This window comes from Carcharodon carcharias, chromosome 3 (assembly GCF_017639515.1).
Source record: "Carcharodon carcharias isolate sCarCar2 chromosome 3, sCarCar2.pri, whole genome shotgun sequence".
NCBI lineage: Eukaryota > Metazoa > Chordata > Chondrichthyes > Lamniformes > Lamnidae > Carcharodon > Carcharodon carcharias.
Window position 1 is genome coordinate 27,728,998 of NC_054469.1, and position 72,089 is coordinate 27,801,086.

The window sequence follows — 72,089 nt, forward strand, 5'->3', positions numbered from 1 at the left end:
GTCTCCTGGTGGTAGAGACATGCTTGAATCATGATGTATAACACACCATGGCTGTATGTGACAGGCAAGTTTGATCAGCTGGCTTTTTCTCCTGTCCTACTTTTTCGTATGTTGACATGGATTCTCAGTTCTTCAGCAGATAGTTCGATAATGTGTTTGGTTATCCAGACAGGCATAAGTTGCAAGTGTTTTCACCGCCCAATTTGCTCATTTCGTGCCGTCAAATCAATAAATGAAAGCAACTGACAAGAAACAACTTGCATTCATAAAAGAATCTTCCACATAAAAAATTCTCCCAAGGTGTTTCACAAATAAACACAATAACAACAGAAATTTAGCCAGGAAAGAAGACATTAAGAACAGTAAATGAAATATAGTTGGAAGAGATGGAATTTGAGGAAGTTCTTAAAGGTTAAGACTTCCAGAGGTAAATTAGATACTTCAGCTGTATTTTTTCTGTTGATTTGGGACAAATTTGATATCTTAAAAATCTCTAAGAATAATTTACTACCTACAGGAATGAGACTCTACAGCTTAACTTCTTAAATTGTTGATTCAGAGCGGTTGATTGGCAATGCATTAGCAATTATTGCTATTAAAAAGTTATTAAAAAGGTACTTGTGCTGTTAACTTGCTGTGGCAATTTCTTAAAAATAATGGGAGGTCAAAGGTGAAATTCAATTTGTGCAAAACAAATGATGGAGTGCTGTAAATCAACCAACAGATCTGGAGATTCACAAATTTTGGTGTTTCTGTTAATCCACTGAATTTGTCGGCCGATTTGCACATTAATCATGACATATGTTGTTGACACAACATTATTTTTCCAGCAAGAACCAGCCTATGGAAGCAGTATTCTGTAGATGGTTAATGTTCAGCTTAATTTTATGCTGACAAGCACCTTACAAAAATAAGCATTTGGGGCAGAATATGAACCTATAGTGTCAAACTTAATAAACGCAATTCATGAAGTAATAATTTGAGCAGTGTAGGTTTATTTAAAAAATACTTGCATTTATATAAAACCTTTCACGATCACCTGGTACCCTGAAGCGCTTTACAACCAAATAACTACTTTTGAAGTGTAGTCACAGTTGCAATGTAGGAAACATGGCAGCCAATTTGTGCACAGAAAGCTCCCACAAACAGCAAAGTGATACTGACCATATAACCTGCTTTGGTCATGTTGAGGGATAAATTTTGGCCAGGCTACCAGGGATAACTCTCCTGCACCTCTTCAAAAAAGTGCTATGGGATTGTTTGCATCCATCTTAGACAGCAGAAGGGGTTTAATGTCTCATCCAAAAGACAGCACATCCTCGGTGCAGCACTGTCCTGTCAGCCTTGATGTTTATGCTCAAGCCCTGCAATGGAACTTGAGCTCACAACCTTTTGACCCAGAAATGAGAATGGTTGTTACTTGCACCTTAGCATCCGGCCCCAAAATCTATGCCTTTGCTGATGCGTCACGTTTATATATCGGCAAGTTGCATTTATTGTTTCACAAATGTCAAAGCTCATTTTGTTTTAGCTTTAAGAATCAACGCATTTTTCCTTCTAAATTCTGCGCACAAAAGTCTCATTTTACTTACTGCAATGACTTAACGTTCTATGTTTTTTTTTTAAATCTTAGGTTTTCTGTTGAAGATGAAGGACAGCATGCCAAATGCATGTTCTTGGTGATTGCCAGCTTAAAATAATTAATTTTTGCAGAAAAAAAACTTTCCTTCCTCTTTGTGTCATCCCTTCCTCTCCTGAAAAAGTACTTTAGGTTTCCTAGACAGCCTCTCTTTATGCGACGATGAAGCCGTTTGTGCAGCTGGATATCCTCATATATAAAGTGCTTTGTGATTCCAGTTTAAAGAGGTTCTTTCCAGATGGGACAAGGGTCTCCTCTGTCTGCTGGTGTAAGGATCCTACATGAAATGAGTTTGGGTAGCCTCAAGCCAGTTCTCATTGGGAATGGGCCCGCACCACAGAACAGTTCCTTATTTGGCATCAATTGGTGGGTGAGGTTTCCACTGTCAGCAGGTACTTGAAAAATTAATTCCTTTTATCTACTATATTAGAGATCACACAGTACAGTGTGTCAGCTGTAGCTCAGTTGGGAGCACACTTGTCTCCGAATTGTAAGGTTCAGGGATAAAATCCCACTTCAGGGCTTGAATATAAAAAAACTCAGAGCTACCACTCCAGTGCAGTAGTGAGGAAGTGCTGCAGTGTCAGAGATGATGACTTTCAGATGAGATGTTTCAACTGAGGCTGTTTACTTGGGTGGGTGGGCTCTACTTTATCGTATGAGCAGGAGAATTATTACTGGTGTGTTGGCTGTTTAATGTGTGATGTTTAATACTCAATCATCATCACAAAAAACAGATTACCTGGTCACTATCACATTGTTGTTTGTGGGAGCTTGCTGTGTGCATATTGACTACTGTGTTTCCTACATCACAACAGTGACTACACTTCAAAAAGTACTTAATTGGCTTTAAAATACTTTGAGATGTCTGGTGATTGCAAAATGTGCTATATAAATGTAAGTCCTTCTTCAGTAATTTAAATATATAAATAAAAGTAGCATGTGATGAAACATGTCAGCTCAGGCCAACTAAATAGTTTTATTAGAAAGAATACTTATTGGATTTGGTTCAAACATACACACACATACATGTCACTACCTATAATTTAGTCCTAACTTTTCTTTCCATCTCATGATCAAAATCAGGACTGCGTTCTTGATGATTTAGTGAATAGTCAAACAAGTTTTAATGTCATTGAGACTATGAACAGTGGTGTAGTATCCAATCTGACAAGATACTGCAGTCCAACTCCAACCCCAAGAACATAGACAATGCGGCAAAAGATGAAATGGAAATCTGCAATTCATTGGTACATGACATCAAAGCGCTCTCAGAACACTTGCCTGGGGGCTAAACAAACCTACGTGACCTGGTTCCAATGCAGACGTTGAAGAAGAGATGTGAGGAATCTTTTAGATATATATATATTTACGTACTGCAAAAGCAACTGATAGAAGACTACATTATGGTGGATTTGGCAGATGACAACTTCAATGAGATTACATTAAAGGGAGAACTAACATCTGAGTTTCTCTGGTATCCATTCCAATCCCCATGGGTTCAACTATTTCATTGTGCTCTGCACTCCTTGTGAACAATATATGAGCCTAAGTGATTCAGTTAATATTGCATCATCCAAACTTGATACAGATCTCGCCAACTATACAGAAATACAGAGGTTTAAAAATCTGACAGGCCATTAGGTCCAACCAGCTCTTGTCAGCCCATACTCTCTACACAAGCAAATAGTCTGAATTATATTTATCCGTCCTATTCCCATGTCACTTCAACCACTTTTTCTTCATCTACCTGTTCAATTCGACCTTGAATGACAACATAGTTTTTGCCTCAATCACTAACCCGGGAAATTAGTTCCACAACCTCATTAATGTGTCAATGAGTTTCTCCTGCCCTCTGCTCTAAAATCTCTTAAATTTAATCTTGTTTTGATGGACTCTCAACTACCTGCAACAGTCTATTTCAATTTACGCAATCCTTCATTAACTTTAAGAATTTCTTTCAAATTGCCCCATAATCTGTGTTACTCTCATGAAAAATGATTCAAGAATTGATCATAACTCTTGCCACTTGGTGGGATCATTCAAAATTGACCCCCAAAGGTTTCATGTCACCATTATCCAATAAAGAAATGTTGAGCTCAGAACTGAAAATTTCCAGCTATCCAATGCCCTTTATGTGAAAAACTGCTTCCTGAAGGCAGCTCATAAGAAAGATACTGCAACAATTGTGGGCAATTTTAACCTTCATATAGATTGGATGAATCAAATTGGCAAAGGTAGTTTGGAGGTTGAGTTCACAGAATGTTTTTGGAACAGTTTCTTAGAACAGTATGTCCTGGAACCAATCAGGGAGCAGGTTATTTTATACCTGGTAATATGTAACGGGACAGGACAAATTAATGGCCTCATTATAAAGATCTCCTAGGCCAGAGTGATCATAACATGATAGAATTTCAATTCAGTTTGAGAAATTTGGGTCTGAAACTAGTGTCCTAAACTTAAGAAAAGGCAATTACAAGGTTATGAAGACAGGGCTGGCTAAAGTGGACTGAGAATATAGGTTAAGAGGTAAGACGGTAGAGAAACAGAAGCCCACATTTAAGGAGATATTTCATAACTCTCAAAGCTATTTTGCACTGAGGAAAAATAGCTCTATGAGAAGGATGCAATATTCGCAACTAACTAAGGAAGTTAAGAATGGTATCAAATTGAAAGCAAAAGGCGTACAATGCTGCAAAGATTAGCAGTGGACACATAAAAGGTGACTGCACAAGATGGGGCTCATGGTATTGGTGATAGAGGATTGGCTAACTAACAGGAAACGGAGAGTTGGGATAAATGAATCATTTTCAGGTTGGAAACTGTAATGAGTGAAGTACCACAAGGTCCAGTGCAGGGACCTTAATTATTTACGTTTTATATTCATGATTTGGATGAAGGGACAGACTATGTTGTAGCCAAATTTGCTGATCATACAAAGATAGGTAAGGAAAGCAAAGTCTGCAAAGTGATATTGATAAGTTGAATGGGCAACAAGTTGGCAGATGGCAGATGGATAAATATATATAAATGACTTGGACATTGGAATACACGAAACTGTCAGAAAATGTGAGGTTGTCCATTTTGGCAAGAACAGAAAAGCAGGATATTATTTAAATGATGAGAAGCTGTAGAATGCTGCAGTACAGAGGGATTTAGGTGTCCTTGTACATGTATCACAAGAAGTTAGCATGCAAGATACAGCAAATAATTAGGAAGACAAATAGACTGTTGGCCTTTATTGCAAGGGGGATGGAGTATTAAAGTAGGGAAGTTTCACCACAGCTGTACAGGGCATTGATGAGCCTTCTGTAGTACTGTGCACAATTTTGGTCTCCTTACTTAAGGAGGGATATACTAGCATTGGAAGCAGTTCAGAGAACCTTCACTAGGCTGATCCCTAGGACGAAGAGGTTGTCTTATGAGGAAGGGTTGAACAGATTGGGCCTATTCCAATTGGAGTTTAGAAGAATGAGAGGTCATCTGATTGAAATATAAAAGGTTCTGAGGTGGGGGTGGTTGGTCGGGGGGGGTTGATCAGGTAAGCAACAGAACAAAAAAATGCTTGAAGTTAAAAAATATGTTGATAGGGAGTGGAGTAGATGGAAGGGGTTTCCATAATCATCCAATCATCCCTTGATATGAGGGAGGTGCCTTTGGATTGGAAAGTGGCAAGTGTGACATGCTTGTTCGGGAAAGGGGTGTAAGGACATTCCTGTGGTGGGTAAGTTTTTGGAAACAATCACCAAGGATAAAATTAATACGCATTTGGAGAGGTTTGAGTTAATTAAGGAGAGACAGCATGGATTTGAAAAAGGCAAATAGTATTCGACTAATCTAATTTAACCTCTTGATGAAGTCACAGTGAAGGCTGATGAAGGGAATGCCATGCATGTTGTCCATATGGATTTTAAGAAGGCGTTTGACAATTACCACAGAAAAGGCTGGTTAACTAAACTGAGTCTCATGGATTTGGAGGAACAGTGTCAGTTTGGTTAAAAAATTAACTTAAGGACAGAAACACCTTAACTCTTGCCACCAACTGCAAGTGGACTCAACTTACACTGCGGCCTCCAGCGCGTGCCCAGATTCTCCCACCAGGATGGTAGTTGCATGCCACTTTACTACCAGGCTAGTTTAACTCTGTAAAAAGGCCAGTTTAATGCTGCTGCCTTAAGCACTAAACAATATTTTTTATTTTGATTTATTGGAACAAGTTGAACAAGTGAATAAATTGCAAAGGCTTTGCGCAGGGAATCCTTACACAGCCCGGCTAGTTCAGTTGGTAGGTAATGGGATGCTTAATCCCAGGCTCGAGGTTTTGAGTTCCACATAGGGTGATGCTTTTTTTCTTAAATATTTTCATCAAAATATTAATTATTGGAATTCTCCCAATGCTGAATTTCCAGTTAAGAGAATATAGTTTTGGCTTCCACGGCTGGCTCTCACCCAAATTAATTGGTTTTTGGGGAAAAAAATATCTATTTTTGCTATTACAAGGGGAGGCAGTGGCGGAGTGGAATTGTTGCTGGACTAGGAATCCAGACACCCTGGGTAATGCTCTGGGGACCTGGGTTCAAATCCCACCATGGCAGATAGTGAAATTTGAATTCAATAAAAATCTGGAATTAAAATCTAATGATTACCGTGAAATCATTGCTGATTGATGTAAAAACCCATCTGGTTCACTAATCTGCTGTCCTTACCTGGCCTAGCTTAACTGCCCTCTGAAATGGCTAAGCAAGCCACTCAGTTGTGTCAGTTTGCTGAAAAAGAATGGAACTGAATGCACCACCTTGAAAAGTCCTCCTTACTAACTTCTGGGGGTTAGCCTGTCTCACAGACAAGTCAAGCAAAGCCTGACATACTCATGGAAACATACCTTACAGACAATGTCCCAGACCACCATCACTATCCCTGAGTATGTCCTGTCCCACCAGCAGGTCAGACCCTGCAGAGGTGGCGACACAGTGGTATATAGTGGGGAGGAAGTTGCCCTGGAAGTCCTCAACATTGACTGCAGACCCCATGAAGTCTCATGGCACCATGCCAAACATGGGCAAGCAAGCCTCCTGCTGATTACCACATACTGAGCCCCGCCATGCCCCTCAGCTGATGAATCACCACTTGGAGGAAGCACTGAGGGTGGCAAGGGCACAGAATGTACTCTGGGGGACACCCCCACTTAATGCCAGTCACCAAGAGTAGCTTGGTAGCACCACAACTGGCTGAGTCCTAAAGGAAATAGCTACTACACTAAGTCTCTGGCAGGTGGTGAGGTAGCCAACAAGAGGGAAAACAAAAACAAAAACAGAATTACCTGGAAAAACTCAGCAGGTCTGGCAGCATCGGTGGAGAAGAAAAGAGTTGACGTTTTGAGTCCTCATGACCCTTCGACACAGAGATAAAAACAAAAAAACTGCGGATGCTGGAAATCCAAAACAAAAACAAAAACAGAATTACCTGGAAAAACTCAGCAGGTCTAAAAACATACTTGAGGGAAAACATACTTGATGTCATCATCACCAACTTGTCTGCTGCAAATGCATCTGTCCATGACAGTATTGGTACAAGTGACCACCGCACAGTTGCTGTGGAGATGAAGTCTCATCTTCACATGGAGGATACCCTCAATGTTGTGTGGCACTGGGATAGATTTTGAACAGATGTAGCAACTCGAGACTGGGCATCCATGAGGCACAGTGGGCCATCAGCAGCAACACAATTGTACTCGGCCACAATCTGTAACCTCATGGCCTGGCATATTCCCCACTCTACTATTACCACCAAGCCAGGGGATTAGCCCTGGTTCAATGAAGAGTGCAGGAGGGCACACCAGAAGCAGCACCAGGCATACCTAAAAATGAAGTGTCAACATGGTGAAGCTATAACACAGGACTACTTGCATGCCAAACAGCATAAGCAGCAGGTGATAGACAGAAATAAGCGATTCCACAATCAATCTATCAGATCTAAGCTCTGCAGTCCTGCCACATCCATTCATGGATGGTGGTGGACAATTAAACAACTTACTGGAGGAGGAGGCTCCACAAATATCCCCAACCTCAATGATGGAGGAGTCCAGCACATCAGTGCAAAAGACAAGGCTGAAGCATTTGCAACAATCTTCAGCAAGAGGTGCCCAGTGGGTGATCCACCTCAGCCTCCTCCAGAGGTCCCCAGCATCACGGATGCCAGTATTCAACCAATTCCATTCATTCCACATGATATCAAAAAACAGCTGAAGGCACTGGGTAGTGCCAAGGTTATGGGCCCTGACAATATTACGGCAATAGTACATAGAACTTGTCCTCCAGAACTTGCAGCGCCCCTAGCCAAACTGTTCCAGTACAGCTACAACACTGGCATCTACCCGGCTATGTGGAAAATTGCTCAGGTATGTCCTGTACACAAAAAGCAGGACAAATGCAAATTACTGCCTCATTAGTCTACTCTCCATCATCAGCAAAGTGATGGAAGGTGTCATCAACAGAGCTATCAAGTGGCACTTGCTTAGCAATAACTTGCTCACTGACACTCTGTTTATCTTCCGCTAGGACCACTCAGCTCCTGACCTTACAGCCTTTGTTCAAACATGGACAAAAGAGCTGAACTCCAGAGGTGAGGTGAGAGTGACTGCCCTGACATCAAGGCAGCATTTGAACGAGTGTGGCATCAAGGAGCCCCCGCAAAACGAGTCAACGGGAACCGGGGGAAAACAAAGGAAGATGGTTGTGGTTGTTGGATGTCAATCATCTCCGTTCCATGACATCACTGCAGGAGTTCCTCAGGGTAGTGCCCTGGGCCCAACCGTCTTCAGCTGCTTCATCAATGACCTCCTTCCATCATGAGGTCAGAAGTGGGGATGTTCGCTGATGATTGCACAATGTTCAGAACCATTCGCAATTCCTCAGATACTGAAGCAGACCATGTACAAATGCAGCAAGACCTGAACAATATCAAGGCTTGGGCTGACAAGTGGCAAGTAACATTCGTGCCACACAAGTGTCAGGCAATGACCATCTCCAACAAGAGAGAATCTAATCATTGCCCTTTGACATTCAATGGCGTTACCAACACTGACTCCCCCACTCTCAACATCGTTGGGTTACCATTGACCAGAAGCTGAACTGGACTAGCCATGTAAATACTGTGGCTACAACAGCAGGTCAGAGGCTGGGAATCCTGTGACAAGGCACAAGTCAGGAGTGTGATGAAATACTCTCCACTTGCCTCGATGACTGCAGCTCCAACAACATTCAAGAAGCTTGACACCATCCAGGACAAAGCAGCCTGCTTGATTCGCACCCCATCCACAAACATTCACGCCCTCTGCCACCAATGCACAGTAGCAGCAGTGTGTACCATCTACAAGATGCACTGCAAGAACTCACCAAGCCTCCTCGGACAGCACCTTCCAAACCCACAACCACTACCATCTAGAAGGACAAGGGCAGCAGACACATGGGAACTCCACCACTTGGACGTTCCCCTCCAAATCACTCACCATCGTGACTTGGAAATATATATGTGTTCCTTCACTATTGCTGGGTAAAAATCCTGGAACCCGCTGTCTAATAGCACTGTGGGTGTACCTACATGACATGGACTGCAGTGGTTCAAGAAGGCAGCTCATCATCACCTTGTCAAGGGCAGTTAGGGATGGTCAACAAATGCTGGCCTAGCCAGTGATGACCACATCCCAGGAATGAATGAAAAAACAAGAACCTGATTGTTAAAATGATCCTTCCCTGAGTAATTCCAATTATTTTCCATTAAGTGATTTTAAAGGAGACAATTATAAGACACCAGCTTGCAAAAAAAAGACAATTCAGCAACGGGAAAGCAAGATCTGTGCTTGAAAGCATCTGTCACTTTAATCCTGACACCGACACTGCATCTGCACTTGTCCCTAATGTTAAGGCACAAATAATTGCAGCTGGATAGAATACAATAACAACATAAATGGTTTTTCGGACTGCAGGACAGTAGACAGTGGTGTTCCCCAAGAGTCAATGCTAGGACCATTTTTTTTTGATATATCTAAATGACTTGGGTATTGGAATACAGGATAAAATTTCAAAATTTGCCAATGATACTAAGCTTGGAGGTGTGGCAGACGGTGAGGATCATTCCAATCAATTGCAATGGGAGATAGATAGGCTAGCTGACTGGGCAGACGAGTGGCAGATAGAATTTAATTCATAGAATGTAAGGTGATGCATTTTGGCAGGAGAGATAGAGAGAAGCTTAATGGCACAGTTCTGAAGAGTATACAAGAACAGAGAGACTTGGGGATTCACATGCATGAATCTTTGAAGATGGCAGGACATATTGAGAGAGTGATTAGCGAAGCATAATGTATCTTGGATTTCATACATAGAGGCGTTGAGCACAAATGCAGGGACGTTATGCTGAGCTTTTATAAAGCCCTGGTTAATGATATGAGGGTCATTGAAAGGTTGAGAGAAGATTTACCAGAATGGTTCCAGGGATAAGGGATTTCAGCTCCAAGGTTAGGTTGGAGAAGCTGGAGTTGTTACTGGAGCAAAGGAAGTTGAGGGAAGATCTGATCGAGGTGTCAAGATTATGACAGGTCTTGATAAGGTGGACAAAGAAAAGCTGTTCCCATTTCTGGATGGTACAAGAACACAGATTTAAGGTTTTGGGCAAGAGGTACATGGGGCAGGTGAGGAAGAACATTTTTTCACAATGAGTAGTAATGACCTAGGCCCTGCTGCCTATGAGGTGGAAGTGGAGATGATCAATGATATCAAAAGGCACTTGAGGGAATAAACTTGCAGGGTTGACTAAGTAGATGGGGTAGGGAGACTGACTGGATTACTCGACAGAGAGCCAATATAGACTTGACGGGCTAAATGGCCTCCTCCTGTGCCATAATTAAGCGAGAGGCAGGATTTTACTGAGGGCTTGTGAACTATCAGGCTCAAATGTGGGTCAATAGCCCAAATTGTGTGGGAGACAGTCACTCCCTGGGGCAGTTAATTAGTAGCTAGAGGGCAGAATCAGCATCCAATTCAGGATGGCAGGAAGGCTCTCAAAACTGGTGGGCCAATCAGAAGCCTTCCACCTGGAATGCAGCAGTCGGATGTAATAGCAGATAAGCGGGGGACAGGATGACTCAAGATGGAAGCACCCTCTGTCCAACCTTTTAAATCTTTTTATATATGTTTTCATGGGGTGTGGGCTGGGCCAGCATTTATTACCTATCCCTAGTTGTCCTTGAGAAGCTGGTGGTGAGCTGCTTTCTTGAACCGCTGCAGTTCATGTGGTGTAGGTACACTCCACAGTGCTGTTAGGGAGGGAGTTCCAGGATTTTGACCCAGTGATAGTGAAGGGACGGTGATATATTTACAAGTTAGGATGATGTGTGGCTTGGAGGGGAACTTGCAGATATTCGTGTTCCTGTGCATCTGTTACCCTTGTCCTTCTAAGTGGAAGAAGTTGTGGGTTTGGAAGGTGCTGTTGAAGGAGCCTTGGTGTGTTGCCACAGTGCATCTTGTAGATAGCCCACAGTCCTGCCGCTGCTTCAATGGTTGGGGGGGGTGGGGGCGGGGGGTGGGGGGTTGTGGGGGTAGGCGGGTGGTGGGAGGAGGGGTGTTGCAGATCAAATAGGCTGCTTTGTTCTGGATGGTGTTAGGCTTTATGAGTATTGTAGGGGCTGCACTCTTCCAGGAACATGGAGACTATTCCATCACATTCCTGACTTGTGCCTTGTGTCAAGATAGATTTAAAAAAAATATTTTAGGAATTCTGTAAAGAAGGATGTGTCCGTGTGTGTGTGTGTGTCTCCATGATGAATTAAACTGGGGGGAAGGTTCAAAGGCAGCTTGTCTGTGAGAGTTGAGAGATAAAAGGTTAAACGGGCCAGATACATGCATTTGTAATGGGTGGCCATGGTGAAGTTGGATTTACAAGTAAATATGTTAGGTTTGAAATTTGCGTTATGAGATAAATAGGGACTTGGCTTTTCAGCTGTTAAATTTCAAAGGGGAGTTTAGAAGTGACAAGGGACTTTTCCAGCTTACCAAGGTTTCACAAGTAAACAAGGCAAGGCTTTTAAATTTTATTTGACCCTAATGTGGAGGCAATAGGAAAACATGAAAGATTTTATATTTGGAAAAGTTGAGTTCAAAGAAGTGCTGAGGAAAATGGAATCTAAGATGAAAGGGGAAAAGGATATTTAAGGAAAGATGTTAAACTGAGTTGTGGTGGCTGTGTGATGGGGAGGTATCCTGAGACCAGCTCTATGCTGACAGAAGGTGTGAAACTTGAACCAGCCATGCAGTGAGAGCAGAAAAGTTTTTGAGCGGAATCGTCCCAGATTTGCCGGTTCTGGGACGGTGAGCAGTTTCTGAATTGCCCACCATGCCGTTAACACATAGTTTCCTCATTCTGGGCGCCATATCTAAATTGCAGCTATGCACACAGTTCTCAATGCTTGCAGCCCAGGACTGCTCCAATGAAGACGTGGCCCTGAAAGCCAGGAAAAGTTCAGTGACCCATCACTGGAATGCCTTTCGGAGACCCACAGTGATGTCCTCCACTCCCGCTCTGGCCGTAGGAGGTCCAACAACCTCACCACTCTGGCTGCGGGAGGTGTGGCAATGGCGGTCAGTGCCAATGCTGCACACAAGAAGTTGGCCATCCAGTGCAGAAAGGGGTTGAATGATCTCATCCATGTTGTGAGGGTAAGGAAACCATCTCATCACTCTAAGCTCACACACTCACAAGGCCATCACAGATTTACTGGCATCTCACTCACTCCAGCTCAAGGGCCATCACCACTCACTCTTTCACACATACCCTCACATCTCCGTTTGGCCCCATCTCCTCTGGAGACTGCCTTCTCAGCCCGCACCATCGTGAGGTCACTTGCACAGATCAACATGTGCCCCCACACACACCTTGGGATACCCTCCTTTCCCAGTACAGCCCTGGCCCTGCAGCTTCTTCCCTTGCCTGAGGCCACTTCTCCCCCTTACGCAAGCAAATCCTAGCTCTGCAGCCATTGAAAAGCCACCCCACCTTACGGCTAGTCTGGTGATCAGAAACCTTCCCATGAGTCCCCGTAAAAGTGATGTGGTGCTGCCTGTAAAGCCTGGTGCTGATTACCTTGATTGCTACCTGAAGCAAGGTAGGCAAACAAGCTTCAAAGTCCTGAGTGATGTGCAGCTTGCCAGGTGCAGGTCGCTTATGTACAGTTGTGAAATTGTGTGTTGATGTGCCCAGATGATCCAGCGTGAGGGGATGATTCTGGTGGGCAGGGTTTATAATTATATGCAAATGGATTAAAATGACGTTCCTGACATATGGTGGCAGGAAATGCAGCCCTCCATTGATGGGTGGAATGGACAATCGCAAACATGTCGTGAAATTGGTTTTTGGCCTTCCTGCCAATTTGTCTGCTCATGCCCAATGCCAATGGGGTGGAAAATCCTGGCCCTTTTTTTGTAAAGCAGGGTGATTCTGAACTTTATTGGATTTCTACAGCAGAGAGGAAGAGAGTGAGAAGTCATGTGGTATTCCTTAATAAAGTGACAGGAGTTTTTGCCTTGGGTAATATTACTGGATTTTTATGACTAAAAATCTATAAGGGAGCTGTTGCCAAATAGTTTACTTGTGTGTTCTGACCAAGTGGGTGTTTTTCTGGGGGATGTTTTGTAAGACTGTTTTTACTGTGTAACTTTAATCTTGTGTTTTTTTCTTCTTGTTAATAAATCCTTTCATTTTAAAATTCTAAAAGCGTTATTGGGATTTTATGCTTCTGGGATCAGTAGTTTTCCCCCTCATTTTCAAAATACAAAAAAAAAGGTTATGATCAGTGAGACAAGTTTATCCTCTGGGATTTGGCTTGCTCAGCGAATAACATCAGCCGTGGTTGTAACACTTATAGATGATGGACAAGCTTTGGGAAGTCAGGAAGTGAGTTACTCACTACAGAATTCACAGCCTCTGTAGCCACAGTATTCATAAGGCTAGTCCAGTTCAATTTCCGGTTCATGGAACCCTCAGGAACTCGACAGAGGGAGGAATTCAGTGATAGTAATGCCATTGAATGTCAAGGGGCGATGGTTGGATTCTCTCTTGTTGGAGATGCCTGGCACTTGTGTGGCATGAATATTACTTGTCATTTATCAACCCACGCCTGGACATTGTCCAGGTCTTGCTGCATATGGATATGGACTGCTTCAGTATCTGAGGAGTCTTGAATGGTGCTGAACATTGTGCAATCATCAGCAATCATCCCCACTTCTGACCTTATGAAGAAAGGTCATTGATGAAGCAGCTGAAGATGGTTGCGCCTATCACACCACCCTGATGAAATCCTGCAGTGATGTTCCAGGACTGTGACCTCCAATCACAACCATCTTCCTTTGTACTAGGGTATGACTCTGTGAGTTTTCCCCCAATTCCCATTGACTCTAATTTCGCTAGGGCTCAGTCAAATGCTGCCTTGATGCCAAAGGCAGTCAATCTCACCTCACCTCGAGTTCCACTCTTTTTTTGATGTTTGGACCAAGGCTGTAATGAGAATTACAGCCATGAAAAATATAAATTTTGACTTTCTTTAGTTCAAACCTTTATTTTGGACACTTGAAAATTTAGCTAAAAATCTGCCAAAAAATATACTATAGTCCTAACTACTGGCCAGAAAATATAGTTACATATAAAAAGTAAATGTAGAGAAATTAAACTAAACCATGTGATGACCTTAAACACAAAGGACAGAATTTTGCCGTCGGCAAGCAAGGGGCAGGGCCCACTCGCCGAGGCGTATAATGATGTGGGATGATGTCAGGAGGAATCCCCGACATCATCTCGCTCCATTTAAATTTTCAGGAAGGCGGGGGCGCAGCAAAATCAGCTGCAGGCCCGCTGACCCGTCAATGGCCAATTGAGGCCATTGTCAGGATCATTTAAACAATTAAAGGACCTGCCCGTCCAACCTTAAGGTTGGCGGGCAGGCCGGGAGCCCCAGAGGCAAACAGAGAAAACATGAAGCCTCATCCACCGGTGGGATGAAGTATCATGCAGGGTTTTAAAACGTTTAATAAAGTTATTATGTTAATTATGAACATTGTCGCATGAGGGGGACATGTTAGGGAATTTTTTTTCTTCTATTTTTCACATTTTTTTTTAGAAGTGTCAGCGATCTCCCTGAGGCTGCACTTAGCCTCAGGGAGATGTGCACTCTTTCATGCTCATGCGCTTAACAGCACACTCTCGCTTTTGGGGAATCCCTCCCTGCCAGCACAGGGAGCGCATAGCGCTTCCCGGCAGACGTCACACTGGGTGGGCCTTAATTGGCCCACCCACATAAAATGGCGGCAGGGCCCACTTCTCTGGCGGGGATCAGCTCCCCGCCCACCAGAGATTGGGTAGGGCACGCCCGCCCGACAGGCAGAACATTCTGCCCATAATTGCCCTTTGAGATTGTATTTTCATGTTTTTAAGGGTTGGTGGGGTGATGGGTACAATTGTTTCCAGTTAGTAGAACACACTCCTGTTGGTAGGTGGCATAATCGAGTAAATATTGGATTGTTGGGTCCAGGCAAGAATTAATGAATAAGGGTAAGCCTGAGTGAAGGAGTACGCCTTTTCGTCTTATCTAAACGATTATTAATCATCAAAAATATTAAAAGCATTTTCCAAATAAAAGAGAAACACAATATATTGATTTTACCTGACAAATAGATTCTCCTGCATTGTCAGTAGGTTCATGGATTTATGGTAATCCTGTTGCTTTAGTACACTATTGTTCCAAAATGCTGCTGCTGTGCACCGTTAGGGCAGGAATACATGCCAACAAGTGAGTGTGACCTTCAGGGGGAAAAGTAAACCATTTCATATCTCCAAAGGCAAAACTCAGCTAGGTTGTTGCTCCCCGAGACCTGGTTACAAAGCAGCAATGCAGACATATAGCAGGGATTGGGCTATCCTTGTCTGCAGCTTCTGGCTTGGTTCAGCATGCTATCCCCCTCCAACACCTCTCCTCTGTTGTCCAGCTGAGTGGATATGATCTTGGTTCCACTGTTCACTTATTCAGCCATAGTCAGAGAATCTCCTGCAATGGCTTCCCTTGCCACTCCTGAACTGTTACCTGTGAGGTTCCTGAAGGATTTATCCTTGGCCCCCCCCCACTCCTATTTCTCACTTAACTCCTTTACCTCAGTGACTATCCAAAGACAGGATGCTGAGCTCCACATGTAGGCTAATGACATAAAGCTTTGCCTCAGCATCATGTCTCAGGACTCCTCCACTGTCAGGCTGTCTGACATCATGGGCAGAATTTTCCCCCCATCGGGTGGGGGGGGGGGGGCAAGAGTTCAGGAGTGGGCGCGTGCTGGCGCGTCTCTGATCAGCACCCCCGTTTGGGGGCACAATGCCATTTTACATGGGCGGGCTCGATTAAGGTGGGCACACAGCTGATTCGGCTGCGCCCCCACCGACCTGAAAATTGCAATGACGCGGGGGTGGGGGGGTGACATCGGGAGTTCCGCCCAATGTCATCCCGCGTCGGCGAGTGGGCCCCGCACCCCTGGACGCCGACCGGGAAATCCTGCCCCATGTCTTGGATGAGCTGAAATTTCAGAAATCCTTAACTCTTATTTAAAAGGTACCCGGATCTGCACCTGAAGTGCTGTAATCTGCAACACTTCGGACTGGGTGCTGGAAGGTGGGATCAGAATGGGCAGTCAGTTTTAAAAAAGGTTTTCTTTCTTGGTCGGTTGGGTTGAATGGCCTCTTCCTGTGCTGTAACTTTCCTATGGTTCCACGAGGACCAAAGCCTATGACTTTGAACTCCCTGAGTTTCCAATTCTATCCACCACCGCCCAACCCCCACTCCACTACCCCCCACCAACCCCCGGCCCCCTGTGTCAGGCTGAATCAGACTGTTCACAACCTCAGCATCTTATCTGAGCATTTCTGAGCCGTGCCATAAGATTAGATTTCAGTCAGCCATCAAGCAGAGCACTGGAATCAAGGGATTTGGAAGATGATGTACCTTTATTGTTCTGTGCTACAGGATTGCCTTAGGCCTTTAAAAACGAGTGTGTGAAGACACAAGTGGTGATAACAGAGCTGAATATAGAGGATAGCCATCGGGGAATCAAAAACTCCAATTAAAAAGAAAAGCAAGTAGAAACCTGAGTTTTACGGAGCGACCTATAATTGATTAAGTCCAGGGGCACAAATGAGTCTTGTCAGCCTCCCTTGGAGTATTCCTTTCCAGAAAGCAATAAAAAAGGGAGAAAGATTTGAATTTACATAGCACCTTTCACAGCCTCAGTCTGCCTGTAAGTGACGTAATGGCAATGTCACTGGACTTGTAATCAAGAGGCTCAGAGTAATATACTCTGGGGACATGGGTTCAAATCCCACTATGGCTGCTGGTGGAATTTAAATTCAATTAATAAATCTCAAATATAAAACTAGTCTTAGTAATGGTGACCATGAAATTATCATCGATTGTTGTAAAAACCCATATGGTTCACCAACGCCCTTTAGTAAAGGAAATCTGCCATCCTTACCCGCTCTGACCTTCATGTGATTTCAGACCCACGGCAATGTGATTGGTTCTTAACTGCCTCTGAAATGGGCCTAGCAAGCCACTCAGTTCAAGGGCAATTAGGGACGGGCAACAAATGCTGGCCTGGCCAATGATGCCCATCCTTTGAATGAATAAAAAAAACACTGAAGCATAATCACTGTTTTAATAGAAACTTAGATAATTTGCTGGCTCAGACAGAGGCCTTTGGCCTATCGTGTCTGAGCCAGCCGAGAAAGCATAATCGAACCTTCACATTTTCCACCTCTAAACCTTCTGCCAATTATTTTAAAATCCATGCCCACTGGTTATTGACCTCTCTGCTAAGATAACTAACAGTTTGGTTAAGGGCTAAGGATTGGCCATAGGCATCATCAGGCAGGACTCCCCTGCTCTTCTATGAACAGTGCCATGGCATCTTTTCCCAGGGTGACCAAGTCTTATGGAATAAATCAGGGACATTACGACTGTGGGACCAGGAAGGGGGAGCATGGGAGATGGTGGTGCTGGTAATCAATTTGAGTGAGGGGCGGAGGCAAGGGAGGGTTTGGTTTAAAGGAGTAGAAAATCAGATTTAAAAGAATTAGATAAAGTGGTTAAGAAGGCATAGAAGATTCTTTATGGCCAGAATTTTTGGCTCAGCGAGCGTGAGCGGGGCCCGCTTGTTGGAAGTATAAAATGACGTAGGGTGATGTCGGGCGTGCCTCCCGACATCACTGCGCATCATTTAGATTTTCAGTTCGGTGGACGCCAAGCCAAGTCGGCTGCGCGCCCGCCAAACTGTCAAGGGCTATTAAGGCCTGTTAAAAACTAATTAAACTAATAAACTGAGCTGCCCGTCCAACCTTAAGGTTGGTGGGGGGGGTGGGGGGGGGGGTGGGGGGCAGGCAAAGAGCCCAGGCGGCCTTCGCATTTTTCATGGAACCTCATTCACGGGCGGGATGAGGTTTCATGAAGTGTTTAAAAATTGAATTAGAAATTTTTAAAAATTCGGTGACGTGTCCCAGCTCAGGTGACAATGTCACATGACGGGACGTCTTAAAATTTTTCTTTATTCAGATGTTGAGAACTTAAACCTCTGTGCCTCAGGGAGATTTCTGCGCTCTTTTGGCCCCGACTCAGGGAACACCCCCCGGAGCCCGCACAGGGGGCACTCAGCGTCTCCGGGTGTGCGTCACGCTGGGTGGGTTTTAACTGGCCTGCCCATGTAAAATGACGGCGCGTCCCTGATTGGGGGCGCCGATCGGGTTCACGCCCGCTCCTGCCTGCCCCCGATTTCGGGAGGTGGGGGGGGGGATTTCTCCCCTATTTTATTAATAGAGCCACAGAATATAAGAGTAGGGAGGTTATGCTAGAACTTTAGAAACGCTAGCTCGCTACATCTAGAGCACTGCATAAAGTTCAGGTCACCGCATTACAGGAAGGATGTGATTGCACTGGAGAGAGTACTGAGGGCTAAGAATTGGCCATGGCATCAGGCAGGGCTCCCCTGCTCTTTTATTAACAGTGCCATGGCATCTTTTCCCAGGGTGACCAAGTCTTATGGAATTAATCAGGGACATTACGACTGTGGGACCAGGAAGTGGGAGCGTGGGAGATGGTGGTGCTGGTAATCAATTTGAGTGCGGGGCGGAGGCAAGGGAGGGTTTGGTTTAAAGGAGTAGAAAATCAGATTTAAAAGAACTTTATATTCGATCTAACACAGATAAATAGCTGAGGAAATTGGGTAAATGGAGTTAATTAGTTCTGCCGGCTGACTCACAGACTTGCAGTCCCGCTCAAATCACTCAGCTGAGACTCCCAGGCTCAGTCTTCCACAGGCTGTCCTAGAAACACAGGACCAAAGGCACCAATAAGGGAGGGACAAACAGCCAAAATAAGAGACAATCCCTTAAAATCCTGGACAGTTGATCACCCCGTCTTTTATGTCCACTTCAAAGAGAGGACTTAATAATGGTTTAATAACTCATCTGAATGATGGTACCTCTGACAGTGCAGCATTCCCTCAGTACTATGTTCAAAGTGTCAGTAGGTTTCGTGTGGATTTCATACTCAAGTCTCTGAAGTGGGGAGTTGAACCACAACCTCATGACTTAGAGTTGAGAGTGCTCTTACTGAACTACATCTGGTCCTACTCTCTTCCCAGATGCAGCACATTGCAAATGTGGATTCTTTCCTATACACTGCTGCCTTCCAGTCTTTTTGTAGGTTTTAGCAGTTCAATAGGGCAACTGAATACAAACTTATAAACTCAGCAATAACCACCTAAGAGTTTGACTGCTATTAAGCTTCAACCTCATAACCACTAAAAATATTTGTTACAATAGAGGGCTGTAACCTCTGAGCTCCCCAGCATTGGATTTTGGGAAGGTACCCCAAAGATGCACAAGGGAATCCCTCTCGGAAATTCCCAGGTAAGGGCTTGCACGGCAATTGCCCAGAAGTGCAAACTTCCTCTGGACAATTGCCCGGTTCTGGTAACAATCCGAAAATGTGATTTAAATTGCAAACTCCGGATGGTTCCGGCTGAGTTACATCAGTAGTTACGCAGAAAAAGTTAGAAGAATTAAAAACTCTTTTAACTTCTGAATATTGTAAAGACCTAGACCGACCCCGTGGAACTCCTCCAAACCCCCGACCCCGCCTCCCACTCCCACACAAGACTACCCCCACACCCCCAACCCCCACCCCACGGGACTCCCCTCCACCGGACTCTCCTCCCACCACAGGACTCCCCCCACATCCCAAAACGCCTCCACCCATGGGTCTCCCCCTACACCTCAACCGCCCCGCCAGTTGACTTCAGATCCACCAGCCCCCCCGACCTTCAACCCCCCAGCCCTGATCTCCAACTTCCTTCATCCCCCCAAGACCTCAGACACCCCCCCACACTCCAACCTCCCCAACCACCTACCTCCAACACTCCCAACCCCCAGCACACCTCCCCTCCAACCTCTGACCCACCCAACCTCCAGCCCCCCTTAATGACTCCCCACCCACCCTTGACCTCTGGGAATCCCTGACCTATGACCCCCATCCTACCTTCCCCCAACCTCCTCTCCGACAACCCCCAATCTCCCTGAACTCTCACTGCAACCGCCTCCCCCACCAGACCTCTGACCCCAACAACCTCCCTGGACCTTTGACCTGCCACACCTGCCCTGGTCTGTCAATTTCATTGGATCTTTAAACTTACCTTCTTTACAGCAGCTACTCCTGTAAGAAAGGCAGTGCGGCCTCCTTGAATCAGCTGGAGCTGCACTTTGCTGGGACCTGTGAGGAGTCTTTTGATGCAGTACCAGGTAGCTCCAGCGAACCGAAGTGTCAGTGTAATTTTCAAGGGCAGGGAAGTAGGTATTTATTCCTTCTAATTCCTGCAGGCCATCTCTTTCAGACGCTGGTTGGAAGTTACGGCTCAGAATGTAATGCGATTGTCTAGGAAAAATGTCACAGAAGCTTTCCTTTTCACTTTTATCTAGTTTTTGTAGGAACAGGAATAGACCATTTAGCCCTTTGAGGCTGTTCTGCCCTTCTATTAGAACGTGGCTGAAATGTACTTCAACTCCATTTACCCAATTTCCTCAGCTATTTAAACACAGCCATAAAGAAGTAAACTCTTGAGAAATAGTCCTGACTGGCAACTTAACTCGCCCATCAAAAACTACTTTGGAAAGTGACACAACCCATTACTCAGACCGTTTTGTATGTTGAAAAGAGAGACGTGCCGAAGCTTTGCATCCTTCACTCATCAGGAAAAACGTAAGAATGCCAAATGTCACAACAATTTATACTACAGGAGAAAAGGGTTGGTTGAAGCATTGCCATGGAGAAAGGAATGGGGAAACTACAGGCTCCTCAAACCCCCGGGTAATTTAAAAACCACACAAGGCTTGAACGTGCTCCTTCAGTTTCCCAACCAATCAGCACCCTTTTCTCTTCCAGTATAAATTGCTGCGGTCCTTTGAAATTTAGGATTCTTGCATTTGTCCTGATGAGTGCGAGATGAAAGACTTTGGAAACGTGTCTCTTTTCAGCAATATTCAAGTTCTGTACCATCAGGTGACTGCATTTGCTATGTTATAATGTTTTTATTTAACTCCAAAATAACAGGAGGGTTAGTTTAGAAGAAAAAGAAAAAATCTGGAAAGTAATTAAAATGACATTTGGTTTGCTTACCTTCTTCACCCAAGGTCTATCTGCCTTCTGTTGGAGCAGGGTGCGTCATTTTCTAGTGAGAGCATAGTTGTTATAGCGTTATGAAAGGAAAGCAAAATTCCTGCTGTTTACTTAGTAAAAAGAATGACCGACACAATTGAAAACATTTTCATCAACAACAGGGTAATAAGTTTCTTGTTCACTTCTCTCTTCCAAAAAATTCTGTTTGGTATCAATTGAAAATTTCCAAACTGAGATTGATAGATTTTTTTCTGTTAGGCAAAGATAATAAAGTTAAGGTATTCATTAGTCATGGTCTAATTATAATGGTGGAGTAAACTCAAGGGATTGAATGGCCGATCCCTGTTTCTACGTTATATGCTTACATTCGAAACATTGGCTGATCTCCCATGGGTTTGCCAAGTGAGTCAGTGATGACATTATTTTGTAACAAAAGGGGTGCTATGCCATGTGATATACAAACTTAACAAGGCCCACGTGTTTACGATGACGGAATGAGTTAATTTCTGCTTTCCTTACATAGCATCCTTTGATTTAGGTGGTTTAGATATCAAATTCTACAACCGTCCTCTTTTCCTGTGACAACTTTAAATCAGTGCAAAAGGGAAGTTTAAGGTCACGTTAAGGAGGGTTGTATCAGCCCACATGCATTTTCTCCATAACCTGTTTTGAATAGGTCCTCCAATTATTTTGAACCACACTTTTACATGATATATCCTGATCCATCTCTTGCAGCTGCATTTCCTATTTCATGGTTGCTGTGATGTTCCTTTACTGTCACTGGGTCAAAATCCTGGAATTCCCCAACAGCATTGTGGGTATACCTACACCACATGGACTGTAGCGATTCGAGACTCACCACCATCTTCTCAAGGGCCAAAAAAAAATCCTCCTCCTGCAGTGCTCTTTCTTTGTCCTGTTATCTTCACTCCCATCCTGTTCCCTGCCTCCTACCATTACCACTAACCCATCTTCTTCATAGCACATTTCTCTCATTGCATTCATTTTTGTTGTACTTTGTCACCCCTATATCCTGCGCTCTATTTCAACTCTCATCACGTACAACCGAAATGCACTGTTAACCTGTCTGGACCCCATTCACCCAGTCTGCCCCACTCTTCCCTAGCTGCATGATGCATCACAATTCCTCCTACTTAGTGGTTGCACTGATTGCTCATGTTATAGAGAGATAGTCCCTATATGAATAATCCAGAGACCCAAGCTAATGTTCTGGGGACAGGGGTTCAAATCCCACCATGGCAGTTGGTTAAATTTAGTTAATAATCTGAAATTGTAAAGCTAGTCTCAGTAATGCTGAGTATTAAATTACCACTGATTATTGTAAAAACCTATCTGGTTCAGTATTGTCCTTTACAGGAAGGAAATCAGCTGTCCTTATCTGGTCTAGCCCACATGTAACTCCAGAACCACAGCAATGTTTTTTTTTCATTCATTCATGGGATTTGGGCATTGCTGGTTAGGCCAGCATTTGTTGCCCATCCTGAATTGCCCTTGAGAAGGTAGTGGTGAGCTGCCTTCTTGAACCACTGCAGTCCATGTGATGTAGATACACGCACAGTGCTGTTAGGAAGGGAGTTCCAGGATTTTGACCCAGCTACAGGGAAGGAATATTTCCAAGTTAGGATGGTGAGTGGCTTGGAGGGAAACTTCCAGATGGCCGTGTTCCCATGTGTCTGTTGCCCTTGTCCTTCTAGATGATAGTGGTTGTGGGTTTGGAAGGTGCTAAGGATCCTTGGTGAATCCCTGCAATGCATCTCGTAGATGGTACACACTGCTGCCACTGTGCGCTGGTGGTGGAGGGAGTGAATGTTTGTGGATCGGGTGTCAATCAAGCGGGCTGATTTGTCCTAATCAGTGTCAAGCTTCTTGAGTGTTGTGGGAGCTACACTCATCCAGGCAAGTGGGGAGTATTCCATCACACTCTTGACTTGTGCCCTGTAGATGGTTACAGGATTTGGGGAGTCAGGTGGTGAGTTACTCATCACAGGATTCCTAGAATTTGACCTGGCTCTTGTAGCCACAGAATTTATATGGCTAATCCAGTTCTGTTTCTGGTCAATGATAACAGCCAGGATGTTGATAGCGAAGGATTCAGTGATGATAATGCCATTGAATGTCAAGGGCTGATGGTTAGATTCTCTCTTGTTGGAGATGGTCATTGCCTGGCACTTGTGTGGCGCGAATGTTACTTGCCACTTGTCAGCCCAAGCCTGGACATTGTCCAGGTCTTGCTGCATTTGGGCATGGACTGTTTCAGTATCTGAGGAGTCACAAATGGTGCTGAACATTGTGCAATCATCAGCGAACATCCTCACTTCTGACTTTATCATGGAAGGAAAGTAATTGATGAAGCAGCTGAAGAAGGTTGGGCCTCCCCAAAGCCTGTCCACCATCTACAAGGCACAAGTCAGGAGTGTTATGGAATACTCCCCAATTGCCAGGATGAGTGCAGCTCCCATAACACTCAAGAAGCTGGACACTGTCCAGGACAAATGAGTTCGCTAGATTGGCACCACATCCACAAACATTCACACCCTCCACCACCAATGCACTGTAGCAGCAGTGTGCACCATCTGCAAAACACACTGCAGGAATTCACAAAGGCTCCTTAGACAGCACCTTCCAAACCCACGACATTATCACTAGAAGGACAAGGGCAGCAGATAGATGGGAACACCACCACCTGGAAGTTCCCCTCCAAGTCACTCACCATCCTGACTTGGGAATATATCACCGTTCCTTCACTGTCACTGGGTCAAAATCCTGGAACTCCCTCCCTAACAGCACTGTGGGTGTACCTACACCACATGGACTGCAGCGGTTTAAGAAGGTAGTTCACCATCATCTTCTCAAGGGGACTTAGGGATGGGCAATAAATGCTGGCCCAGCCAGTGAATCCCACATCCCGTGAATGAATAATAAAAAAAAAACTGTTGATGGAAAATAGACTGATGGGGCGATCATGGGCTGGGTTGGATTTGTCCTGCTTTTTGTGTACAAGACATATCTGGGCAATTTTGCATATTGCTGGGTGGTTGTGGTTGACTTCTGACTGCCCAATGGTTTGGCACACCACTCCACTCAAGGGCAATTAGGGATGAGCAACAAATGCTGGCCTTGCCAGCGATGCTCACATCCCACGAAAGAATACATTTTAAAAATTGTTGACTGGCTTCCCCCATTTCTGTGCCTGTCCTGACCAGCCCTCCCTTCCCCATATGTCCCTGCGTTTTACCCATTGTTCTATCTGCCACTTCCTTCGCAACCACCTTCTTGTATCCTCTCTCTGGTGTACATAGTCTAAACACAGCAACAAGCCAAATGGTCCATGCAGGCACTTTTGCTACACTTCAGCCTGCTCCCAACTGACCTCATTGAATCTCATCAACATAACATTCCACTGCTTTCTCCCTCAAGTTCTTATCCAGAATCCCCTTAAATTGAAGAAAACTGCAACACCCCAACTACACTTTATGGTATTCTTGCTCATCTTAGGGTAAAGAAGATTTCCCTGAGTTTTCCACTAACTAACTGACTATCATATATTTATGGTCTCTAGCTTTTGACTCACCCACAAGTACAAACATCTCATCGACTTTTTAAAAAAATGTATTCTTTCATGGGATGTGGGCTGTCACTGGCCCACTGTTGCCCATTCCTAACTGCCCTTGAACTGAGTGGCTTGCTAGGCCATTTCAAAGGGCAGTTAAGAGTCAACCACATTTCTGTGGATCTGGAGTCACACGTCAGTCAGGTAATGACCTAGGGCAGATTTCCTTCCCTAAAGGATATTAGTGAACCAAATGGGTTTTTACAACAAGTGGTGATAGTTTCACGGTCACCTTAACTTATAATTCCAGATTTTATTTAAATTCCACCAGCTGCCAGTGGAATTTGAACCCCTGCCCCCAGGGCATGAACCTGGATTATTATAAAAGCAAAATACTGCGGATGCAGTATTCGTTCGGCAACATAATCTCTCTACGTTATCAACCTCTTTCATAATCTTAAAGCTCTCAATCAGGTCACCCCACAGCCATCACTTTTCTAGAGAAAAAAAGCCGCACCGTGTTCAGTATTTCCTTTAAGTACATCCTGCCGGTTTGTGTATACTGTATCCATACACCACCTGAAAACAGAACAAGCCCCGGCAGCTGTTTTCTGCTGCTGTTGCCGTTTTCTAGTTTTCCTGGCTCCAGCCATGATCTTTCCCTATTTGGTAAGGTTTGATGGTTTCCTTTCCCTGCAACCGATAAGAATTCTCCCTGTCTACAGGATTCCACTTTCAGGCATCAGGGGAACTCCAAGATAATGCCAACTGGCCTCAGGGTGGCTGGTACGAGTCTTCGGAGCTCACAAACACCTAAAGAAACGCCGTAATTTTGAAAAAACACTTACGAGATTTAAATTTGAGCACAGGTTTGAATATATGGGTGTCTGCAAGTGGGAAGTAGGCAGGTCCGTGAGTGGGCGGAGGTAGAGGATTTCATTGAGAGGGGGAGATGAGAATCCAAGGTTCCACTGAAGCCAAATGACTTAAGAAGTGTAATTAATAAAAGTGAAAATGTAAAAATGTTAATTAAAAATAAGCTTTTACTTAAAGCTTAAAGTTATGACAGAACTCCTGTGTGGGGTTTCCATCCTAACTTTTGTGGAAACCCTTGAAAAACACTGTAGATCTTAAGTTACAGCAATGATTGGAGACCCCTCCCACCCTGTAGAAATTCTTCTTTTTAAATGTTGTATACTTACCTTGCAGGGGAAAAATATCAACACGGAGGCCAAGCTGACACAGAAATTTGCTTCAGGTTATCCAATCCTACAGTTAATCTATAAACGTGGACAGAGGAATTTATATGAGAAACATCGAGTGATAAAAATGTGACAAAAGGAAGTCGAGTGGTGCAGACAGGAAATGTATGTTGATGAAAGATTTTTAATATTATAGATAGATATTATTAAGTGTCACATATGGAAACACTGAATATACAATTGTAAGCAGAACTTTTTATTCTCAAAGATCTTAAGCTTTGAAGCTTACTCCTAAAGCCAAAGGATTAGGCTATTTGAAATGTTACTTTTTGGACATCAGTATTTAAAATCTGTTTCCATCATCCTGCATTAATACTATCAGTTATAATATTAACTTTCGCGGGCAAACTGCAGATTGGTTACAAGCATTGCTGCTTTTTGAAAACACGAAATTTTGAATGAATATTTTTGTGAGAGATTTAAACATTTCATTACCTACACTTTTCAACCACAGTCTTAGCCTAAGAGGCAGTGCATTAACAAACATTTTAGTAATATGATATTTTTAGAGAACACTAGGGCTATGGAGAACAAGTGGGGAGAGTGAGATGAATTAGATAACTCTTTCAAAGAGCTGGAAAGGGCATGATGCCTCGACTGGGATCCTTCTGTGCTGAAACTGGTCAGAAAGGTTCAGCAACTGAAATTCAGTTACATTAAACAATTTTGTAGTTGAATATTTTTTAATTTAAGCAGTTCATATGAAGCTACCTGAAGAACAGGTTATAAATACATAGAGAAACAGAATAGTGTTCAATTTTTCCAATTAGAATGTTTAAAATTGCATTTAGTAGGATCAATCTGATCTCCACCACAAGGAAAACACTCAAAGATTTCTGGCACTTTGCTCCAGGCATGAATATATATGAAGGACATGTCCTGGACTCGCCTACACACACACACAAAGAACACATACATCCAAAAGGAGCTTTCAAGGAGATGTCTGGATTGGCCTCTTTCCCTGACAGATCAGGCCAAAACCAGCTGGAGAATTCCCACTGAAAATAATAGAAATCCTCCACAATCTTCACATTAGAGGGCTAAACCCCCATCGGACCTTGTTGAGGGTCAAATCACTGTTAAAGGGTTAATCTAAATTTGCCCAGCAGGAAAGCTGATGAATAGATTTCAGTTAACCAGGACAATTAGCAGTAGCAAAATAAAAAGGCATTTTCTCATGTGCGGGATCACGAGTGTCTCCAGTGGTCCTTCTTTAGGAATGAATGCTCAAGGGTTAAAGAAACTGGACCCCACCATCTGTAATAAGAAAAGAGCACCTGGTCACAATACTGTTTCTTGGCTGAAGAGACACAATAGCAAATTCTTGCTTATTGTTCCTCATGGTGTTCTTTGAGAAAATAAACCTATGCTTGACTAGCTTTTGCCATGATTTACAGAGATACGGTTTATATTCTGCAACCACAGCAAGAGGCGGTTGCCAGGCTGCAGCAACAGCAGCTTCATCCGGCCTAGCTGTCCCAGGCCCTGGCCCACGCATCAGGGCTTGTGTGGTTGCAAATAACACCAGCCGATATTCGTTCAACAGCTTCTCCAAACACTCAACGCAGCGTCGGAGGTTGGCTTCCTGCTGGCTGAGGCTTTCCCCGCCGTTGAGTCTGTCGATCCAATAGAAGGCCGACATGCTGTCCACGATGAGCAGGCAAAGAGCAGGGTGGCTGCAGACCATGGTTTCCAGTGAGTGCAGCAGGAGCAGCAGCTGGGTACTGCTGCTGCAGTGAACGAGAAACAGACGCCCCAGGCACTGTTTAACCAATTCCACTGTGCTCTGCGCTAAGCGATGCTCCAGAATGGTGACCAGGCGAAGCATATCAAAATGGTAGTCTGTGTCAATGAAAAGAACCTCAACCTGAAGGCCACCCTTCGATTCTGGGAGGATGCAGGATGCCACCAGGTGATAAAGCATTTCTGTCTTCCCTGCTCCCTCTGGACCGTGGAACTCCACTGTGTCTCCTGTAAGTGTGCAGAAGCAAAAGTCAGCATCAAACTTCAAAAAGCACACAAGTATTACTTTTCCAATACTTAATTCCCGAACAAGGAACGTTTGTCCTCATTAACTGATTCCACAGTAATTATCCCAAAATCTATGCATTAGGAAAAATCAAAGCAGAATCACTTTGAAATGTCCACGCATTTATTTAAATACTGTAATTAAAGCAATTACTGCCAGCTATAATCATATATTGAGGTAGTTTCATTAATTACTGTACCATGCATTTTTCAAAGCACAAGAGGACAAAGGTTCTTACCATTTTCAGGCTACCCTACGTTTAATAACATAAAACTCATAATTGTGGATAACGATTGTGCAAATCTGTGGCATTCTCAATGGCTCAGCTTGTTAAGGCATCTGAGCCACAAAGGCTGAGGCAGCATTCAGGTTTGATCGAGGTAGCTGAATGGAGTCGAGGTCACAGTACATGGGCTACGACTGACCTGTGCCCAAGGGTTAGAATTGAGTAGGCTTCCTACTCCAGTAGTCTCCACTGGAAGTACAAACACAGCATTATTGGGTGAGGACTTGACCAGGCTTGGTCATCATTTCCTCAGTGTCATGCCGACACTCACAAGTGAAGTATAGCCACATGTAGAAAATACTGGTGGATGTCCTGCACCTATGGAATGATGCCCCAGAAAGGAATCAACCATCTCAGAGGCAGAAGGCAAAATACAAAAAAAGTTCTTTCAACTCTGCATCCCCTCCCCCAACTATAGTTTAAAAATCTAAAAAATATGCACTTCTGTTATGTTTGCTTCATGAAGCTGCTACTTTAACCTGTGCTGGAGCGTTCATCATGGATTTAGTATAACCAGCTGGCAAGATTTCAGACAAAATAGTTACAGCATGGGTAACTGATTTAGTCTTTTAAATCAGCTAGGGGCTTTATAATGCAAAAGTCCCTCCCCACCAAACTCTCACAGTGAGAAGTTGTACCATTTGCATCAACACACATTCAACATGGTCCAATCAGGCGACTGTGGCAGTCAGGAGATTGAAAACAGTGGAAGAGGAGAGGCAGTCAGGAGATTGAAAACAGTGGAAGAGGAGAGACAGTCAGGAGATTGAAAACAGCGGAAGAGGAGAGACAGTCGGGAGATTGAAAACAGTGGAAGAGGAGAGACAGTCGGGAGATTGAAAACAGTGGAAGAGGAGAGACAGTCGGGAGATTGAAAACAGTGGAAGAGGAGAGACAGTCGGGAGATTGAAAACAGTGGAAGAGGAGAGACAGTCGGGAGATTGAAAGCAGCGTGAGAGGGGAGACAGTCAGGAGATTGAAAACAGCGCGAGTGGAGATGCAGTAGGTATATTGAAAACAGTGGAAGAAGAGAGGCAGTCAGAAGATTGAAAACAGCACGAGAGAAGAGGCAGTCAGAAGATTGAAAACAGTGGAAGAGGAGAGACAGTCAGGAGATTGAAAACAGCGCGAGAGAAGAGACAGTTGGGAGATTGAAAACAGCGTGAGTGGAGAGGGAGTAGGTATATTGAAAACAGCAGAAGAGGAGAGACACTCGGGAGATTGAAAACAGCGGAAGAGGAGAGACAGTCAGGAGATTGAAAACAGCAGAAGAGGAGAGACAGTCAGGAGATTGAAAACAGCAGAAGAGGAGAGACAGTCAGGAGATTGAAAACAGCGTGAGTGGAGAAGCATTCTGGAGATTGAAAACAGCATGAGTGGAGAGGGAGTAGGTATATTGAAAACAGCAGCAGAGGAGAGACAATTGGGAGATTGAAAACGGTGGAAGAGGAGAGACAGTCAGGAGATTGAAAACAGTTGAAGAGGAGAGACAGTTGTGAGATTGAAAACAGCGTGCGAAGGGAGACAGTCAGGAGATTGAAAACAGCGTGAGAGAAAAGACAGTTGGGAGATTGAAAACAGCGCAAGGGAAAAGACAGTTGGGATATTGAAAACAGCGTGAGTGGAGAGGGAGTAGGTATATTGAAAACAGCAGAAGAGGAGAGACACTCGGGAGATTGAAAAGAGCAGAAGAGGAGATACAGTCAGGAGATTGAAAACAGCGGAAGAGGAGAGACAGTCGGGAGATTGAAAACAGAGGAAGAGGAGAGACAGTCGGGAGATTGAAAACAGTGGAAGAGAAGAGACAGTCAGGAGATTGAAAACAGCGTGAGAGGGGAGACAGTCGGGAGATTGAAAACAGTGGAAGAGGAGAGACAGTCAGGAGATTGAAAACAGCGTGAGAGGGGAGACAGTCGGGAGATTGAAAACAGCGTGAGAGGAGAGACAGTCGGGAGATTGAAAACAGCGTGAGAGGAGAGACAGTCGGGAGATTGAAAACAGCATTAGAGGAGAGACAGTCGGGAGATTGAAAACAGTGGAAGAGGAAAGACAGTCAGGAGATTGAAGACTGTGGAAGAGGAGAGACAGTCGGGAGATTGAAAACAGCGGAAAAGGAGAGACAGTCAGGAGATTGAAGACTGCGGAAGAGGTGAGACAGTCGGGAGTTTGAAAACAGCGGAAAAGGAGAGACAGTCAGGAGACTGAAGACTGCGGAAGAGGAGAGACAGTCGGGAGATTGAAGATTGCGGAAGAGGAGAGACAGTCGGGAGATTGAAGACTGCGGAAGAGGAGAGACAGTCGGGAGATTGAAAACGGTGGAAGAAAATAAATAGTGACATCACTGCAAAGAAGCAATTTGATTGGTTGGAGAAGGCAGCTAGCTGTTCAGTGAGTGTCTGGTGAGTATCTAGTAATTGCTTAAGGTTTATTTTTTTCCTAAGGTTTTAAATAGTACAGGAACTGTACTTCTGTAAACTGAATGGACGGTAAGTGCTCAGTGTTAGGGACAGTGCGTTAATAGCCAGCTTAGGACACGGGAGTTAAGGTAGATCTACAAATAAAAAAAGAACTAAAACTTTAAAATTAAAATAAAATAATTAAAACAAACACCTAAAACACATAACTGTGTCGTTAAGAAATATATAACTTTTAGTTGCCAGTACTAGTAGCATTTAAGAAGCACAGTAAATTGTAGCATACATCCGAATTACTCTAAGGTAATTAAATTAACTAAATAACATAAGTAACAATGGCTGACAATGCCTGCCTGTAGCCAGGTTTGGGACATCTGCTCAGGGCAGGAGAGGACCTTGCAGTCCATTTGTCGTGGTCCGTGTAGGTACCAACGACATAGGCAGGACAAAGAAAGAGGTTCTGCATAGTCAGTATGAGGACCTTTGTACCAAATAAAGAAGCAGAACCTCAAAAGTCATAATCTCTGGGCCACTTGCAAACTGGCATCGGGCAAATAAGGTTAGAAAGATGAATGCATGGCCCAAAGACTGGTGTGGGAGAAGTGGGTTTTAGTTCGTTGGGCACTGGCACCAGTGCAGGGGAAAGCGGGGGGTGTACTGTTTGGACGGTCTATTCCTGAACCCGGCTGGCACGATTGTTCCTGTGAATCACATAACCAGGAAAGTAGAAAGGGTTTTAACTAAATCATGGGGGCAAGGGATCAAACGTGGGAAGGTGTGGTATATCAAAGATATAGGTAAGAAAGGAAGGTATTTGTTTGGGAAATGATAAACCATGACAGGAAGGGGCAGAGAGTACAAGTCTAAGAGAAAACCAATAGGTAAGACTAGAGGTTACAAAAATAATAAAAAGGACAAAACCTAAGGCTCTATATCTGAATGCATGTAGCATTTGAAACACAACAGATGAACTGATAGTGTAAATAGAGATAAATAAGTACGATTTAATAGCCATTACAGAGACATGGTTACAGGATTGGGACCAGAATGTTGAAGGGTATGTGACTTTTAGGAAGGATAGAAAGATAGGAAAAGGTGAGCGGGTGGCTCTGTTAGTTAAACATGACATTAACACAATAGAGAGGAATGGCCTAAGTTCAGAAAATTGGATATAGAAGCAGTTTGGGTAGAGATGAAGAATGATAACGGCAAGAAGTCACTTGTGAGAATGATGTACAGGCCTCCTAATATTAATCACATGGTAGGACAGGACATTAAAGAAAAAATAACGGGAGCTTGTCAGAAAGGTACAGTGCTTATCATGGGGGATTTTAATCAACATATAGAATGGAACAACCAAATGGGCAAAGATAGCATAGATGATGGGGGAACAAAAGATTGTCCTCTTCAGACATGACATGACACCTTCAACGAACTGGGCACAGCAACAGAGGGGGCTACAGAGGATGTTGCCACCCGAAATATCATTGGACAGACCACCTATGCATTCAAGCCACGCTCTCTCTACGTGGGGTGTTCAGAAGGAGCTTTGCACCACAGCCCTTACCATACATCTAGCTTACTAAATGCTTATTGAATAATGAGGGGCCAATCCTTAGCACAAAGCTGGTCAGCACCAAGTGCACGAGGAGGAACAGCAGCATAAAGAAGAGGAAGAGCAGCAGCAACATCCACCATCCGTGGCCCAAGCTGCAGCAGCTCATAGACAACCTCTCAGCCAAAAGCACTTCCTGTAAACCATTCCCCCCATCTTCACCGCACCAACAATTCTTATCATCACTGTCCTTAATACCAACATTTTGAGGTTCAGCCTTTTGGATTTTGTCCTCACTTTGCTACAGAGTAAACATCATCATCAAATCCAGAACAAAAATCAAACATTTTTCAAACTGAACTCCATTTGTCTAAAATTTAACTTGAATCGTTAAGACCCACTTCTGTGCAACCTCTCAGTGCCTGTCATGTTGACTTGTTTACCTATTTGACAAAGTGTTTTCTTAGTGGCTACATCTTGAGATGGAAGGTTGCTGAGCTTCCAATGAGGATGTTTCAGATGGCTGTGGTGGGTGACCTCGAGCAGCACAGGGCTTTCAGGGCCTGACTGTAGACCGCAACATTTCAGTGTGAAGAGGGGCAGTCTGGTCCAGTTGGTTGTAAGACGCAAACATGGGCACTGGTGGAGTGGGTGGTACGGAAGCAGGCATGTCAATTTTCTGAGAGCATTTGAGGCTGGAGGTGCGAGGAAAGAGTAATTATGAAGAGCGGGCAGGATTTTCAGGTCATCAAGTCTACAAGGTGATCGTAGCCATGAACTGAAAGTTCAACTCTTTTGCACCGACCTTTGCTGCCACTCTCTTTCCACTTGTTGGAGGTGGAGGCTGGAGAGCCAAGAGCATGAGGATCATTTTCCTCCTGTCCGCTCCCTTGGCTAGGGTATTCGAAGCAGAATCAGAGAACCTTGGAGGGGATCAAGTTACAGCCCTAGCAGCCAATTTCTTCCTCCTGAAGCATGCAACTCATCAGCATCTGGCATACACCTCTCCTTTGAGACTGCAATTAAACAGGCATCAAACATGCATAATTCCCCACTCCCTCCTTCCCACCCTGTTGCCAACCAGCACGCAGCTTATAAACAGCACTGGCTGCAGCCCGTCTCTGTGTAATTAGCCACCAGCACCAATTTCAAGTACCCCTTGCTCCCATGTGAACAGATGCATGCAGTCCGTGCCAAGCCTCCTATGTACCAGTTCTCTGGGCCCACCTAACTTAATAACGGTGATTGTCGGATAGATATTGGCCAGGACACCGAGAGAACTCTCCTGCTTTTCTTTGAATAGTGCCATTGGATCTTTTATATCATGCTTTATCAGATCCTCAGGAGGCCCAAAGAACTTCACAATAAATTCCTTTCTGAAGTGCAGTCACCTTTGTAGAGGCAAATGTAGCAGCTAATTTGTACCCAGTAACTACCAGAAAAGCAGCAAACTATAATGACCACAGGCAAAAAAAGATTGCCTATTCTCGCTACCACAAAGAGCAAATTGCATCGGTCTCTGTCCTTGTTTTTAGGTGAGCAAAGAGCTCATCAAAGCTAAACAAGGGGGTAGAAAACATATATAAGCCAAACTTTAATTTCTTACAGCAATGAAATTTCGCTCTGCTTTCCACCGCTTAATCAATTCGATTTCCATGTTGCCATGGCCCCTGTTTACTCGTATGGGATTCAACTTTGCTACTTCTGGTAAAACCACCCTGGTCGTACGCAGAGAAATTGCAATGGGGACAGAAAATGGCAGCAAAAACAAGGTTGCCACGAGCCAAAGCAGCCCGACCCAGTGCATGCACTCGCACTCCAACTAGATTTTCAATGGAGACAATTTGCTGGCACCACTGTGGTTTCCTCAAACATATTTAATAAGACATTATTTTTTTTTTAAAAGCGGTATGTGCCAAGGTGCCAGATGTGCAGCCACTGACAAAATTGAAAAACATTCTTCAGCTCTTTCTCAGTTATCCTGGTTCATAGTGTGAGAGAGGAGCCAGCAAATTATCTTTTAAAAAAAACATGTATGACAAGCAGGAGGCAATCAGTCTGGCACTGCGCATATGTCACCAATGCTGACAAGGCCATCATCACCCCAGTTGTTTTATAGTTCGTTGGGGAAAAATAAATAAAGTCAAACTCCTATCTTCTGCCATCAATTTTTGGAAACCCGCTAGTACGGTGGTGGATTTTGTGTAGTTCTGCGATCGTAGTGGCAAAGAAGAGCTGAATTATGTGTTGATTCAGCTTTCATTTGATAATATAAGCGAGGTACTGGACAGCAGCAACAGAATAAATTAAGGCAGAAAGAAAATATTTCTCATAAACTCCAGACACAGGATGATGTAGTGAGTCAGGACACAGTTTTGAATTTAGACCGTGCTGAGGAGATAAAACTATCGTCAGTTCTCTGTAGGGATCCTGCACAAAATGAGATTCAGCCAGCCTAGTCCAACTACCATTAATCAGGAGTCCAGGAAACAAAACTGCCGATAACTCAACATAGAAAAGGCATAAAGGACAGCTGGTGTGAGAAGAGGAGATACCATAATGGCAAGGGATGCATTTTAAAGGCTGGTGTCCAATGTTGGGAAAGCGTCCAATTCTCTTTATCCTCCATCCAATCCTATACTGTTCCAGATCTAGCAACACCTAATGTACATAAAGGGCTCAAAAACAGCATTTTAAAGGTTTCTGATTGGCAATGCAATACAATTTGTTTTAACCTTGTACAGATTATTGATGGACTACACTTGGAACATTGCTGGGATGCAGTGATCTCTGCAATTTTGATCTCACTGCAATTTTGGTCATCCTACTTTCAGAAGTACATTAACAATTTGGACAGCTTTGACAGGAGTGATTCTAGAATTTGGGACTCCTAGGAAGCGGAGACTGATGAGGCTAAAATTCATCCCTGTTGGAAAAATGTATGGGGGCTGTGAGGATAGGAGAGTGGGATTTGAACATAATCCAGGGATGTCAGAGAGATCACTGCAGAGCCCTAAGCTCTGGAATTCCCTCCCTAAACCTCTCCCCCTCTTTCCTCCTGTGAGCTGTTCCACTTAAAGCTACGTCAATGACTAACCTTTTGATCACCTGCCCCAATACGTCATGATGTGACATGGTGTCAAATTTTATTTGGTAATCACTCCTGTGAAGTGACTTGGGACATTTTCTCGTGTTAAAGGCACTATATAAATGCAAATTGTTGAAAGAACAAGTCAAAAATCTTTCAAGCTAAAACCGAGAGATGGATGAAAGCACGTCATGATCTTATGATTTTCCTATTTTCTTTTCCAGTTAGCTAGTCTTTGAACAGAGCCCCAAGCGTTATCAGTGGAGAACAGACAAGGATTCTCAAATAAAAATCTATTTCTTTACATTCAAAGACCCAACTATTATATGGAGAGTGAACAGCACTGTGTTCAACATCAGAAAATGAAAATGTGCTTCATCTTTTTAGTTAACAGGTTTTGCTTGAATTCACTGGCTCTGAATGGGAGAAAAAAACTTACCCAATTACAGAAATGTTCATGAATGTTAAGAATCAATCTTAAGCATTTAGAATTTGGAGACTCTCAGTACAAAGTCAGATGCAAAACCATAATATTATAATTTGAATAATTAAATTTGGAGAATTAAGACACTACAGAATTCCTCCACGAGTGTTGAGATTGGAAAATTTTCATAACATTCATGGCTACGTCATGTTGGCTGTAAGACTAGAAATTTATACATGTCATAGTGTCATAGAGATCTACAGCACAGAAAAAGGCCCTTCGGCCCATTGAGTCTGCACCAGGCAAACAATTACCTAACTATTCTAATCCCATTTTCCAGCACGAGGCCCATAGCCTTGTATGCTATGGCATCACAAGTGCACATCCAAATACTTCTTAAATGTTATGAGGGTTTCTGCCTCGACCGCCCTTTCAGGCAGTGAGTTCCAGATTCCCACCACCCTCTGGGTGAGAAAAATTCTTCCTCATATCCCCTCTAAACCTCTTGCCCCTTACCTTAAATCTATGCCCATTGGTTATTGATGCCCCCACCAAACGGAAAAGTTCCTTCCTGTCTACCCTATCTATGACCCTCATAATTTTATACACCTCAATCAACTCTCCCCTCAATCTCCTCTGCTCCAGGGAAAATAACCCCAGTCTCTCCAATCTCTCCTCATAACTAAAACTCTCCAGCCCAGGCAACAACCTGGTAAATCTCCTTTGCACTCTCTAGTGCAATCACATCCTTCCTATAATGCGGATTCTAGAACTGCACGCAATACGCTAGCGTTTGAAACAGTTCCAGCATAACCTCCCTGCTCTTATATTCTATGCCTCGGCTAATAAAGGCAAGTATCCCATATGCCTTCTTAACCACCTTATCTACCTGTCCCGCTACCTTAAGGGACCAGTGGACATGCACACCAAGGTCCCTCCGATCCTTGGTACTTCCCACGGTCCTACCATTCATCGTGTATTCCCGTGCCTTGTTTGACCTGCCCAAGTGCATCGCCTCATGTAAGCTACTTTGGGACTTTGCTGTAATTGGAGAAAAAGCAGTGTCACAAGTCCCTTCTCAGCATGATCCTGAATCATTGCAACCAGGCTTCACCTGGACAACACTGGAACATTCATATTGCTCCACTTCAGGGCACCGACCAAAACGTTCCACAAGGTTCACCCATTGTTCAAGATGGTGAGTAACGAACACACCAAAGGCCCGGATGACTCCATCAACTCCACTGTACTGTTTGTCAAAGTTACACTATAATGTTCAGGATTGTCTGTACCAGCAACTTCGTGACATTTCTGATGAAAACATCGAGCAAATCATTGACGAAGATACAAAATAGATTGGGTGATGGTGGAAAACGTGAAGCTTTTAAGTCTCAAGAACAGCTAATTATGATTTATCAGCAATTAACAAAGCAGTCAAATGCATTTAACTTTGTCCCTAATCCCAAAAAACTTTCCAAAGATAAAAACAAAAAAACTGCGGATGCTGGAAATCCAAAACAAAAACAGAATTACCTGGAAAAACTCAGCAGGTCTGGCAGCATCGGCGGAGAAGAAAAGAGTTGACGTTTCGAGTCCTCATGACCCTTTGACAGAACTTTGTCAAGTTCTGTCGAAGGGTCATGAGGACTCGAAACGTCAACTCTTTTCTTTTCCGCCGATGCTGCCAGACCTGCTGAGTTTTTCCAGGTAATTCTGTTTTTGTTTTAAACTTTCCAAAGAACTTGGTGTAGAGATTAATCTACAATCGGTGAAACTATTTCCTCTCCTTGAATCAAAGTGAACCAGATAAGAGCTGTCAGATGATGTGCCAATAGCTTCCACACTCTTCTAAGTTAAATGAATAAAACCCCAAAATGGTATCAAGTGGCTAAAAAACACAAGCCAAATATTTATTTAAAAGTTACCACGATAAAGCAGTCCTGCCAATTGATATCACTGTCTTCTACACTGTTTTTGATGCTTTGAAGTGGAAATGTGACATTCTGTTGCTGCTCCTTGGCTCCTGGCACTCATTCCCTCCCACTGCTCACGGCTTGAGACAGGAACTGGGTGCCAAGGTTAACAAATATAACTTCACAGTTAAATTCCTCAGACTCAAGAACATAGAAAATGGTGCACTCACAGCTAAAGGCGAGGAAATACTGTATTTACAACAAGAGTTCATCCATCTGTTGTTGTTTTGCATTACACCCTTCTTCCGCTCCCACCTTAGAGAGTGAGTGCAGAGGCAAAGTGCAAACAGAACATTTAAGTATGACAATGCAGAGTGCTCCCCAGCCATGGCACATTGAAGAAACCAATCAAGGCTACTAGAAAGGCAGATGAAAATAAAAGCATGCCAAAATTCTAATACAAATCACAAGCAATAAAAATGATCTAGTCACACACGCAGTGAGTGGTGAGGGTCGGCTGTGGCTCAGTTGTTAGCACTCTTGCTTAAGTCACAAGGGGCCAGGTTTAAGTCCCACTTCAGGGCTTGATCATAAATATCAAGGTTGACATTCCAGTGCCGTACTGAGGGAGAACTACACTGTTGCAGGTGTTGTCTTTGGCTGAGATGTTAAACCAAGGCCCCATCTGCTTGCTTGGCTGGATGTAAAAGATCCCATTGCATTATTTCAAAGAAGAACAGGGGAATTCTTTCCAATGTCCTGGCCAATATTTAGCCCTCAATCGACATCACAAAATACAGATTATCTGGTCATTATCACATTGTTGTTTGTGGGAGCTTGCTGTGCCACTTTTTCCTACATCAGAACAGTGACTACACTTCAAAAGTACTTTGTTAGTTGTAAGATGTTTTGAGATGTCGAGTGGTCGTGAAAGATGCCATATAAATGCAAATCTTTCTTTCTCTCAAATTGGTGGCCCCAATCATAGGGACTGATTTTTAAAAATTCATTCATGGGATGTGGGTGTCGCTAGCTGGGTCAGCATTTATTGCCCATCCCTAATCACCCTTGAGAAAGTGGTGGTGTGCTGCCTGCTTGAACTGCTGCAGTCCTTGTAGTGTAGGTGCACCCAAAGTGCTGTTAGAGAAGGAGTTCCAGGATTTTAACCCAGCGACAGTGAAGGAACGGCGATAAATTTCCAAGTTAGGATAGTGAGTGGCTTGGAGGGGAACTTCCAGGTGGTGGGTGTTCTCATCTATCTGCTGCCCTTGTCCTTCTAGGTGGTTGTGGTCATGGATTTTAAGGAGCCTTGGTGAGTTCCTGCAGTGCATATTGTAGATGGAACACACTGCTGCTACTGTGGGTCAGTGGTGGAGGGAGTGGATGTTTGTGGATGGGGTGCCAATCAAGCGGGCTGCTTTGTCCTGGATGGTGTCAAGCTTGAGCGTTGTTGGAGCCGCCCTCATTCAGGCAAATGGAGAATATTCCATCACACAACCCTGACCGTGCTTTGTGGATGGTGGCTAGGCTTTGGGGAGTCAGTAGGTGAGTTACTCACTGCAGGATTCCTACCCTCTGATCTGCTCTCGTAGCCACAGTATTTGTATGGCTAGATAGCACTGTGTATATCCTGAACACGGACCCTTATCATCTATTCTTTTCGCAAAAATAGAATGAATTGTTGAATAAGATGCCTGAGACACTGTAATAATTCCCCAAGACACATATAATAGAATAACACATCATACAGTACGTGCAGGACTGAGGGAGTGCTGCACTGCCTGAGGTGTCATTTTTATGATGAAACGTTAAATCGAGGCTCTGTCTGCCCTCTCAGGTGGACATAAAAGATGGCACTATTTTGCAGAGCAGGTGAATTCTCCTTGGTGTGCTGGCCAATATTTATCCCTCAATCAATATCACAAAAAACAAATTATCTGGCCATTATCACATTTTTGCCATGTTTCCTACATTACAACAATGAACACACTTTAAAAAATGTACTCCATTAATGAGTAGTGCTTTGAGTTGTCCTGTGTCTATGAAAGGCGCTACATAAATGCAAGTTGGTCTTGCTTTTACTTCTGACTTATTCAGTCACCATAAAGCAGTAGGGTTGCTTTTATGAGTTCAAAAAAATAAATTTGCATTTTTTGCTGGAATAGAGTGCTGTTCCAGAACGTTCCTTTAAAACTAGAGAAAAACACACGGGGTGACCTTGTGCAAACATGATTCCTCACAACCTTGTTGCCACTTTGTGATTCCTTACCATGGTTCGGGAATCCATCTTCAGTAAACAGCCGTGGTTCCAGACGTTTCAGAGAGCTTCTTCCTTTGAGTCGAACAAGCAGCTACCAAAATATCAAAAGAAGTATTCCAATAATGAAGTGAGGCATTAGTGAGAATTAGTTAGAATTTTACTTAAACCTGCGTAAAACTGTGTTTCAACAACTCTTTTCCTTGCTGTTGATCACCACTATATATAAAGGAGCTCAGCCAGAAACTTTGCTGGACACAAGAGCCCATTGCAGGGGTGGCCAAATCGTGGGCTCTGTGACACATAGTGTGGCTTATTCCTTGCACTGTGAAACCCGTTAAATTGCGCATTGGAGGGAGGTAAATAGCTGGGGTGCAGCCTCGGCCACAGGCAACTTCACAGAGGGAGATAGCCGGAGAGCAGGCAGTAGCCTTGGGAGCAGGGAGGGTAGAGGGTTAAGATCAACGATTTGTTCCAGCGCCGTTGTGAGATTTCCTCAGTCGTTTCCCACCAATCTTATGCAGGTCCATGTGACTCTCAGTGCCATTTTCTCCGGCTCCCTAACCCACCCTTTCACATCTGAGCCTGCAACTTGTGGCCAGTGACTGGAAAGGGAGGGAAGAGTTAAATACAGAACAGGAATATAAGTATCTACTGTACTGGGACACATGAACTGATTCAAATTTGTTGTTCAGTAGGCAAAATCAATTTTTTTTTTAATATAATCTCTTGACTGATTTTCCACACTGGAAGATCAAGGCTGCCAAAGTCAGTTAAGCAGTGAGCATGGGCCAGTTCTGACGTGCATCAGTGAAGCAGACTTGTTTTCACTATGATCTGAATTGTGAGTGAAGGAAGCCTGGAAGATAAGGGAGGAAAGAGCTGAAGGTTGAGAGAAAGCCATCATACACAAGATGAAGAGCTGAAAATATGTCACAGGCCTACACCAATAAACCCTTCATAATCTCTACGGATGAAAATGCCAACATCAAATTGTAAGAATATACTTTTCATACTATTGCATTTGCATTTTTGTTCAATATATTCCCTCACAGAAGTGTGTGCAATAGTAATAAAAATGTGCCTGGAAAGACTGTCTGTATCTTGCGGCTCTCTAATGTCTGAAGATTATCATATGCGACTCTTCAGGTTCTGAAGGTTTGGCCACCCCTGGCATTTGAGCTCCTCCTGTACTTTCTTGGGTGTCCAGAAAGTGTGCCTAATAATGGATGATATATGTCTCTTAAAATTATTACTGGCTGTGAGATCTGTCCGGGGAAAGGGCTTTGACGTTAGCTTCTGGTTCTCCAGGACACGTTTTTAAACAGATTTTCTACCTGGTCGGAGAGAGACTTGTTGTTTTGCTGTAGGAATTATAACTTTTCAGTTGAAAGGCTCAAGCCGCATTACACGAACTACTGAACTCTCAGTCAACAAACTCCACAGGAGGCAATAGGAGGTTCCATTGAAACTGTGAAGCCAGTTTTGGGGCATTCAACAACAACAACTTACATTTATGTAGCACCTTCAATATGGAATAAAAGATCCCAAGGCGTTTCACAGGAGCATTCTTCAACAAAATTTGACACCGAGTCACACAAATAGGTATTAGGCTAGGTGAGCAAAAGCTTGGTCAAAGAGGTAGGATTTAAGGAATGCCTTAAAGGAGCAGAGAGAAGCAGATATCTGGCAAAATTTAGGGAGAGAATTCCAGAGCTTTGGAACTCAATGATTGAAGGTACGGCTGTCAATTGTGGAGTCATGAAAATCGGGGAGGTGCACAAGGCCAGAATTGGAGAGTACCTATCTCAAAGGGTTGTAGGAGATTATAGAGATAGGGAGGGTGAGGCCACATTAGAAAACAAGGATGAGAATATTTAAAATCAAGGGGTTACTGGACCAGGAATCAATGCACATCGAGAGCACAGGGATAATGGGTTCAGTACTTTTAGCAAGATTTTTTTCTTCCCTCCAACAGTGATGGTGGTGTTTGGAACATTATCTGTAAGGTATGATTCCATGAGTATGACTATGTCAGGCTGTTGCTTGACTAGTCTGCAAGACAGCTTTCCCAAGATGTTAGGGAGGAGGACTTTGCAGGATCGACATGGCTGAGATTGCAATTGCAATTTCGGTGCCTAGGTTGACGTCAGGTGGTCTGTCCGGGTTTCATTCCTTTTAGATTTCATTACGGTTTGATACAACTAAGTGGCTTGCTAGGCCATTTCAGGAGGCATTTAAGAGTCAACCACATTGATGAAGTGGTTTACTAGGATGCTAACAGAGATGAGGATGTTAGTTAAGAGCAGAAGCTGGAAAAGCTAGGACTGTCCTCCTTGGAACAGAGAATATTTAAGAGGTGACCTAATAGAGATTTTCAAGATAAGGGATTTTGTAATAGTAGGTTGGGAAAGGATACTCCCTCTGGAACGTGGGTCAGTAAACAGAAACCATTGATTTTAAAATCATTGGTAAAAGATCTACAGGGGAGACGAGGAGTTTTTTTTCCACTTAGGGAGCTGTCACGATTCAGAATGCTCTCCCTGAAAATGTGGTGGAATCTGATTCCATAAATAATTTTAAAAGGGAGTCAGACAGGTACTTGAGGGTGAGCAACTTACAGGTGGAGAGGATGTGGAAAGAGTCAGCACAGGCACAATGGGCTGAACTTCTCTGCTGTAAGTTTCTGCGATTGTATGAATACAATTCATTTACAATCAATACTGCACTATGATTAAATCTGAACAGTTATTAAGGCGAGATAAATACGATCAGGAGAGAAATATATTGGGGTTCAATCATCAAAAAGAAATATTCCATTTATAAAGTGTATTTCACAAACGATGGATGGATAAAAAAAAACAAATTTAGTCCAAAGGGCGAAATGTCGACAGAACCGATAAAAATTTGTGAAAACATTAGGGTGATTGACGAGACAGAGACTGAACTATGTGGAGTCTTGTGTAGGTATTGTTAAAAATAAGGAAACACTTTAAAACTCAAACGGCACACCCACTGTGCCTCTAAACCCACACCTCTGTTTATGCCCGTAAGACTGTAAGTTCTTAATTCTCAAGTACCTGTCTGACCTCTTTTTAAAATTATTTATGGAATCAGTTTCCACCACATTTTCAGGGAGAGTACTCCAGGTCCTGACAACTCCTGAGTGAAAACAAAACAAAACAAAAAACTCCCCTCTAGATCTTTTGCCAATGATTTCATAAAGCTTCTGTGTTTAAATATCACTGCTGGAAGTGGTTGTAGGTTATAGATAAATAGGCGAGAAAGCTCCAGAAATGAAAGTCCTGCACCATGTGCTGTTCAGGCCAGGATCCATTAAATTCATTTCACTGAAATATCAGCCACAATCTCTTGAGGAGGCCCAGCCACCATTATTATCAACAGCTTACCTCCGTGCCCGACTCTCTCTGCCTAAAATCGCTGGTCATAGCTGAAAGGCTTATTGCTAATGACAAAGCAAAAGTCAAACAAACTGAGAGCAGTTTCTAACGAGCAGCAGCCATCTTCATTCACCTCTGACCCCCCACTTCCTCCTCCTCCTCCTGGTTGCTATGGGTACCACAAACACTGCTGCACGTTAGTTCTGTTTTCCCTAATGCTTTCTTCTAACACACATTTCAAGACCGAGGTTTTACATCTAGTATGGCAATAATTGGTAGATAATAATAAAGGGTTGCAAATATATCATTTGCAATGTTCTGCCCTGAACAAATAAATGACATGATTTAAAAAAAACTTGGTCTTGAAAGGAAAAACACCTTTCATTTCCTTCAATCGCAACTTTGTCTGACTTTCTCTGCCACTAATTCACACAGTTTCCCCTCAAAAATCTTGCCCAATAATGTATGATGAAGGGGTCACAACACTTCTGATTTCATATTCCCAAAACAATGAAACAATTCAGGAATTTTGACAAGGTGGGGACAAAAAGGACATGTGTAAGCAAACACGTGTGCTAAAATACTTGCAAAAATTGACAACAGCCTCTACAACTCAAAAAAGGAAATATGCAATACCTATTAATATGTGAATGTCTATATGACAAGGTCAGCGCGTCAATGTGAATTGTATGTTATGTTGGATTGCACGTTTGAAGATATATTTTAAAGATGGCATACGACAATTTAGAGTGCTTTAATAAGAAAACTGAAACCCAAAGGCCACACGCTGCACATATTAAAAGTAGAGAGTCATTAAGACACAGGAGGCCATCGAGTCCATGCTGGTCTTTGTACAGCAACCCTGTCAGTTGCATTCCCCCACTTCATACTCATAGCCCTGCAAGTTACCCTCAGAAGCCCATCAAATTTCCTTTTGAAATCATTCATTGTCTCTGTTTCCACCACACTCGAAGGTAGTGAGTTCTTGGTTATTACCTCTCACTGTGTAAGAAACCTCATCTTTACATAACCCCTGCATTTTTTGCCCAAAGCCTTAAATCTGTGTCCCCTAGATCTGTACTAGTAATCCCACAAGCCTAGGCTAATACCCTTCGGACACTGGTTCAAAGCTAACCACATTGCTGTGGGATTGGCATGGGCCAGACCTGATTTTGTTCCCAAAAGGACATAAGTGATTCAAATGGATTTTTACAACAATCATCATGTGATTTCTTAGTCATCATTACTGAGACTAGCTGTTAATTCCAGCTGCCTTGTTGGGATTTGAACTCATGTCCCCAGAGTTGGTCCCCAGGCTGGGTCTCTGGATTACTCAGCCAGTGACATTACGAGTATACCACCATCTCCCCAAGTATATTTGTGTTTGGACCAAGAGTGTAATGAGGTCAGGAGCTGAGTAGCCTTGGCACTCTGAGCATCTGTAAGTAGATTGTAGGTAAGTAAGTGCCACTAGAAAGCACTGTCAACGACACCTTCCATGATCTTACTGATGATTGAGAGTAGACTGGGGCAGGACTTGGCTAGGTTGGATTTGTCCTTCTCTTTGTGGACAAGGCATACCTGGACAATTTTCCACATTGTTGAGTAGATGCTGGTGTTGTAGCAGTACTGGAATAGCTTGGCCAGGGTCATGGTTAGTCCTGAAGCTCAAGTCTTCAGTACTATAGCTAGGATGTTGCCAGGCCCATAGCTTTTCCTATATCCAGTCCCCTAGCTGTTTCTTACATACAAACGTACAAAATAGGAGCAGGAGTTGGCCATTCAGCCCCTGGAGTCTGCTCTGCCATTCAATAAGATCATGGCTGATCTGCTTGTGTTTCAATTTCCACATTCCCATCTAACCCAATACCCTTAGATTCCCTTGCCTGACAAGAATCTATCGGCCTCCGCCTTAAAAATATTCAATGACACCGCTTTCTGAGACAGGGAGTTCCAAAGTTACACAACCCTCTGAGAGAAAAAAATCTCCACATCTCTGTCCTAAAAGGGTGACCCCTAATTTTAAAACAGTGCCCCCTAGTTCTGGACTCACCCACAAGAGGAAACATCCTTTCCATGTCCAACTTGTCGAGACCATTCAGCATCTTATATACTTCAATCCAATCATCCTTCACTCTTCTAAACTCGAGTGGAAACAAGCCCAATCTGTCTAATCTTTCCTCATAAGATAACCTGTTCATTCCAGGTATCAATCTAGTAAACCTCCTCTGAACCACCTCCACCACATTTACATCCTTCTTGATATCATGTGGAGTGAACTGAATTGGTTGAAGACTGGAATCTGTGTTTGTGGGGACCTCAGGAAAGGTTGAGATATATCATCCACTAGGCACTTTTGGCTGACGATTGTGGCAAACGGTCATGTGCTGGGCTCTGCTGTCATTCAAGATGGGGATGTTTGTAGATCCTCCTCCTCCTATTAGTTATTGAATTGTCCACCACCTTTCATGACTGGATGTGGCAGGACTGCAGAACTTTGATCTGATTCATTGGTTGAGGTATCATTTAGCTCTTTTTGTAGAATGCTGCTACTGTATTTTAGCATGTTTTATGTTGGAACTTCACCAGGTTAGCGCCTTATTTTTCAGTTTGTCTGGTGCTGCTCCTGGCATGATCTTTTACACTTACAACCCTGAATTCGAGTTGGTCCCTTGGCTTAATGATAATTGCCAAGTGAAGCATATGTTGAGCCATGAGGTTACAGGTTGTAGTAAAATACATTTCAGCTGCTGCTGATGGCCCACAGCACCTCATGGATGTTGCTACATCTGTTCTGAATCTACCCCATTTAGCATAGTGGTAGTGCCACACAATATGATGGAGGATACCCTCAATGTGAAGACAGGACTTCATTTCCACAAGGACTTCATACTGTCATGAATAGATGCATCTGCGACAGTAGATTAGTGAGGACGAAGTCAAGTAGGTTTATCTCTTGTGTTAGTTCTCTCACCACCTACTGAGCGTGCAATCCGGCAGGTATGTCCTTCAGGACTTGACCTGCTCGGTCAGTTGTGGTGCTATCGAGTCACCCTTGGCAATGGGCATTGAAGGCCCCTACACACTGCCCTTGCTACCCTCAGTCCTTTTTCCAAGTGGTGTTCAAAATGAAGTGCTGATTCATTAGCTGAGGTGGTTGGGGATGTAGGTGGGTAATCAGCAGGTGGTTTCATTGCCCATTTTGATCTGATACCATGAGATAGGTCCAGGGTTAATGTTGAGGACTCCCAGTCTTATGGACAGGAGGAAAGGTACACTGAAATGCCCAGTTCCCTTTCCTTACTGCCTGCAATCAGTATGGCTGTTTTGGAAAGGTAGATGTGTGTGTTTCTAAGTCCTCTCTAGCATGTGGTCAATTTAAGTAAATAGCAGCAAACTTCTGTGAATTTAAAAATAAAGATCATTTATTCCCTGAGTCTACATCCTGAGTCTAAATGTTACGTCAGTCACACACTCAAGAAAGATATAATTAAAGAAGATAGTGTACTTTTACCAGTGGTAATCCAAAAAGAATAGTTAACAGTTTACGTGTTAAGCCCATTGTAGGAAATAAGTCATTGTGCACCTGCTAGAGCAAGAACTCCCTATCCACTCTTGGATTGTAGTTCTGATAGGTTCACATAGATGAAGTCAGATATCTGGATTGTTGGATATCTGGATGTTCCCTCAAAGAGATTAATTTTTATTAGGTTGTGAAGCTAGCCACTTGTGGCTTTTGTATCAGGAGGTCCAATTTCTTTACAGGTGGACTTGGTGTCTGGGAATCAGGCTGGGAGGTTTTTTTTTAAAAACTTTACAGCCTTCCTGTTCTTAAAAGGCAAATATGGCATTGTCTTTCCTGCAGCTGTTGTCTCTGTAGACCTCCCACTTCTTTTCTGGGCCTTTGGCTCAAAACTTGTTACAGCATTTGCTGCCAGTTTCAGTCACATGACCAATACTGGTATTGTTTAATCAGCATAGCTTCAAAGTTCAAAGACATCATTACACAATTGGAGATAGATTGTGGTCTTTCATGGTTGACTGGTGGATAACTGGTCTCGTCAGCTTTCTCTTGTTAAATTGCAAGCTTGGATTCATAGAGTCTAGAAGTCCATTTATTCCATGTTTGGAGTGGGGTTTGAACAATGGCAGATGTGAATTCCACAGAGGGGTGCTGTCTGGATATGGAAAACAGGGAACAGAGAAAACAGGGAACTACAGACTATTTAGCCTAACATCAGTAGGAGGAAAAATGCTAGAATCTATTATAAAGGATGAGATAACAGGACACTTAGAAAATATCAACGAGATTAAACAAAGTCCAAATGGATTTATGAAATGGAAATCATGTTTGACAAACCTATTGGAGTTTTTTGAGGATGTAACTAGGCAAATAGATAAGGGAGAGCCAGTGGATGTGGTGTATTAACATTTTCAGAAAGCTTCTGATAAAGTCCCACATAAGAGGTGTGCAAAATGGGATTCTGGGTAATATATTGACATGGGTTGAGAATTGGTTAGCAGACAGGAAACAGAGAGTAGGAATAAATGGGTCTTTTTAGAGTGGCAGGCAGTGACCAGTGGGGTACCGCAGGGATCAGTGCTTGGCCCCAGCTATTCACAATATATATCTATGATTTGGATGAGAGAACCAAATGTAATATTTCCAAGTTTGCTGAAGACACAAAACCTGGTGGGAATGTGAATAGTGAGGAGAATGTTCGGAAGTTTCAAGGTGACCTAGACTAATTAAATGAGTTGGCAAATACATGGCAGGTACAATGTGCATAAGTGTGAAGTTATCTACTTTGGTACGAAAAGCAGAATGGCAGAGTATTATTTAATTTTTTTTTATTCATTCATGGGATGTGGGTGTCGCTGACTAGGCCAGTATTTATTGCCCATCCCTAATTGCCCTTGTTCAGGGGGGATTTTAAAAGTCAACCACATTGTGATGGGTCTGGAGACCAGCAGATTTCCTTCCCTAAAGGGCATTAGTGAACCAGATAGATTTTTACAACAATGGTTGTCATTAGACTTTTAATTCCAGATTTTTAAAAATCATTGAATTCAAATTCCACCATCGGCCCATGGAGGGATTTGAGCCCAGGTTCAACCAGAGAATTACCCTGGGTCTCTTTTAATTACCAGTCTAGTGATAATACCACTACACCACTACACCACCATCTCCCCTAATTGGTGATAGATTGGGAAATGTTGGTGTACAAAGGGACCTGGGTGTCCTTGTACACCAATCACTGAAAGCAAGCATGCAGGTGCAGCAAGCAGTTGAGAAAGCAAATGGTATGTTGGCCTTCATTGTGAGAGGACTTGAGTACAGGATCAAGGATGTCTTACTGCAGCTGTACAGGGCCTTGGTGAGACCACAACTGGAGTACTGTGTGCAATTTTAGTTTCCTTACGTAAGAAAGGATATACTTGCCATAGAGGGAATGCAGCGAAGTTTCACCAGACTGACACCTGGGATGGTAGGATTGTTGGATGAGGAGAGATTGGGTCAAATAGGCTTGTATTCACTGGAGTTCAGAAGAATGAGAGGGGATCTCATTGAAACGTATAAAATTCAACAGGGCTGGACAGACTGGAAGCATGGATGATATTTATTCTGGCTGAGCGGGGGGTCTAGAACAAGGAGTCACAGTCTCAGGATACAGGGTAGGCCATTTAGGACAGATATGAGGAGAAACCTCTTCACTTGGATGGTGGTGAACCTGTGGAATTCTCTACCACAGATGGCTGTGGAGGCCAAGTCACTGAATATATTTAAGAAGGAAATAGATAGATTTCTAGACTCTTAAGACATCAAGGGGTATGGGGAGAGAGCAGGAGTATGGTGTTGAGATAGAGAATCAGCCATGATCATATTGAATGGCAGAGCAAGCTCGAAGGGCCAAATGACCGACTCCTACTCTTCTTTCCTATGTTTCTGTGTTTCCATGTCCATTCCAGGGGGAGGTCCCCCACCCAGGGTGATTGAATTAGAACTTTCTGGATGGTCGATAGTCTGTTGAATAAGCAAAAGTCACCTGACCTCTTGGCAGCCATCTTAGCCACCTTTGTGAGTGTCCATTTTAAAATATAAAGCACAATCCTAGAAGCTTCCACAGGAATACAGCCCATGTTTGAAGTTATGAAAAGGACATGCCATCATTGGGCCTGACACCCAGGGTCACTCCCTTCCAATTGTATAGCACTGTGTCACCCACCACCTCTGCTGGGTCTGTCCTGCTGGTGGTGCAGGACATACCCAGGGATGACAGTGGAGGTATCTGGGACATTATCTGTAAGGTATGATTCAGTGAGTATGACTATGCCTGGTTGTCGCTTGACTGGTCTGTGTGACAGCTCTACCAATTTGAGGCCTAAATCCCCAGATGTTAGTGAGGAGGACTTTGTAGGGTCAACTGTCCTGGGCATGCCTTTGCCATACTTGATGTCTAAGTTGACGCCTGTTGGCATTATTCAACTTTTCCCTGGTGGTTTGATATAATTGTGATTTGATGCACTTGTTTGAACGGGCATGGGGTAATCATGCATCGCGATCCCTGTGCCCAAATTGGGGGGCCACCCAATTTAGCTCCTGCTTGTCTTTGCGGGAACGGGATTAGGAGATTCTCAGAATACGCATTAAAATTGTTCAAAAGACTTTAGTGGCAATTTGCGACTAAATGCCGTGTATGGCACTGTAACAACAATGAACAAATCTCGTGGTGCGTTAGCCAACCTTCAATCTAGGTTCAATGCTACTTCTCTCTGGAGACCTATTGCATGCCTGACATCAGGCCACAGTAAACGTTGCCAGAGCTTTGTAGAGATTTGAGATGAACTGTAATTGGAGAAACTAACAGTTGTTACCATGACAAACATTAAAGAGACTGTCAATAATTTAATGTCAGTTACTCTCTTGGCGTTTACACATATTGAAACTAACTTTTAATAAGATCTTGAAATGATAAAATTTGGAGATTCTGCAGCCGGAAAATGGGTAACAAATTTAACTAACACCAACACTCTAATGTCATGCCAAGGAGATGGGAATCACCATGCCTAATGGTAACAAATGTTTATGTGCAGCAACTGGCCATCTGTTGGCACTTCTCCTAGAGTAAAACATCTGCCATCCCATAGCCAAAGATTTATACAGGTCTGCTGAGTTCTATTTCCAAACAATACTTTCTCAGGCCATCTGTAACATCTTACACCACTTTATCCTTTTGCTGACAAGTCTACTGAGCATTTGAGCCATAAAGACTGCAATGTTTAGGATTCCTTTAGGTTCCAGACCTGAATAGTTTTCAGAACACTCATTCCGAGGACGTTCTTTTACTTATTAGCATTGCAGCCTGCGACAATTCAAACTCTAAGGAAGACAAACATGTTACTTAAATTAACAATCAAAAGCAGTAATATTACTACTATCTAAGTCATTGATTGGACTCCAATTGGAGTGCTGTATAGCATCAGCTATCATCCTTTAAGAAGTATGCTATAGTCCTGGATATATTCACAGAGGAAGACAACTTTTTGGATCTTTTTAGCTCACCTATCTTGAAATATCTTAAAGTGTCTCTATTGCAACATTTATTTTGGTTCTGAAATGATTTCCAGATTTTCCCCTCTATTCTAGTGATCTAGGCCTTGGTGTACAGGGCACAATTTCAAAGTTTGCAGATGATACAAAACTTGGAAGCATTGTGAACAGTGAGGAGGATTATGTAGAACTTCAAAAGGACATAGACAAGTTGGTGGAATGGGCAGACAAGTAGCAGATGAAGTTCAATTCAGAAAAATGAGACGTGATTCATTTTGGTAGAAAGAACATGGAGAGACAGTATAAAATTGAGAGTACAACTCTAAAAGGGGTGCTGGAGCAGAGAGACCCGGACGTATACGTGTATATGTTATTGAAGGTGACGGGTCAGTTGAGAGCGCTGTTAATAAAGCATACAGTATCCTGGGCTTTATTAATAGGGCCATAGAGTACAAGAATAAGGGGCTTATGTTGAACTTGTATGAATCACTGGTTCAGCTTCAGCTGGGAGTATTGTGTCCAGTTCTATGTGCCGCACTTTAGGAATTATGTGAAGGCATTGGAGATAGTGCAGAAAAGATTCACAAGAATGGTTCCTGGGATGAGGAACTTCAGTTATGTAGATAGATTGGAGAAGTTAGGACTGTTTTCCTTGAGAAAAGAAGGCTGAAACGTGATTTGATAGAGATATTCAAAATCATAAGGGGGTTGGACAGAGTGGATAGGGAGAAACTGTTCCCACGTGAAAGGGTTGAGAATAAGATGGCGCAGGTTGAAAGTAATTAGTAAAAGAAGCAATAGCGAAATGAGGAAAAAATTTTTCATGCAGCGAGTGGTTAGGGCCTGAAAAGCTCAGCCTGAGATTGTGGTGGAAGCAGGTTCAATTGAAGCATTCAAAAGGGAATTACACTATTAGCTGAAAAGGAAGAACGTGCAGTCTTATGGGGAGAAGGTGGGAGAATGGCAATAGGTGAGTTGCTCATTTAGAGAGCTGGTGCAGACACGATGGGCCGAATGGCCCCCCTTCTGTCCTGTAACAATTCTGTGATTCTACCTGGAAGTCTATTCTATGTACTGATCACTCTTTGTGTGAGGAAGAATTTTCTGATATAAGTCCCAATTTTTCTGTTAACTAACTTGTATCTGTGACCCCTCATAATTTAACATAAAGCCATCTTTAAGAGTTAACTTTTTAATACTGCTTATAATCCACAGCGGGAGGTTCTGTGATGCAGTGGAGAGCATCCCTGCCTCTGAACCAAAAGCTTTTGGTTTGAGTCTCACCTCTGGACTTGATGGCCTAGGAAGGTGCAATCATAACCTGACACATAACAATTATCAACCTGCAAATCGTTCCAACATTCACCGACATCAGGAGAGATTCCTGGTCAGCCAGGTGATGAAAAGAATGTTGGAGCATCTAGCATTGCTATCCGTAGCTCTGGACTACAACATGCATCTGCATGTTGGCACAGCAATTCAAGCTCCCTGAGTGAACTGAAACACGCCACTATAATCTGTACAATATATATCTCTCAGTTGCCTGCTTTCAAGGTTGAAAAGCCCAAGTTTATCCAATCTTCATTGACAGTCCTTTATTGGTTGTGAAGTGGTTTGGAAGATCTTGAGGTGCGAAAGGCGCTATGTTAAATTCAATTCTGCCTTTTTCACTGACAGCTGCTGCATACCAAAGTGCAACTACGAAAAAGATTACTAATTTCCTGGCCAATGTAATTATCGTCTTCCTTTCACACCCATGTCAACTCATTGTACCTTTTTTAAAAGAATGTTTCCTAACCCTACGCCTCCTACATTGTACTCCCTTAAGGGCCTCAGTAAAGTTGGTAGAAAGCTCACATTGGGATCATCGAGGTATCTGTGGCTGGTTACTTTCTGGGCACTTAAGCCTATGAGGGTCCTGGCTGTGGAATGTTGAGCCTCAGCTACTACCACACATAAGAACATAAAAACACAAGAAATAGGAGCAGGAGTAGGCCATTAGGCCCCTCGAGCCTGCTCTGCCATTCGATAAGATCATGACTGATCTGATTGTGGCTCCACTTTCCTGCCTGCTGCCCCATAACCCTCGACTCACTTGTCAATCAAAAATCGGGTCTAACTCAGCCTTGTGTGTATCCAATGATCCAGTCTCCACTGATCTTGGGGTTGAGAATTCCAAACGCTAGTGATCCTCTGAGAGAAGAAATTCCTCCTCATTTCTGTCTTGAATGGAGACCCCTTATTTTTAAACAGTGCCTCCGGTTCTAAAATCCCCTACAAGATGTAGTGCAACCGCAAGCATTTATGTGCAATCGAATATATCAAGTGCAACTATCTGCAAAGGTCAGAGAGGAATGTCAGAGGCAGCTGAGGTTGTCATGGGCTTCTGACACTCACGTATGTAAGCCTTTTGGGGATGACCTACGTCCTCATGGATTGTGAGGCAATCCAATGTCAGTAGCTTTAAAAGTCAGCACGATATTGAATTTCCAAGTCCGAAGGACTGAAGGCTGAGGCCTGTATGAGATCTCATGCGCTGGTGGAGAGTGCAGGTGAATGATGTGATGGAACATCCTCTGAGTGTTGTGTCTCTTCCTCCTCGAAGGTGAAGGCGGTGACAGAGGTGGAGGTTGGGGGGAGGCTGTCTCCTCCTTTTAGTCTTGCTGCGAGGACCTGCAGTGGAGAATACAAAGAATTAGTTCATGATGATTTTCTCATCAATGTCTCAGGCATTACTCCTGTATATCTAGTTGTTGACAACAGCCTGGAAGCATCCTCACTTGAATGCCTTGAAATGCAGGCGCACGATCTTTCTTGGCCATTACTGATGCTTCCTCTTCAGCAGGGCTCAATATGCGAATGTTAGGAACACCTCCGCCCATCTTACAGTGCTCTCTTAGCTATGAGCTCTTTTTCTCCTGCAGGCAGACAGAAGGATTGAGTGTTATCCCAACGGGCGCATGTCCGCTTTATGAGCATTCGTGCCTATGACAGCTTCTGTGGCTTCCCTAGTAAATGTTCCACACACACATTGTTCTGCAACTGTACAACTTTCACTTCACGAAGTGGCTCCCACACATTCAGTCCATCTAATGATGAGGTCTGCAACCCAAACTCCTGTATGGCATCTCTCTCCACTCGCACATTTACATTGCTTGATGCCCTCATGAGTGCCACTTTGCAGTACTACTTACCCTTGTGGACCATAGGAGGTTGTTCTTTTTCCTGCACTGCACACAGGTTCTTGTATGGACTCCACGGCCGCAAACCTCCACAGTGACATCTGTCCAGGCTGGGAACAGGACCACCCGCTTTTCCTGGATGACCTGGAGGAGAGCCTGTAGGGAGGCACCGCTGAACCGTAGGACCACGCTTCTGCACTCGGACATTTCTCACTTTGGTATGGGGTGGTAGCAGCTCCAGGGATCCAGATGGCAGATGGAGAGGGGGTGCCAGCTGTTGTAGTTGCCAGAAGCTCCTCAGAGGATGATGCTCCTGGCTTGCAGGGAATGAATGCTTGTCAGGGTGCCCTTTAAACATGGTGCCCGAACCCTCAACCTCGTGAGGGAACAGCGCAGTTGTTGACTTCCTGCCCATCCCTGCCTTAAGATTCGATGTGCTCCTTGGCTATGAATAGCTAATTGGTGGGCCACCATGTGATCACGTGTACCAGCCAACCTGCCTACCAGCGGAAGTGTAGTGCACTTCTGGTCATGCCGCTGACAACCTCTCTGCAACAGGAAGATGGCAGATATTAGACTAACTGGCCTATCATTTCCTGCTTTCTGTCTCCCTGCTTTTTTGAACATCACTGTTACATTTTTAGCTTTCCAATCCTGGAACCAACCAGGAAACAAATTATTCTAGACCTGGTACTGTGTAAGGGACAGGATTAATTAACGTCCTCACAGTAAAGGATTCCTTAGATAAGAGTGATCACAAGTTGTTGGAAATTCACGTTCATTTTGAGGGTGAGAAATTTGGGTCTGAAACTAATGTCTTAAGCATAAATAGAGTCAATTACAAGGGTTTGAAGAGAGAGATGGCTAAAGTGGAATTGGAAAATAGGTTAAAAAGTAAGATGGTAGAGAAGCAGCGGCAGACATTTAAGGAGATATTTCATAACTCTCAACAAATATATACTCCATTGAGGAAGAAAGACATTATGGTTTGTTGCTAACCAAGGAAATTATGGATGGTATCAAATTGAAAGAAAAGATGTACAACAGAGCAAAGATTAGTGGTAGGCCAGAAAGTTGGGAATATTTTAGAAACCAGCAAAGGATGACTCGAAAGAGGAAGAAATTAGAGTATGAGAGAAAACTAGCAAGAAATATAAAAACAGACAGTAAAAGCTTCTACAAGTATATAAAAGGAAGAGAGTAGCTAAAGTAGGTGTTGGTCCCTCAGAGGGTGAGACTGAGGATTTAATAATGAGAAACATGGAAATAGCAGAGACCATGGACAATATTTTATATCTGCCTTCACAGTTTAAGACATAGAAAGCATCCCAAAATAGTAGAAAATCAAGCGGCAAAAGGGAAGGAGGAACTTAAAACAATCACTATCACTAGAGAAAAAGTAATGGGAAAACTAATGGCACTAAAGCCTGACAAGATGGCTGGACCTGATGGCCTGCATATTAGGGTCTTAAATGAAGTGGCTGTAGAGGTAGTAGATTCATTGTTTGTAATGTTCCAAAATTCCCTAGATTCTTGAAAGTTCCATGTGTATTGAGAAACTGCAAATGTAACAGCACTATTCAAAAGAGGAGGCAGACAGAATGTGGGAAACTATAGGCCACTTTGTCTAACATGTGTCAGTGGGAAAATGCTAGAATCCATTATTAAGGAGGTAGTAGCAGGACAATTCGAAAATCTTAGTACAATCAGGCAGAGAACAATCAAAAAATCGAGTTTTATGAAAGGGAAATTATTTTTGACACATTTATCAGAGTTCTTGTAACAGGCATGGTGGTAAAGAGGGGCCAGTAGATGTAGTGTATTTGGATTTCCAAAAGGCATTCAGTAAGGTGCCGCATAAAGCGTAACTGCACAAGATAAGAGCTTAAGGGGCCAGGGCTTCTGTGGAGTGGCAATCACCTTTGGGAGTGGCGGGGAGGATGGGGAGGGTAGTGGGTGGGGTGCTAGTCGAGGGTTGGGGAGATTGGTTGGAGGTTCAGGAGGGTAGTCAGAGTATCGGGGGGGTGGGACGGTAATTGGTTGGGGGGGTTGGGAGGGTAGTCAGGGTTAGGAAGGGTGGTTGGGGGGATAGATGGGGGTGGGGTGGGTGGTGGTCCAATGGTGGATCAGGGGGTGGGGTCAGTAGTTAGGAGTGTTTTTAATCCTTCAAACTTTTCCAGGTAACTATTCTGGTAAGAGAATTAGAATCATCCAAAGCCTCCGGTTTAAATCGGAGTATCAGGTGGTTCCAATGCTTGGTAATTTCCCATTAGAAATTTAAACTTCCTGGGCAATTCCCATGCAGTCCTTGTGTGGGGTCTTGACGGGGTCCCCCAGCACACCTTCTGGGGTATCTCCGGGGTATGACACTGCCTGGGAATGGAAGTTCTGGGCCATGGTGTTGAGGGTGAAATATCAGCATGGAAAGAGGATTGGCTAACTAACAGGAAACAGAGGCCCAGACCTCCCAATCAGGATTGGAAACCCTATTTCCAGCCCTAATCAGAAAAAAAAATGCACACTTAGCTTCTTCCAAATTTTCTGAGGGATCTTCCGATGGAGGATGCTGCAAAAATGATTAAGTGCAGTGCATCTCTTAGGGATCATTGCAGAAGCCATGGCCCCACATACCCCCCTCTGCAACATTTTACAGCACTAGCTGCTATATTCTGGTAAATAAAGATTTAAATGTCCCAAAGCTTCTTAGAAAATCTATGGAAGGAAGGTGTGTGTATGGGAAGTGGATAAAGGGGGTAGAGTGGGTATGTAGGGGTAGGGTGGGTAAGGGTGTAGGTTGGCAGGTGGGTAAGGTGTGTAAGATGGCAGGTGTATGGAAGGTGCATATGATGGCAGGGTGGAAGGTGGGTGGAATGGGTAGGTGGCAGTGTGGCAGATGGGTGAGTTGGGATGAGTCAGGAGGGGTTTTCAGGTTGGGGGCCAGTCAGGTCGGATTGTGGGGTGGGGGTTGGTGGGGGGGGGGTGTGGGTGGGTGGGGTGGGAGGGGGTCAGGTGGTGGGGTTAGGTCAGGGCAGGTTGCATTGTAGTCAGGGTTGGAGGGTAGTTGTGGGGTCGGGGGGTGGGGGTGGTCAGAGGGGTAGTTGGGTTGGTGTAGTTGGCTCAGGTCCGGAGTAGTTGGGTTGGGCTGGTGGGGATGAGAGAGGAATCATATGCTTATCTAGCCTCCCCTTAAATACAGTATTCTCATCAACTTTGTGGTAGTGAGTTACACATTATCACCATTCTTTGGGTAAACAGGTTTCTTCTGAATTCCATATTGGATTTCCTGGTGACTATCTTATATTGATGGCTAAAAGTTTTGCTCTTTCCAACAAGTGGAAACATTCTCTCTGTGTCTACTTGATCAAAACCTTTCATAATTTTTAAAGGCCTATCTCGGGTCATACATCTGTTTTCTCTGCTCAAGAGAAAAGAGATCAAACTTGTTCATTCTTCCCCAAGTGTAACCTTGCGGTTTTGCTATCATCCTTGTAAACTGTTTTTACAGCCACCCCCGGGGCTGAATATTTGCTGAGGTGAATGAAGGGTTCCAAGTTATGCAAACACCTTTCTCAGGTACTGCTGCAGCCTTTACTTCTCCGATGGCTGTGCCCAGGCCACCAATCTCCAGAGCTTTTTGCTCTGCTTGGATAAGGGTAGATTGGGCACTCCTTGCTCACTGGGTGGGTGTGTGTGTGTGTGTGTGTGTGTGTGTGTGTGTTGGTGGGGGTGGCAGGGAATGATGCTTCTAGCATCGACCATGGCAGCTGCCAGCAACCTCTGTTCAGATTAGCACGTTGTGACCCTGGGATAATCCTGCAGGTGCTGGGGAAAAGTCACTCCCTCCTCAACCTGAGTTGCTCCTCCAGAAAATTCAGACAGGCACCGGAACATGTGGTGTCAGTGGGGATACTACAGCAGATTCCCGCACAGTTGGAAGACAAGTTCAAGAGCCAAGATTGCAACTATGCATCAAGAAGCACAAACCATTTCAAACGGGCCTCAGCAGCCTTGCTGGAAATAGCTTGGAGAGAGTAGGCAGGTTGCTTGTTTTGTGACAGGTTAAGGTGGGCCGCAGCCTTATTGAAGCATTAAGTCATTGAGAGGCCCAGGAGTTTAAGTTGCCCTGGCGTCATGTTGACGATGAATAGGGGGTTTCCCATTTCCCCCTCACTCTTGATGCACCTGATTTTCACCTGCAGTAAGAATCAACACTATTGTCTGCAGTCGAGGCGAATGTAAATATTGAAGACATGACAGTAATCTTGAAGGTACTCGGGGGAGGTGGGTAGGTTTCCAAGAAAATGTTAATCTTTCATGGTTTATTTGATGTGGATTTTTCAACATTTTGGACTAACTGTAATTCTGCTTTTCAAGCCAAAACAATATTTTTTTCCTGGAAGAGCTTATGCAGAGATATTTTACATTTGAAAATAAAGGAAGTTGGGTGGCCTCAGTACAACTGTAGAGAGTCCTCTGCTTTTTTTTTCACAGCTAGTATGTAACCCCAGCTCTGTCAGTCTATGCCTTCTGTTTGGTATAACTTTAACAACAGCTTTTTAAAATTCTGTCATGGGATGTGGGCATCACTGGCTAGGTCGCCATTTATTGCCCATCCCTAGTTGCCCTTGAAAAGGTGGTGGTGAGCTGCCTTCTTGAACCGCTCCAGTCCCTGTGGTGTGGGTACACCCACATATTGTTAGGGAGGGAGTTCCAGGATTTTGACCCAGTGACAGTGAAGGAAAGGCGATGTAATTCTAAGTCAGGAATGCTTTGTGGCTTGGAGGGGAACTTGCAGGTGGTGGTGTTCCCATGCTGCCTTTGTCCTTCTAGAGGTCACGAGTTTGGAAGGTGGTGTTGAAGGAGCTTTGGTGAGTTGCTTCAGTGCATCTTGTGGATGGTACACACTACTGCCACTGTGCGTCGGTGGTGGAGGGAGTGGATGTTTAAGGTGGTTGATGGGGTACCAATCAATCGGTCTGCTTTGTCCTGGACAGTGTCCAGCTTCTTCAGTATTGTTAGAGCTGCACTCCTCCAGTCAAGTGGACAGTATTCCATCACACTCCTGACTTGTGCCTTGTAGATGGTGGACAGGCTTTGGGGAGTCAGGAGGTGAGTTACTCGCTGCAGAATTCCCAGCCCTCTGACCTGCTCTTGTAGCCACACTATTTATATGGCTAGTCCAGTTCAGTGTCTCGTCAATGGTAACCCCCAGGATGTTAATAATGAAGGATTGAGCAATGGTAATGCCATTGAATGTCAAGGGGAGATGGTTAGATTCTCTCTGGTTGGCACTCGTGTGGTGTGAATGTTGCTCTTTTTAAAGTTTTCAGACACATTGGCCTAGAGATTGGAATGTGAATCCCTAAGGTCATGATCCCAATTGGTGCAGTGCACACTTGCACGAGACTAATGAGACAAATTGGCCCACCGGCCTTATTTCTTTACTATCAGCAAGCAGTGGGCGCAAATCGCAGTCCCACAGGCAGCTTGCTGGTCATGGTTGGAGAGGTGCGGGGTGGTTGGGCAGTAAGATCAGCCAAAAGGGACACCAGCTGAGACCTAGGGTGGGTGTGTGAGGGGAGGGGAGACAATCAGGAGGGGTGTGAGCCGTTGCCAGCAGCAGACTCACAGTTTTATAGTGGAGCCTAGGGGATCACTCCTGCTTTTACCAGCTCCGCATTCAGGGAAGTATTTTTTCTAAACAGAACAAAATAAGAACATAGAAATAGGAAGAAGATTTGGTATATGGCCCCTTGACTCACTCTGCCATTCAATAAAATCAAAGCTCATCTTCTACATCAACTCTACTTCCTAAACTATCCCCATTGTTACAACTGGAATGGGAGGAGTACGCAGTTTGATTGGCCTCACTATTCCACCATTAGTTTTAAAGTTTGATTCATTCACCAAAATGGCCAATTGTTTACCTTCGCTTCTGTCACTGAGAATAAAAAAGACTTTAACCAGGCTTCTTTCAACAAACAATAAACTTAACAGTTTACTATAAAACCAGTCTTGTAAAATAGAAAGGCAAAGCTAATTAATATACAGTAAGAAATATGAAAGTTTGCCAATCACTCTTTAAGATACCCTAAGACACACACATACCAACAAAAAAGTGAAATTCTGCCAAAGGTTAAAAGTCAATGGTTCAAGGGAAACGGAAAGATGATGGAGTCCTTGACATGGTGTCCGGGTTATATGGTTGGTCTCTCAGCACTGATCTGCAACACAATTGATGACTCTTGCACTGTTTTTCAGGCAGACTCGAGGAACACTTGCAGGTACTCAATTCCAGCACATAGCAACTTAGGAACAGCTTAAATTCACTTCCTCCTCTGGCTCTGGTCTGCAAAAAGGCTGCTGTCTTCTTCACAAGCAGTTGGTCCTTCTTCTCAAAAGCAAAACTAAAGCCAACTTCTAAATGCCGTTTTTCTGGCATGTTTTGTTTCCCGGAGCCATAAACTACCATATGAGCCTTTTTATACACAGTTCACCAAGGTCATGGAGCTTCCAGCTTCTTTACAGCTGCTTAATTACCTTTTCCTGTAAATGGATGTCTCTTCCAAGAAAAACAGAGTTCTAACATTAACCCTTTAAGGAACAGTGTGTTTTAAAACACAAATTCTTCCAGAATATTCTTAATCGTGGAAGATGAGCCATTTTCTGTGATTAAAGTGTTCATCACACCATATCCCACCTTCCAAATTACCCGAGTGATTGTTTCTAATTTCAAAGGAAAAAGTTGATTTTTTTCTTGTGAAATGTGTACAACCTTCATACATTGTCAGCTTAAAATTCTGATGATTGACATCCCTGTTTCTCATCTACTCTAATAGATTCAACTCTTGTCACTCAAAATCTTTGAGATCCAATATATAATATAACTCCCTCTGAAACACCTCCATCTGTCTCTTTCCAATATCACATACAACCCTGTGTCACAGCCATTCAGCCCATCATGCCTGTGCTGGCTCGATGAAAGAACCATCCAATTAGTCCCACCCTCGATCTTTCACTATAACCCTGCAAATTTCTCCTTTTCAAGTATCTAGTTTTGGAAGTTACTCACGAATTTTCTCCCACAACCCTTTCAGGCAGTGCAATCCAGGTCTTAACAACTCTTAGAGGTTATGCTCCTGCTGTGACACATACAGATGAGATCAAAGAAGCATTCTATGATGGCCTCAGAAAGATAATTTAAGGAGTATCCCACCAAAACAAACGTATTATTTTCGGTGATTTCAGTGCCCAAGATGGAGAGGAGTACTAGGACACCATGGTATTGGCAGACCAAATTCCAATGGCCAACTCCTTTTCTCTAAATGCAGAGAGTCTGACTCAAACACATCACAAACACAGTCTTCCAACAAGCAGAAAAACTGAAAACAGCATGGATGCACCCCAGATCCAAACACTGGCACTTGTTGGACTACGTTATTGTACAACAGAGGGATCTCAAGGATGTGAACTCCACCTGCTCCCTTAGAATGCTGGTCTGACCATCAGCTTGTCAGGTGTATGGTGTCTTTAAAGGTAAAACCTAAGGGGCTTTAGCACAGAGTCAAACCACGAAGGAAGCTTGATGTAACTGTTCTTAAAGATATGGCCAAGACACAAGAACTGGAACATAATCTAGCCACAGGAATTTCTGACATCCCAGAGGATAATATTGCCACTGAAGATTGTTGGGAAAAGATAAAGGATGCTACTCAGAGCACGGCATCTGAGGCCCTGGGATTCGTTAAATGGAAACAACAAGATGGTTGGACAACAACGACCACGACGTAGGCAAGATTCTAGATGGAGTGCATGATTTTCACAGATCTTGCATATCTGACAATAAATCACCAGCAAGGAACGCTCGACACCATTGTGCAAGACACATACTGTAGTCCAAACTAGGGGGAGATGAAGAACCGAGTGTGGGAAAACAAGGCTGATGAGCATCAAGCAGCCGCTGATAAACATGAAGGTCTGTGATCAGCCTGTGGCACCAAATCCAATGGAGGACAATATGGCGAAGGCCAAAAATCGGTTTCACTCCTTTGTGAAGCCAATTTGCGATTGTTCGCTCCACCCGTCAATGGCAGGCCGTGTTTCCCACTACCGCACATCGGGGACCTAATTTCAATACTCTAGCATCTCATTTTAAGCCCTGCTTGTCTGAATCATGCCCCCCATGCTGGATCATCTGGGCACAGAATCACAGAATCACACAGTGCAGAAGAGGCCCTTCGGCCCATTGAGTCTTTACCGACACGTGAGAAACACCTGACCTACCTACCTAATCCCATTTACCGGCACTTGGCCCATAGCCTTGCAATGTTGGCATGCAATGTTTCACAGCTGTACATTGGCGACGTGCACAGGCAGCATTCTGGGTCATCAGTGTCAGGCTTCGCAGGCAGCACCACATCACGGGCAGGTCTCTACCCACCAGACCAGCTGTAAGATGGGTGGTGGCTTCTCAATGGCTGCAGGGTTAGGGCTTGCTTGGGGAAGCAGCCTTGTGCAAATCTGGTATGATTCCGCCCACAGTGTGGCTTCCATGCAGGGCGGGAACAGTGGACGTGATCCTTGCAGCACGTCAAAATCAAGAGACGTGCCTGGAACAGAATAAAGACCTCCATATGGTGTTTGCTGATTTGACCAAGGCTTTCAATACAGTAAATCAGGAAGGCCCGTGGAAGATTCTGTACAAATATGGCTGTCCTGAAAAGATGATCAGCGTCATTCATTTGTTTCACAACAACATGATGGCCAGCGTGATGTAAAGTGGTTTGGGGTCAGACACCTTTCCTGTTGCCAATGGCACCAAGCAAGGCCATGCATTAGCTCCAGCTATGTTTGCCATATACTACCTAGCCATACTCCAGTATCCACTGAAAGATCTTGACACAGGAGTACACATTCAATTCAGGACAGGTGGCAACATCTCAAGGCTCAAGCCTTGAACAAATGTTACTGAACAGCTGCTGAGTGAGCTCTTGTTTGCGACCAACTCTGCTGTCATAGCACATACTGCAGAGGGCATTCAGCTGCTTCTCAATCGCTTCACCCTAGCCTCAGAACACTTTGACCTGACAATAAGCCTGAAGAAGACAGAAACATTCAATCAACCTGCCCTGGTCGCGTACTCCAAGACCCCACAGTCACTATCAACAACACCCCTCCGTTCAGTACAGAAGTTTTGTTACTTTGGAAGTATCTTCTCCAATAACACCGGATAATGAAATCCACCATCACCTGGCAGAGCAAGCTCAACATTTGGCACTGAGATAAAAGCAAAATACTGTGGGTGCTGGAAATCTGAAACAAAACCAGAAAATGCTAGAAAAACTCAGCAGATCTAACAGCATCTGTGGAAAGAGAAACAGGAGTTAATGTTTTGAGTTGGTATGACTCTTCTTGTGGCTCTGGCTCTGAAGAAGAGTCATATTGACTCGAAACGTTAACTCTGTTTTTCTCTCCACAGATGCTGAGATTTTCTAGCATTTTCTGTTTTTGTTTCAGCATTTGGCAGCCTCATTCAGACTTTGGGAGGAGCATGGATTTTGTCTCAGATCAAAGTCTACCTGGCAGTCGTTCTTACATCACTTATTTATGGGCGCGGGACTTGGAAACCTACCAGCATCACATAAAGCAATTGAAAGCATTCTATTTGCAATATCAGGTGGCAGGACAAAACCCCCAGCACTGAAGTCTTTGCAATGTGCTGCTAACCCGGCATTGAGAGAATGTTCATCAGAGCTCCACTTCGTTGGGTGGTCATGTGGTTCACCAGGGAGGATCCCCACAAATCAAAGGCTGTACTCTACAGCCAGCTGAGCCCTGGAACCCACAACATAGGACGTCCCAAACTTAGATATCGAGACAGTCTGAAAGCCAACCTCAGAGCTTGCAAGCTGGATCCCAATACATGGGAAAAACGTAACCTTGGACAGACCCAAAGGGAGATGTCTCTGACATCAATCAATTTCGGCATTTGAGGAGAACAAAGTCAAGTGCCTTCAGGACAAGTGGGAGCAGCGCAAAGCCAATGCCTCCAGCTATCCCTCTAACACTGGCTTCATGTGCAGTATTTGCAATTGGCTATACAGATCAAGACTTGATCTAATGTCACATGTGAGATGACATCAACCTTGGCTGTAAACCGGTTTGTTTTTCTCTTTTGCTGAACGCTAATTCGTCAAAGTGATGGGAGAATCCATCATTTACGTTAGTCTGAATTGTTGTGCACAAACATTTTCCAGCTTCTCAGCTGCAATTTTCTTCTAAGTCTTAAGACTGCTGAGCACTCTTCTTGTCTAATGCAAGTAGGTCCAGTACATGGCAGAACAGATCTCCATTGTGATACTTAAGTAACTGATGTGAAACTTGTGGTTTTACTATCACGGATTGATGCAGTATTGGCTTTCATCCCAATAATGTCATTCTCAGTGAAGCTTGTTTTCTTTATTTGTTTGATAAAACACTCTCTGCCCTCAGGGTCAAATCCAATCAGCATTCATTCTTCTACATGTACATTAACTGAACACTTATTAAAGAAATACAATTTTTTGTCGACTTTTTCAAGGTTTCACTTGTTGTTGTTTTTTGCTGATCCGCTCAAAGGAAAAATTGTTTCCCTTTTGGCCCCAGTACGTCAAAGCATTTACTGTGACCCTTTTCATCTAGGCTTCAGCCCTGCTTTCCAGTTGCCTAGCTGGAGGCATTTGATAATGGCTCAACATGACTTAGATTAGACCAGCCATTGCAGACAACTTTGATCTTGAAGTCCAAACCGCAAAGGATGGCTTAACTGTCTAAAGTGGATGGTACAACCTATGACCAATCATATGAAACAGTTGCGAAACCAACCTTCTTCATCTATTGCTGCCTTTTGATGATATGGTCAAAACTGAGAGCTCAGAATTGAAGGATTACAATCAGAAGCATGGGTTTACATCTCCATATCCAGTGGGTGTTTATGTCCACCATCACCAATGCACTTGAGGCTGTTATGCAAATTTTAAAAATCCATTGTCTGCCAAACAAACATGCATTAGTTTCCTCAAAAGTGATGTTTTGAAAGATGTAAACTGCCTGCATTTTTGGCCAACCAAAGAATCATGGTTCATTTTATTTGGTACACTGCAATTTTGCAATAATGATCAAATTCCCCCAATCACTGCGAGGATGTTAATGCAGCAGGAGTCCTCAGACTTGAACTTATGTACAGGGCACAGTGAAAATACACTTGCCTCTGAGACAGAAGTTTGGGGTCCTGAGCCTTACCCCCTTGAAACTGGAACATATGACCCAGGCTGACACTTTTCTGCACAGTACAACAGAAGTTTTGCATTGTTAGAAGTACTGGATGTTAAAATATCTCAATGCGCAATTCAAATGTACTGTTATTTGAGAATAACAAACTCCTGGGCGCAAAATGCATTGTAGGTAGGTAATTAGCCATAGTCATCTCTCTCAATGACAGTCAATTATATAGCTTAAGGGGCACTACTCCACATCAAGCAGGGGGGGTGGGGGGCAAGGTAAGGAGGCAGGTCCTGAGTCCACCTCAGCTGCATTATTCTGAACTACATGTCAGCTTTGTAGCCAACTGAGCTAACCAGCCCCCCAAAATGCATTGTATGCATTTGTAAAAACATCCAGGTTCCAGATGTGCATAACCACTATGAGCTGAGGGACAGGCTAGAGCGCATGAGGAAAAAATTCTTTTAGTTAGGCGGAAACGTAATTTCATGTTATCCCTTCTGCGTTTTATTGAGCGCCTTGGGACATTTTGCTCGATAAATGCAAGCTGTTACTATTTGAAACCAGAGGCTACAGTCTTCTCATCAGACCTGAAAATGCTGTGCCTTGACTTGTTTTAGGGAGGACCCCTTACTTCCTTGATACTTACGCTCCTGCTGAGCTCTCTTTGTATCTTTAACGCGAATTTTCTTTCCAGATCAAAGTGGTTTGAATTTAAAGTTTGGCCTGTCACATTTCCAACAGCGCGAGATGGAACGTTTCAAGTCACCTCGTCTTTCTTTCCTCTGATGTTAAAGCTTGTTCACTGGTAAATAATTCATGCGCAAAGCAACTTTGGGAATATATAGATTAAAAGAGGGAATTAAGGACTTGGGGAAAAAAAAGGCTGAAGCAGTTGCACATAAAAATGACATCAATCAAATGTAAAACTGGCGTTTGGGACTTGCCATCAATAGGAGCAAAGAAGAAACAATAAGGCCTTTGAGTATTCACTTTATGCTAACAGTTGAAGTGAAGTTTGAACTAAAGTGGCCTTCACAGGGCGAAAAAAAACATTTGAAGTTCAATGAATCTGACAAGCGTCTATATGGAGACCAATTAAAAGCTCATTTACTCATTGTTTCAATAGAATAATTAGCTTGAGAAAAGAAAACATATTTTTACAATAGCTACACTCAGACACTTTATACCCCCTCACGGAAAACTAAACTCAGCGGTCATCAACAACTTTACTTTTGCCAGGATTTGGCAAAAAAAGGGCCATAATGGTACATCTGTGGGCTCGGATCGTGATTGATCTGGTAAAAGGCATTATTGCACTTTAATTTAACTCTATAAAGTTCTGAACCATAATATTAAAATATGAACCCTGGTAAGTGTCTCCGCATTATGATTCAGATAATCATCCTTTTTTCTAAGTCCCCCAGTGGCACGATTGGCAAAACAATCATGAACAATCTTCAACAGAACTGTCATACGGACTCGAAACGTTAACTGAATTCCGCTCCGCAGATGCTGTCAGACTTGCTGCGTTTTTCCAGGTATTTTTATTTTTGTTTTTGTCTTGATATCAATTTCCTGTCTATACTGAGTGAGCTGATGTCAGCTGGAGTGTGTGGTGGTAAGCTCATCATACTCAGCCCAGGGAGGGTAAAATGTACCATGCCAGATGGGAAATGTTAGGCAGAGTTTAGAATAAGTTCAAGTTTGGAGCGTGAGAGAGAGTGGCCAGGTGAACATTGGAATAGGTATGCCTGGAAATGACAAAAACGTGGCCAAGAGTTTTATACTTGTACAAGGGGGCAACAATTTTGAACTTAAGTCTTATGGTGTCCAATTTGAGTGCCTTATTTTGGAAGGATTTTAAGGGTCTGGAAATGTCAGAGAAGAAATTGACTGAGACAATAACAGGCTGAGGAAGAATAGAAAATAAAGGACTCTTTATTCTTAAGGTATTCAGAATTAAGGGTTTTGATAAACAATTAATTGCACTGGGCAGTGAGTTGGCAACCCAAGGATATAAACTTAAGATTATTACCAATAGAATGAAAGGAGGAGACAGAGAATGTCTGCTCAGAGGGTTGTTAGGAACTGGATACCTGACCAGCAACAGTGGTGGAAACAGAATAGCTTTTTCAAGGGAAGCTGTTAAATGTTTAAAAAAAAAATAGACTATAGAGAAAGGCCAGGGGAATGGGGAAAAAAAATCATCCGTTCAGATAGTAGAAATGACCTTCTTCCGTGCTGTGAAATTCCATGATTCCCTCAATAACCATAACCTTTTGCTCAGTTTACATAGCAATCTACAAAATTATCACCCAGCAATCTTAACTTTGTGTATGGCACTGCTTACTCATGTATCCTGAGCTAATGCAGGCCAATTGCTGTCTCAACATTCCCAGCTTCCTTTGACTCAATCCACAAGACTTCATATTGCAGGCTGAGCAGCTCTTAGTCTTAGAACTGCTCAGCTCCTATTTTCAGCCCAGCTTGAAATTTCTTTTTGCCCCAGGCTGTTTCTTTCTTTGGACAAAACCAGATTGTGAAAGATCATAAGCCGACTTCTTTTTTAAAAAAAAAAATCCGCTCATCATTTCAAGCAGCAAGCTCTCGTCATCATTTTTCCCAGAGCACACTGGTGTAAATTTGATAGGCCAACACAACACTGAGGTGAAAGATAATTCTCTTGTTGCCGTGTGTAGTCAAGAAGGCCCAGTTAGAGGAGAGTCTACAAAGAGGGCGATAACATAATCATAGAGGGAATGAGAAATGGTCCTAAATCCAGATCTTGTTCAAGAAACAAATAAGCAAGTTAAAAAGGAAAAATACCCTCAATCTATAAAACTCTGCTGAGCTAGGAATCTATCTTGGCAGGTAATTAATGGAGGTGACAGGAGCCTTGCCTGCCTAGGTGAGTCATATTCCGAGAGATGTCGGCGGAAGTGTTGTCACGGAAGGATTTCTGACTGAAATTGGCATTACTTTAAAGCAGAATTTTGAAAAAAAGGTGAAAAGAGTTTAGCAGATCATTGTGGGCACGAGATTTTGTCTTCTTTATTTTGATCACCTGGCGATTCAGTGCCGCTTTCTGAGCTGGAGCCAGAGGGTTTCAGTCACAGACTCCTGCCTGACTCTCCTCCCCACAATCATCAGCTGCAGCTCACAAGGATACGAGAAATAGGAGCAGGAGTGGGCCACATTACCCATTGAGCCTGCTCCACCATTCAATATGATCATGGCTGATCTTGGGCTTCAACTCCATTTTCTGGCCCACTCCCCATATCCCTTAATTTCCTGAAAAACCAAAAATCTGCCTTCCTAGCCTTAAATGCATTCAACGATGGAGCATTCACAACCCTCCTGTGTAGAGAATTCCAAAGATTCACAACCCTTTGAACGAAGTAATTTCTCCTCACCTCAGTCCTAAATGATCGGCCCCTTACCCTGAGGCTGTGCCCCAGTGTTTTAGATTATCTGACTTAGCAGAAACAATCTCTCAGCGACCACCCCATCAAGCCCCTTCAGAATTTTGTAGGTTTCAATGAGGTCACCTCTCATTCCTCTAAACTCCAGAGAATATAAGCCTAAACACCTCATCCCAGGGACCAATCTAGTGAACCCTCGCTGTCCCGGCTCGGCAGCGGTGGGGGAGTGGTTCCCAGCCATGGAAGCGGACAGGGGCTCACTCTTGGCTGCTGCCGAGGGAGGGATGAGCCAGTGTCGCTGGTGTCGTGGATCCACTTTCTCAACGCTCTTGGCAACCTGTCGGTCGGTGCTGCTGGTACAGGGGCGGGGACAGTGGAGCCGCTGGTTCCCTCCCAGTGTCTCCACTCCCGTATAGGGCTCTGGCTCAGCATCTGTGCTGGTCAGGATCCTGCTGGAAACCATCATGGTCCTGGTATGCCTGGTGGTGATAAGGGCGATTACACGCCTGCTGTCAGAAACTTCTCTGTTCAGCCCTTCTGCCTTTGTGCAGATGTAGATAGGCAGGTACAAACTACCTTCTACTCACTGTCCCCTTCCCTGGCTGCTGCACTCAGCCTTGTTCACTCATTGATTACACGCGGCCCCAGTCGATCCCTATTATAGAAACTCAGCAACACTGCAAAGACTCCTCTCTGCACTTATCCATCACTGTCAACAGATACTGAAGCTAATCAGCCTGATAGCCCATTTCTGGACTTAAATGTTTTCCTGCCTGTGAAAGGGTAAAATCCAATCCTTTTTTGAGGGGCTGTTATTTCCTTTCCAATTTAAGAGTATTTCTTACCTGATAATGCATGGTGGCACCAAGCGTGACCCAGCAGACTGAAGCTCAAAGCAGGGCACCGCCCCTCGGTGAAATTCAAATCCCTTCCCCCAATCCCAACGCAGCCCTCCAAAAGTCCCAGCAGACTGGGGTCCTCCTGGCATTTTTTTCCAGTTTAAGATTTGAATTTGATTGAGCGGCGCTGCACAGATCTAGCTGTGGCTCAGAAGCACAAATGATGTGACCGATTTGCTTAAAACAGTGTTTTGAAACCTCTTGAATGCTTTCTCTGGTTCGGGAGATTGATGCTGATTCCAGGAGACTCCTGGCCATTCAGGGAGGGTTGGCAGCCTTAGCCCATGAGCTGGTTAGCCGGCAATGGCCCCGTGTTAGCACTTTTCTGGAAGGCCCTCAAGCAAACACGCCAGTCTTTGCTTTCCATGCTTCTTGCATGGCCTGTCCCCTGCCCGCTGCTGGGTGAATAAAAATGGTGGCAGGATGAAGCCCTCAAGTGGGCATTAATTGCCCACTTAAGGGCCTTAATTGGTGATGGTGTGGGAAGGCTGTCTAGGGGCATCCTTTCCATGGACTTTTCGGGGCAGTGGTGGGGAGGCAGTGGGGACCCCCATCTGCCACCCTCTGCCTGATTAAATGCCTCCCCCAAACTCGCCATGGGGGAGGGCATTAAATTCCACCCTCCCTGTCTTCTTTAAATGCTAGGACGATTATTATTATTGGATCTAATGTAGGGCAATAGTTTTGTCCAAAGTCTCATGAATATATTAATAATTAGATTCAACTTAATTAGTCTACTGAACATATACACATAGGATAAATTTAGTTATATCTACAGGCTCCCATCAAGTTTAGGTAAAGGTAGTAGCCAGACCTACTGCCAAGTCTATTGTATCTTGATGGAATTTCTCAGATGTCCATTTGTCCTCTGTACTACGAACATACGAAATAGGAGCAGAAGTTGGCCATTCAACCCCTCGAGCTTGCTCTGCCATTCAATAAGATCATGGCTGATCTGTTTGTGTTTCAAGTTCCACATTCCCATCTACCTACGAGAGTCTATCATTCCCTTACCTAACAAGAATCTATCTACCTCTGGCTTAAAAATATTCAGCGACCCCACCTCCACCGTCTTATGAGGCAGAGAGTTCCAAAGTTGCACAACCCTTTGAGAGAAAAGGATCCTCCTTATCTCAGTCCTATAAGGGTGACCCCCTTATATTAAAACAGTGCCCCCTGGTTCTGGATTTATCCACAAGAGGAAACATTCTTTCCATGTCCACCTTGTCAATATCATGCAGGATCTTAAGTACTTCAACCAAGTCACCTCTCCCTCTTCTAAGCTCCATTGTGTTCTCTAGCATTTGGGAGTTGCACTGATAATCTCAACTGAAACTAAGCTTAGCAAACCAATCACGTTATCCAACTATTTGCTAGCATGTTGTTTTGTACTTTGCCTTCACCCCATCAAATATCAAACCAGCTAAGCCAATTTATGGGTCTGTATGTGGCCACATGAGAATATAGGCCTTTCCTCAGGTGGTTGATTGCCAAGGAATTATTGTTCCCAGAAATTGCTTCAGTGCATTCCCATTCAAAATTATAAAGCTGCACAGCTGTTAGAGGCACCAATAGCATCGCTAGGCAGCTGATTTTTAAAAAAAAGTTCATTCACAGGATATGGGCTTCGCTGGCTAGGCCAGCATTTATTGCCCATCCCTAGTTGCCCTTGAGAAGGTGGTGGTGAGCTGCCAGAACTCCACAGCCAACTCGTGATAGGGTGAATTCAAAGGGTTTGTTTATTTGAACACACTCAAAATGCCAGAAGGGTCATCACGGGTCCTCTGTGCACTCATACAGTAAAAGAGGGATAGAGAAAAGAAAGATTTGCAGGGCAAGGATCACAGAGAAAAGAATTATTGCCTTTTTTTATTCATTCAAGGGATGCGGGCTTCGCTGGCTGGGCCAGCATTTATTGCCCATCCCTAGTTGCCCTTGAGAAGGTGGTGGTGAACTGCCTTCTTGAAACACTGTAGTCCATGTGGTGTAGGTACACCCACAGTGCTGATAGGGAGGTAGTTCCAGGATTTTGACCCAGCGACAGTGAAGGAACAGTGATACATTTCCAGGTGGTGTTGTTCCCATCTATCTGCTGCCCTTGTCCTTCTAGATGGTAGTGGTCCTGGGTTTGGAAGGTGCTGTTGAAGGAGCCTTGGTGAATTCCTGCATTGCATCTTGTAGAT

General features: G+C 43.8%; 1 protein-coding gene across 1 annotated transcript; it reads right to left on the reverse strand.

The window, feature by feature from the left end:
- Positions 1–26,328: 26,328 nt before the first annotated feature.
- Positions 26,329–43,724, reverse strand: xrcc2 (X-ray repair complementing defective repair in Chinese hamster cells 2). Its single transcript, XM_041184453.1, has 3 exons — positions 43,599–43,724; positions 40,201–40,282; positions 26,329–28,193 (listed from the first exon to the last, which is right to left on the reverse strand). The coding sequence occupies exons 1-3, from the start codon at positions 43,635–43,637 to the stop codon at positions 27,457–27,459; spliced, it is 858 nt and encodes a 285-aa protein (XP_041040387.1). The 5' UTR covers positions 43,638–43,724; the 3' UTR covers positions 26,329–27,456.
- Positions 43,725–72,089: the final 28,365 nt, after the last annotated feature.

Excerpts from the sequence above, each read along its gene's own strand:
- xrcc2 (XM_041184453.1), bottom strand. The coding sequence starts at position 43,637 with ATGACCAGCGATTTTAGGCAGAGAGAGTCGGGCACGGAG. Across the intron at positions 40,283-43,598 it reads AGAGAGAGTCGGGCACGGAG|CTGCTTGTTCGACTCAAAGG; the intron begins GTAAGCTGTTGA and ends ATATTTTGGTAG. Across the intron at positions 28,194-40,200 it reads AGATGGATTCCCGAACCATG|GAGACACAGTGGAGTTCCAC; the intron begins GTAAGGAATCAC and ends GCACACTTACAG.